This window comes from Dermacentor andersoni, chromosome 7, assembly GCF_023375885.2.
Source record: "Dermacentor andersoni chromosome 7, qqDerAnde1_hic_scaffold, whole genome shotgun sequence".
Classification (NCBI taxonomy): Eukaryota; Metazoa; Arthropoda; class Arachnida; order Ixodida; family Ixodidae; genus Dermacentor; species Dermacentor andersoni.
In genome coordinates, this window is record NC_092820.1 from 72900775 (window position 1) to 72972863 (window position 72089).

Consider the following 72089-nt stretch of genomic DNA (forward strand, 5'->3'; position numbering starts at 1 on the left):
GTCGGACGACGTTAGCAAGTTGAGAAACCTAGAATTCTATTTCTCGGACGTTCCGAAACTCGTTTTTAAACCATAAAGCCGAGCTCACCATGTGGTTGGTCTTCAAGACCAGCTTTACCCCAGTTTTCAATGGGCGTGCAGTACGAAAGCTTCGTGCAGAACAACGTATGCATACATGATCCCAAGAGATCGAAGAGAATTTCCGGAGATATATTGAGGATATTGGTAACTTTTGCAAACGGGCGAACCCATCTATGTCAGAGGAGCAGAAGGTCAAACATATAATAAAGGGTATTGAGGACGACGCTTTTCAAATGTTACTATCGAAGAGTCCTCACGCTGTCGCCAAAGTGATAGAATTGTGTCAGAGTTACGACGAGTTGCGCAGGCAATGGCTTCACACCCGACGTCCCCCTACGCCCGCCGACTCTCTACGCCCGCCCGCTTTGGAGTGGGCGACAACCATGCTACTCTGTTCCTAAAAATTCAGGAGTTCGTTCTCGCGGAGGTTGCTCGCAGCTATCTTTGATGTCTTGTGTCCCTGGACCACCACCCATTTTGCCACCTCTGATCCACGACTTCATCCTTGAGCAAGTTTCTAAAGCCGTTCCTACAGTCCATGAACAGACAGCAGTCACTGCACCCCTCTTGTACGGAGAAGCAGTTGCCCGATCTCGTCCACACATATTCTCACCGCTCTCTATGCATCGACCGCCGATGTTTTTGCCTCTTCCTATGCCGCTACTAGACCAACAGAATTTTCCTCCTAGGCCACTACCAGAACGACAGCATTTTCCAAACGCTCGGCGAAGACTCGGACCTTATCCCCACCTGTGGCGCACCTTCCATGACCCCCAATTATGTTTTGTTTGTGGTGGTGCTGGTGACGCGGCGCGCCATTGCTGTCTTTACTTGCTTCATCTTCCGCACATCCCACATGCGCCTTTCCAGCCAACGTATTTGACGGATCTGTCGACGAAATCGCCGTTCTGAAATCGCCGTTGTCCATACACGACCCGCCGTATCTGTAATTTTCGTCGAACTTTGTCGCATACTAAGGCTTTGATGCAGCTCTCCGATCTCTCCCTCAGAACCGCGAATGCACAAAACGTTACGCCTCTCGCTGCCTATACTTCCCGAGTCTTCATTCAAGGCTCTCTTTGCAACTAATAACGCCGTTATTGACTGTTGTCACGCCGAACTGCCTGGGTAACGGTCGAGCCACTTTTCAGAGGATGATGGATAATATTTTACGCGGCCTCAAATGAAACACATGTCTATGCTATCTGGATGACGTAGCTGTCTTTTCCCCTTTTTTTTCGCACACTTCTCAGGCGTTTCTAGCCCGTTCTGAAATGGCTCGGTGACGCAGATCCTTCTTGGCATGTTGTATCGCGAGTCGGCATTCTTCCAGATCCAGCTAAGCTCCGAGCAGTCGCAGACTTTTCGCAAACGAAGAAGTTAAAGGAGCTTCGAAGTTTCCATGGTTGATGCTCGTATTTCCGAATTTTCATTCTCTATTTCCCTTGATAAGTGCACACCTGACAGACATAAGCGGCGACAAAGGACTTTCACCTTGGTCGCCAGTCTGCGATGATTCCTTCACGCAATTAAGCCGCCTGCTAACCTCGCCACCTATCCTCCGCCACTACGACCCTGCAGCGGCGCAGCCCCCACGAAGGTCTACACCGATGCCAGCGATGTCAGACTCGGCGCCGTACTCGCACAGGGAAAAGGGGGATTTAATAATATGTCGTCGCCTACGCCAGCCGAGCCCTGACAAAGGCCGAGGCTAATTACTCAGTTACAGAGAAAGAGTATTTCGCCATTATTTCGACCCTTGGAAAATTCCACTGCTATTTCTATGGTCACCCTTGGCGATATCGTCACTGGCCAGCATGCCCTTTGTTTCCTGTCCACCACTTAAGGACCCATCTGACCAACTTGCTCGCTGGGCGCTTAAGTTACAGGAGTACGACCTTCGGCCGTTCCTGCCGGAAACACACGGACGCTGACGCCCTTTCTTTTATCCGCCTCCGCTGACAGCACTTGCATATCCGCCCTTGAGCCCACACTTACATTGCATGCTCCGCGCAACATTCCGTCCGAGCATCGGAAGGATCCCTGGATTAGTGCTCTCATCAGCCATCCACCTCTTCACCATCTCCCGCTCTTCGCGGCCAGGCTACCAAATTATGTATTCGTCGGCTACCAAATTCGTCGTAACTACCTTCCTGACGGTAGCAAGTGGCTTCTAGTGATGCGCCGCCATCTCCGTGTCTTTATCTGTGACGCTTTTAACGCAGACCCATGGTGATCGCATGCCGGCCTCTTCCTTACCTCGCATAACTACGCCTGCGATTGTATTGGCGTGGCAGGTGTAATTACGTCTGAAAGTTCTTTCGATCCTATGCCCAGTGCCAACGCTGAAAATTACCTCTATGACAAGTCTACCCTTCACAACCCCTTCCCTGCCCCAATAGACCCTTTGATCGTGTTGGTATTGGCATATACGGACCTCTGCCATGTACACCAGCAGTGATCCGCTGGATTATTGTTGCAGTGGTTTCCCATTGCGAAACCCAGTATCCACTGTCATGGCGGATTATGGGCCCAGTGTGGCACGCTGGGTACTGGTCCGAAAAGCAGCTCTAGCGCGTGGCCACCTTCCATAACTTTTTTTTAATACAGAAAGCAACAGAGAGGGTCTTCGTGCAATAAAAAAATGAGAAAAAAGGGCCTCCACCAAGTTTCGATCGCCTAACCTACAGAGCAGAAGCCTGTTACCTTACCACAACACCACGCCAGTACGTAGGAACGTGTGAAAAATTTGCCATATCAAGACGCAGACGCAGTTATATTTTTGCACACGCGTCTCGCACAGACATGGTAGGTGCGCTATCACATCGCAAGTAAATCTTAGGCCTGTATTAGGAAGAAAGATTGTCCGCATTCAATATTATGTTTGCAATTTGGATTTTCTTTTGCGATTGGTATTTTAGGTTCGGAAAAAGTCCTAATGAACCACCAACCCTGGATGCTGTATGGGCTGCTACTGCCAATTTTGAGAGACATTTCTGTGTTCCTTAACGCTAGGGATACTCAACATTCATTTCTATTGACTCGTCTCTCTACTGTCAATATCTTCGTAAGGGAAGCGTAGGCTAGAGCTGGAACCCTTCGGTGACCGCCCATATAGAAGTTTAAAACGCGTCACATCGGCTCTCATTGCTTCTTGTGCTGACACTGTAGACACAAAAAAATGGTTTATTTAGGAATAGCGAAAGATGAAATGTAGAGTGATTTAACCTTGTTAGACTTGTTGATTCCTCAGCCCAGACGGGCCGATAGCGTGTAGAGAGGCTCAAGCAGGTACGCTAGACCTATGCTCCGGTTGAAGGGAACGATCATTGCGCGGGTAGCGGGCGACTGCTAAAATGTGTGTATTTAAGCCTCACAGCCTTTTCTCTATTATTTTTTATTTCACTAAGGCATGTGGAAGAGCACAGATCGCCTAACCTTTGTTATCGGTGCGATAATATCAATCAGCAACAGGCTTCTTGGGAGTCCATTCGAACGCTTCTGAACGATTTCTGTGTTTCGTGTCGACTCCACAACCCTGCCACACAGCGACAGCTCGCAGTGATCGGTTGCGTCCAAACAACTAAAAAAATAAGGCGTTATCTGCAGTTGTATGATTTCGTTGAAGAATATAGCTATCTGCCAAGGCACAAAGGAAATGCAAAAAAAAAAGAAAAGTGATCTTCGTACGTGTCAAACATACATGTAAAACATGGCATGAACAATGAAAAGTGCATGGCCATGCACCTTTATTGCAAGCTGCGACATGAAATAGACTTTCATGGCTCCAAGATATGCCTTTGAGACAAGATGCTGGTATCGAGCGAAGAAATCGTATGAAGCATTTCATATTCAACAGGGGTTTTACTCCTTGCGTATTGTAACCAGTGGCACACAAACGCAACCAGCGCAGTTTCCAGTGCAAGCCAGTGAACTGTAGCGAGAACTAGCGCGTGTACAGCACAAACCAGTGCATCCCAGCGACACAGCGGTAAAACCAGCGTCTCATTCACTGTGACCCAGCTCTTACCCAGCGTTCTCACCGGCATCCCAGTGACTCCCAGCGAGCGCCAACGTCCTCAGTGTCATGAGTCTAAAGAAACGTGCTAGTTTTACACTGCAATGCACTGGAAGACGCTTGTTCTGCAATATGGGTCACCTGACCTACTATGCTGAAACAGCTGCTCTGCCGACTACCACCGCCGCCGGCATTGCCTCTTTTCTATTACGACACCTCGTTCTGCGCATTTTTTCCGATGCTTTGAACGCACTACTCGACGAATGCTGAATCGTCCTCCGCACATGTACAGCATACCATCCGCAAACTAACGGCGTGAGAGAGTGCTTAAAACGTACTCTTGGTGATATGCTATGAATACACATCGCCTCTGATCATTTAAATGGGCACCAAGTTCTTCCTTTCGTCACGTATGCGTACGATACTGCGGCCCACGCAGCCACTGTATTTTGCCCGTACTTTTTCCTATCCGGACGAGAACCGTCTAACACGTCAGATACCATTATTTCATATAAGCCTGACGCGTCCAAAGATACTCCGCTGTCAGAAACTGCTCGACACAGCGAGGAATGCCGCCAGCTTGCCCGCTCTTTTTCCACCGGGGAACAGTGGATACAGAAACCCTGTCAACCTGCCGACTGTTCTGCACCAACTTCTTCCCCTGGCTCTCTGGTCTGGCTTCGGCTACCCGATACCACACCCGGGCTCTTCGTAAAACTTGTCGCTAAATACTTCGGACGCTACTGCGTTCAGGAGGAAACGTCCTTCGTCAATTACCTCGTGGAGCCCTTGACGCCATCGATTGACCTACGCTATCGCGGCCGCGAACTTGTCGACGACCCTTGCATTAAGCCGTACCCGATAGTACTCCCTTCGCGTTAAGCCGCCAGGATGGCGCCTTTCTCTTCGGAGGGCGATTGTAACGAAGAGTAGCCAGTGCCTTCGCAGCATTGCCACCGGCATGAGTTCGTTCTTGTTGTCCTTCACCGAACGCTTGTGACTGCTCGACGTTCGCCGGCGTCCGCTGCTAATAAATCTCTTAGCATTAGCTTCATGTACATCTGCGGAAAAATTGTAGCATTCAACACGTCTGCAATTCCAACTGTCATTTATTTATGCAACAGCTTCCTTGTTCTGCCACTCGCTCAACTCGCTTATCCCTTGTTAATCCACGTTATCATGCTCACTGTTTGGTTTTCTTTCACCTTTTCTGCCTTGCACTGTAGTACATGTGTTTACTATGTTATACAATCTTTTTTATTCTTATAATGAAGAGCTGTATGTCGTTATTATGTTTCTGCAATTTTTTTGTTGTGCACGTGGTTGGTGTTGTTATTCTATTTGATATTGTTGCACGTTTGCCACTTCTGTGGGTGTGCTTTGTTCTAACCCTCCCCCTTACTCAATGACCCATGTAGGGGCCTTGTAAGGTATTTAACAAATGAAAAAAACGGTGACCTTCCTGTCCTTTTTAAGCATTCTACTCAGCCGCCATCTTGTTCGTAGAGCACTATTTGCTGTATTGTTTTTATGGTGATGAGCATGTTTTCACCTACTTCAGGCACTTCGAATCTATCTATCTATCTATCTATCTATCTATCTATCTATCTATCTATCTATCTATCTATCTATCTATCTATCTATCTATCTATCTATCTATCTATCTATCTATCTATCTATCTATCTATCTATCTATCTATCTATCTATCTATCTATCTATCTATCTTTCTATCTATCTATCTATCTATCTATCTATCTATCTATCTATCTATCTATCTATCTATCTATCTATCTATCTATCTATCTATCTATCTATCTATCTATCTATGCATGCACATGCTGCATGCAAAGCCTGTGTAGAGCGACTATACACGGTCTGCTGCCGATCGTTTGAACCACAGATATGTTGAAGTAGCAGTTGGGAACGAGGTCAAGTGATCATCTCTTTAATTAACTATCGCGTATCAAACTCTTATTCCGCCCGAAATGTTTGTCAGATTTCATATTTAACATTTCGTTACCTATACCTGATCGAGATTGCAGTTGTAATGCTTCAGACAAAAAACGATCTGATGTCTTGTATTCATCAAAGGGTTAATTAGAGAAAACCTCGTGAGGATAGAGGATCGTAAGTTGATTGTTTCCATATTAGAACTGTACCCCTCGTTTGACGATTCATGTAATACAAACTGTTTTTTACCTTTGCAAACGCACAGGCTACTTCAGCGACGGAACTTCTTAACGATAACAACGAGCTGTGGAAGTATGTTACTCCCGAAGGACATTTCGGCACCCACGGCTCCGTTGCGAGCTCCCGCGTTGCCTCTTCAGCGGAGGAACGGCTGAGCGTCGCATCTGGTCCTTCGACGGGAACGTAAGTACTGCAAAAATCCGTGAATATTTTTGTTCATCATGAAACTCCCGCCACAATTTCCCTCAAGGAACGAAGCTGCCGCTAGAGGCGCGACCGCTAAACGCTGGGCCACTACTTCATAGTACGCCTGTCGGGTCGCAGATCGACTGAATCGTACGCGCGTTTCCGAAAGCTATAAGTTCTACAGTCCGACTCAAAAGCAACCAAAAAAACTCAAATCGCTCAACCACGAAGCCATGACGCTTCTCACCGGCTCGCCACGTTTTACACCCTTACATCGCTTGACCAAATGCCCAGATATATCCTTCCGAGATAATAGCCGAGGTTGTCAAGCAGTCACATCACTTACCGGAGAAGAGCCACGTTATCCGCTCGCTGCATCATCTCGCGTCTTCACCTGCAAGTCCCCTCAACGCCTCTATCCTCGTTCTCTGCTCCTTTGGATTGGCCCCGGACGGGGTTCTTGGCATCGTTTTCCAGAAACGTGAAGGCTGATCGCTCAGACAGGCAGTTACCTTACGAAACGCGGCATCAAGCAGAAGTTCGCGATTTTCCTCCCCATCACCCATTTGCAGTGTCTGCGCCGAACCCCCCCCCCCCTCCCACCCTCAATGACGAAGTTTCAGCCATAGCGTAGTATTGCCAGACGCACTGAGGGCTCAATAAAAGCATGCGCTCGGCTGGGTTTGCGCAATGGTGCTGTTCCGTCAATGTACCAGGCGGTGGGAAACGCTTCGTCAGCGACTCCCATCGACAGCCAACCTTCGAGCGAAAGCCACCTGGCCCTCAACTTGGAGGCTGTAGGATTTGGATGACTGGCGCCTTTCCTCTGGTCCCCTCAAGATACGACGCCTCCACTACATACATTTCTACAGTACTCAAATATGGTCAATATTATCTAAACTGACCTTCTTTGTCCCTCGCCTGCCCTGAGGTATGGACTTCCTAGGGGGCGGAAAGTTTTATGGTTATTTTAGTAAACATCTTAGGAACAGTAATCGACGTTATAGAATATGACAATGGGGATGGTACAAGCAAGCCGGCAACACATTGCGGTAGCTTAGTGGCTATAACGTTACTCTGCTCCGCTGGAAGTCTTGTGCAGATTTCGAGCGCGGCAGCCAGAGTTCGATGGTTGCGACTTCCAAAGCGCATCTTTATATTTAGCATCATGATAAAAGATTCCTGTTGATCTGAATGATTCGGATGCCCTTACTAAGGCGTGCCTCATAATCATATAGAAGTTTACCACGTAACAACTATCAATCTATTGTTATTGCGCAGCACTGTTTGGCTCGGTCTTCGAACTTTTCGATTGATGGGTAGGTAGATAAGTAGGTTCGGGTCTCGCCTCTCTTTAATAAAAGGAAAACAGTGCATCTCCGAGGGCGGTATGGAACCTTTCCTGTGAAGCACAGTAGCCCGGTGCTCCTTACATTAGGCGAGGACCGCTTTTAGAGTGCAGCTCGTAGGTGCTCTTACCTGCAGTGAGCGTCGGCGTCCCTCGAAACCGAGCGAATGAGCGCAGCGAAGAATGAAAGAGCGAACGCGGACAGGAGCTGGAGATGGAAGTCGGTGATAGTGGAGATAGCCCGAGGAGGAAAGCGGAGGACGAGGGTTTGGTGAAAGCGTGAGAAAAGCATACTGCTTCCGCCCAGCGTTTTGGAATGGCCACCCCCATTTCATTCGAATTCCATTCCGTGGAATTATAACTTGGCGCAATCACATTCCCTTTCACTTACTCGATATGAAATAAGTTCCCCGAGCCTTTCGCGAAGTGGAAATAGATGGGCAGTTCACATTCATTCTCTAATTCCTCAACGTAGGAAAGTCATGTTGCTAGTTTTATCGAGTTACCGATGACCCCACCGTAAAGCTGATGTCATAGAACGCGTTATCTACTTCACAAATGCGGAAAACACGTTGCCAAAGTCGAGAGATTCTAGCTTGGTGACATATCGCCTGCAGTAAAACCACCCTATTAAATCCCATAGGGGCAATTCTCCCCCTACCTATAGTGTTTGCATGGTCGGCGTGTTTTAACAGCTTGTGATGTTTTAATATTGTTTAAGCTGAAATGTGGTAATGCTAAATTAATGACATAGGAGATATCTGCTTGGGTGTCCTCGTGATTTTTAAATGCTGCAATAAAGGTCGCAAGAACTGCAAGGTGCAAAAAGAAGCTAAAAGAAGAAATAAACGTACTACGAGCAGACTACCACCTCCCTGACTGATCTTGTATACCAGGCGACTGTGTTTACAGGCCGAGCGATTTCTACTACAAATACTGACGTACGCAGGATTTCATTTTCCCTTACGGGGGGGGGCGGCAATGAAATTCAATATGCAACAAGAAAAGGAGGGGGAGATCACGAAAGTAGAACAATAGCAAGGAACACAAAATACAATAGGTCAAAAATAGCGTGAACGAGGAATCGAACAAATCCATATCTTTTAAATATAAGTTCGGGACACCATGGCGTTCTTTACACGATGAGCCAGTTCTGTTCTTGTTTCTCTTTAGAGGTATTTCATAACGGTTGAATAAGGTGGTCAGAACAGATCTCGAAGTCGCGAAAGCTTGGTGCCTGGTGTGCGGCAGAAAAATCATCCGCAGACGCTATTAGACGGGAAGCAGAGTTCGTGACCTCGGCTATGGCAGCAAATGCACCACGTATCTCTAAGATGAAAAAGCGAAGCACGCTAGAAAATTCGGCTAAACATGAGCCGGGGGTAATTGCATAACAAAGCTTAAATCACCGAAACTGTAATAAGCACAGTTGTCTGCCCTTACTTTACTAACTGCAGTTATTATATTTATACATTTTTCGTCCATGCATTCATCGCAAATTATTTAAAAAAAGCTTGGCCCAAACAATCGTTTATAAAAATTGTAATAAATGAATGACATATCAGTGCACATAAGATGAAACGAATACGTTATTTATTAGCCGAATTACCTGCCGAATGGTATCTTTTAGGGCAAGCTGCAGGCTGTGGGTGGCGCAGCCAAATCGAAATTGCTCCAACTGATGGAACTCGCCTGAAAGCTCCTTGGTTAAGCGTTCCGGGCAGTCGTCTAAATTGTCATCATCATCGTCCTCTTCGGTCTCCCACCCGGTAAACGCAAATGCAAATGAAGCGTTATTTGTCACCACGCGAAGGACCTGGAAAGTGAAATAATGCCAGCTAACGTAGGCGAAATTGTACGAAAATACACATTTCACTTTGTCAGCGATGTTACGCTGCAGCAACGCTGCGTCATACTCGGAGCGGATGTGAGCAACTGTCTGGCTCCCTGTGGCGAGTGAAACTCAGGAAGTACGTGTGAGCTGTGAAGTCGCTGTCCGCGAATCTTGCTTCGACAGCCCGAAAGCCGTCCGTAGACCACGACGTCCACACGTCTAGTGCAATACAGGGGCACTCTGCTCCCGCCAAAGACGATGATATTTTGGCCTGCAGCGCTGATGCTTTCCCGGGTGGGAACTTCGCTCTGAGGTAATGATGCGATGACAGCTTGTAACCCGGCAAGGCGACCTGAATCTGAAAGAGTACAAAACAGTTACTTTGACGAATGTTGTCGCATAATATTGTGAAAATTACCGTTACGAATTGTTTCATTCCATCCCTTTCGAAAACACGAAAGCGCTCCATGTCAGTGCAAATCATGTTGATTATGGCGTCCCCAAGAGCAGCATTTTGTTCAACAGGCACAGAGCTGCACCCAGCGGTGAAGGGCGAAGTTATCTCCGACTGGCTTGCCAGGCTTTTGTATTGTTACGTGTACACACGTTCGTGCTTTCCTTTTAGGCGTTGAATCAAATTAGATGAAACTGCGACTACGGCATGCATAGATTCGGAACAAAGCTTTCAGTGTGCAGCTTGTTTGTTTTATTCGCGGGTAAATTCAAAAAATGGTTTCCAATGTGCCATTTTGGTGGACTTCCCGCGTGCGTGAGCCGCTGGGCACAGGAGCCAATGTGGCAGTGCGTTATGGAAGCGCTTTTTATTTGCGATAGAAGGCTGGAATGGGGTGTGCGGCTGGTAGCACAGAAATCCGAGGGGATGCTTCGAAGCATTGTCTAGCATTCACAGTATGCGCGAGCTACTGAATGGACCGTTGGGCTTCTCTAGCCGCCAACAGGCGGCAGCGCGGCGGTGGCGCCGATAGGGCCTCCCCGCATCCTAGAATAGAGCTTCCTAGAACGGAACGAACCTGCGTTTCCTTCGGTGCTAATCCTCGCGTCGAGGCTCGGGAACGCGCCGTCGCGGCCGCACTTACGTGGGCTCTCCTGCTTCGGATGGCTTACCGAACCAATGGTTTCAAAAGTTTATGCTCTCTGTTTCTCTCTGTATGAAGGGTAAGGAAGGGCACAGAGTTCTCCGTGTACTACTGTGTGCTCCGCTGACCTGCAGATCTTTGTCGACAGAGTTTCGGGCAAAGGCGTCCGTATGTCTATACAGGCGAAAGAGTATTGCAAAAATGTTTGGGGGTGGGGGGCGGTACAACATGACACGGCGCGCAAGTTGGTATGAGAAAGCTTGCAGTGAGCACAAACAACGCGCCGGCGTCAATACGCATCACAACTTAGAGACGCACTTTTTCGAATACGCGTCCGAGTCGCGGAAGACGACAGAAGCAAAAGGAAAGTGTGAAAAGTGGGGAGACCGCAGGCGGCTGGGCGAAGGTGCCGCCTAGTTAAAAAAAGATCGCAAGGTGGATACCAACGGCATAGAGCCATGGTTACGCCAAGAATCGAAATAAACTTCCGAGCAACTCAGTCTAAAAGGACAGAGTTGTAATAGGCACGTTCCATTTGAATACTGCGTGCTTGTAATCAGTCAAACCATATTAAAATACTGCTTTGTTGTTAAACTCGACGCTATGACTTACTAATTTTTGAAAGTTGTTCGGTTGAGTGTTCGGCATATTTTGACAAAAAAATAGCCCATAGACCAAAAAGCGCTCTATTTTCGGAAAAATACGTAATTCCATTTCCCTTACATTGCGGGCAAAATGCGCTTAATTCCAATTCCATACCATTCCTCCAAGTGCTCACGTCATTCCATTCCCATTCAATTCTGGGATCGCGAAAATGTCGAATGATTTCGGAGTCAATCCAATTCCGGACTGGTAACTTCGCAACACTGGTGCAACGCAAGACGGGCTCTTCGGAGACGACAGCTACGAAATGGCACCACGCCTGTGCGCGTCGCCTGTGTGGAAACGAAGCGCTGCATGAGCGGCTAGTGAGAGAGAGACAGACATTAAGAAAAAAGGCAGAGAGGTTAACCAGATATTAGTCTCTGGTTTGCTACCCTACACTGTAGTTGGGAGACAGGGGTTAGAAAGAGGACAGAGAGGAAAGAGAAAAAATCACACAGACACACACGAAGGGCATTCCAGTTAGAGGCGTTCACAAAGGCCGCTAGATCGCGAGCACAGTAGCGCTTGCACGGCATGCTTCAGTGGGGCTAGGTCCTGTCGACGGCGCAGAATTCCTTCTTCCGATAGTGGTCGGTCACCCAGCTGGTTGAGTTCGTGGCGAAGGGATTCCCTGTGTGCAGTGCACTGCGGGAAGTCGCACACAACATGGCCAATCGATTCTTCATGGGTGCAGTAGTCACAGGTTGCGGTGTTGGGCGTCCCTAGGCGGAACACATTGGCTTCGGTAAAAGTAACGCCCAACGACAGTCGATAAAAAGCGTGCGGTCTCCACGGCGAAGCTTTGATGTGACTCGAAAGCCTAATGCGGGATCAAGGGATTATAGTAGGGAATTACTGAAATGTAACTCATTCGTTTGCAACGTGGTGCACTGACGAGCAAGCATGCGGAGCTTCCGTGCTGCATCAGTTCTAGAAAGTGGTATTGGTACGTGGTCGTCCTCAATATGAGCTGAAAGGGCAGCCTGATCAGCCCGTTGATAGAAAATAATCGGGCGCTCACTCGGAAGCCATTGAAAAGTTATTTCATGGCCTGCATCACTTATACGGTGCATCGTCTCTGTAATCTTAAATACTAGCTGCTCGTGCTGTCCCCGTTGTAAAGGTGACAGTAGAGACTACAGTGACGCCTTTCAATAGCGGAAGATCGTCCACTTGTGTGACGCTTCATCAGCGATGTAATGAAGGGCGGTACGGACCACTGCTAGCTCTGCCGTCGATGTTCTCGCGTGAGTCGTCCTAAATTTTATAGTTGTAAGTTTCACTGGTATCACGATTGCCGCAGCGGAGCTGTTTGGCAAGACGGATTCATCAGTGCAGATATGCGTAGAGTCACCGTAGCCTTCGTACAAAAGTAGTAACGTGAGCTGTTTAAGGGCTGGTGATAGATAATTTTTTGTGATGGCAGTTATTATCAGCTTGATTTTTGGCTGAGCGTGGTACCATGGAGGAATCGAAAATCCGCAGCAGAAGTGAAACAAGCTGGCAACGATTCACCATGTGTGGTTATCATTTGGATGAAAGAGGCGCATAGACAGTCTGCTGGTAGATAGGCTAGCTGGTGGCGAGGAGTCCTGACAAGATGCCTTATATGGGTCCTCAGCGCTTCTATGTCAATGTGGGTCTTGACATGGTGGCCTCTAGCCATTTCTCTAGTCGCCACTGTTGATGCACTCTGAGGCAGGCCTAGACAGATCCGGTGCGCTTGAGCCTAAACACTTTGTATTGTGCGTGGATTCGTTTTGTCTGTGTTCGTTACTGCTAGCAAGCTGCACTGCAGAAAGCCGATAAAAAGCAACCTGTATAGTTTTAGCATAGCACTTGTCGATATTCACGAAGTCTTGCCAGTGAAAAACTTCAGCAGGTGGCAGACTTCTGCCAACCGATTTTCTCCTATGATACGTGAGAGCTCCATGACAAGTTCCTGTTTGTAATGATGGCCAGAAATTTCTAATATTGAATATACGGTATTCTTTGGCCATTTATCATTACGCTGTAGCTTGTCATGGGTTTCCGCGTAAATGGCACTAGTGTACATTTCTCGGAGGAAATTTCCAGGCCTCCATTACGGAGTTAGATAGCAGTTTGGGTGGCAACTCTTTGAATTCTCGCTCGCAACTTTAGGCGTGTTACTGCAGACGTTCTTATGCAGATGTCTTCCGCATACATTGATAGGCTTACTGTGTTTGGTACGTGCTGAAGGAGAGCAACTAGGGTTAGAATAAATAAACCATGGCTAAGTACACCGCCCTGGGAAACGCCGCAGTAGCTTTATTGTAGAGAAGTATCGTCTTTTTCGGCGCTTACAAAAAAAGGATCGTATGGAGAGATAGCTGCGTATCCATTGAAACATCTTACGACCCCCCTCTTACCTCTTCGAGAGCAGAGAGGATGACTTCAAGCGTAAAGTTGTCACACGCCTTTGATGTCGAGGAACAAAGAAGCACAGAGACGCTTAGGCATTTCTCATGTTGAACGTAGGGGGCGAGGTCGAAGACGTTATCGATCGACGATCGATCGCGTCTAAAGGCCACCATGGCATCCGAGTAGGTGTTCTGGTACTCCAAGTACCACTCCAGGCATCCTAGGACCATCGTCTCAATTACTTTGCCCAGACAACTTGGCTAAGGGATCGTGCGATATGATGAAAGTTCCAACGGTGACTAGACAGGCTTCAACGGTGTAACAAGGCGACTTGTCTTCCAGCTTATGGGTAGCGTGCAATTCATTGTACAACTCAAGGAGAACAACTCTCGCTCGCTTACCCAGGTTACACAGAGCTCGGTAGGAAGTTCCACCAGGTCCGGGCGCTGACGTACGGTCACACAAAGCGAATGCTGCGCTTGTGGATTGAGAATGTTAGATTCATGCGGTGATCAGGTGGTGACGGACAACTACTCGAAGGCGGTGGAATATTAGGAGCTGTGAATTGACTGGATAACCTGGCGCAGAAGTCCTCTGCCACGTCAATCTCCAGCCTTTCTTGGAGAGAGAGATCGAGCCTTGAATCAGAACCGCTGTACGGTGGTATCAGGAGACCTTGCGCCAATCTCCATAGTTGCGATAAAGGTTTGCGTGGATCTAGCGGCTAACAAAAGGTAATCCAAAGTTGCGATTCGAGCTTGTCTAATGGACGCTGCTTATTTTGCTTGCGTCTGGCGGTCCGTAAATGGTCCATTGCCTTTGTGCGTCGGTACCTTCGTTCAGAACGTCGCCGCATTGCTCGAAGTCGTTCCAGTTCCATATGAAATTCTCTCAGTTTCGAAAAGCATGTGAGAGTATGTGTAGTGTCTTGCACCGCGCTCTTGATTGCCTCTTCTAAGTCGAAAGCTGTAGCGAATTCGCACTGTTCTTCCATGGCCGAGTGCAATTTTGTCCAGTCCACTCTTTGGATAGCATCCCGTATTTTGGAAGGAGACAATCCTGTGATCTTGACGTACGTGGGGATGTGGTCGCTTCCGTGCGCCTCTATGTCCGCAAACCACCCAGCACGTCTGACAAGGCTTCGTGAGACAAAAGACAAGTCAGGACAGCTGCTCTATGTGGAGCCACGTAGAAACGTAGGACATTCATTATTCAAGAGCCAACAGTCATTACTGGAGGTGGAAGAAACCAGAACACTGCCTCTCGCTTAGAGCTTCGAACTTGCCCAGAGTGTATCATGGGCGTTGAAGTCTCCAATAACGACCCGCGGATCACGTGTTGAGGGCAGGATGTCTCGTAGTCTTTTGTGACCAAATCGACTTGATCGAAAAAGTGGGCTCCCAAACACTAAAGGTAAAAATCTTTTTCTTTACTGTTAGACATATATATTGATTATCGTCATTAGGTGACACAGGCTGATCAATGGAAGTGAGGTCACGGTGAATAATTACAAAGTACAAAGACCTTATTGTTTTCACCAACACTTGACGACATAAACGATTCATATCCAGAAAGCCTGATCGTGTTCCATAAGTTCGGCTCGCAAATGACGATATTGGGAAGCATATTGGCATACACGAAGCGACGGAAATCCGAAATGCCCGCTCTGATCAGTGGGCATTTCACTGAAAAACGGGTGCTTTTCGGACCTCATCCCTGAAGACAATGGCTGGGGAGCCATGATCTACTAAACGGTTGCGATCGCCAGATTTATAGCGTCTAGTACATGAAGTGCGCTTCTGGCAGACGGTGTGTGCATCTTGTTTAGCAACACACGAACGGTATTCATTAAGCGCCTAGGAAGAGCTACCACTTGCTCGTCTGTTTTCTGTGACTCCTAGGATGCGGAACTTTGCTATATTGGGGACGCCTTCTGCTGTGGCACATCTGCCAGTCGCGTACGTGTAAGTGTCGGCCATTCCTTTGCAGACAGAGACCCCACAGTTTTCTCCCTTCCAACATAGGTGTTTGGGGTGCTGGAAAATTCCGCTGATGGTGCTTCTTGACGAGTCGACTTTTCTTGACAATTGATATTTACCGTCATGAGGACATTCGGCGGCGACGTCGTCTTCGCCCGACTTACTCAGCGGCCTCTTTGTGGGTAGAGCTGTACCTCATTGTTTGTTTGAGAATGGAGATCTCTTTCTTGATCTTAGGAGAGTCTGTGGAAGAAGGGCAGTGAACACCTTTACATTCAGGACACTTCAACGGGGTTGCGCGGCAGTTTTCTGAGTGGGGTTCGGCGCATCGAAGGCACACCGCATAATTTCTGCCAACACCCTTCACATGGCCAATCTTCTTACCGTTGAAGCATTGCATTGGTGGATGGATGGATGATTTGAGCGTCCCCTTTGGAACGGCGCGGTGGGTTGCACCACCAAGGTCTTGCTATTATAGTGCCTAATGTCTTACCTAGGTTGAAAACGAAAAAAAGAAGAAAAAAACCCACGATGAATACCCGTAACCGAATTATCTGACACCCTATTGTGAACATTGTTTTGGTTAGACTTCGTTTTTTGTCGTTTCTCTACTTTTCTTCCATCAATCATCCGATTGCCATTTAATAGCTTCTATTGCGGTCATGTTTAGCTTCCCCTTGCTCTCGCTGAATCCAAGGACTTCAAGGAGGCCAGTGGTGCCTAAATCTATCGCTGGGTAGATATCTTCGCATTCTAATAAAACGTGCTCCATTGTCTCCCTAGCTTTACTGCAGCAAACACACGTTTCCTTTTCCCTTTTATATCTTGCTTTATAGGTGCGTGTTCTGAGGAATCCTGATCTCGCTTCGAAATGTAGTGAGCTTCCACTTAAGTTATCATAAATTGTTTCTTTCCTGATTTCGTTTTTTTCTCTTAAGTAGTTACTCATGGCAGGATTCTTTGCCATTGGCGCCACCCGTGAGATTAGTTCAGCCTCTCTGACTTTCCACTTGGCGTTCTTTGTGGCTGTGTTGCACACCCTAAAAGCGCACAATTGCTAGTAAGCTTCCTAGTTCTTTTCCTCCGCTGTGAATCTAAGTTTTTCCTGTACAAATACCTAAGCACTTTCCCATCCCATTTACTTTCTTCCATATTTCTCAGTCGTTCTTGGTAATCAATTTTACTGTGAGCTTCTCTCACTTAAAACCTTGTCCAGCCCATACCACACCGCCCAGCTTTATACGTAGTCTTCCCGTGAGCTCCGAATGCGAGGTGTCTCACTGACCTTTGGTTGCCATCGAGCCATGCTTGTACCCCTGATTTCAAGCAAACAACTGCATTTCCAAAAGCTAGTCCTGGAACCATTACACATTTTCACATACCTCGGAGGACTTCGTACCCATTGTATCCCCATAGCGCTCTGTGCTTTCTTATGGCTGAATTTCTCTTCCCCTTCACTGTCATTGTTTATGTGCTGTGTTTTCATATATCTATTGCCTTTGTTTATCCATATACCAGGGTATTTATATTCTGTTACCCGACGTAATTCCTGGCTTTGTATCTCCACTGTCTGTTCACTGTTTTCATTAATACCATAACACCTGAGTTTCTAACGTTACATTTCAAAGATAAATTCTCGCCTTCCTGTCCATAGATATTAGTCAGACATTGCAAATCACTTACCTTATCGGCTAGCAACGCAATCTTGTCCGAACTAAATAAACCAGGAAGCTGATGGTCTACTACTGTACCGACCTGTTTGTGCAAGAGACTAAATCCGATATTACTTTCTCTAGCGCCATCTCCATCCTCACCATGTACACCGCAAACAGCAGTGGGGATAAAGGGCATCCCTTGTTGATATCAACTTTCTCCTCGCTCGTCATCCTTTCCCATTAAAAGCAAACAGTATTTTCTAGGCAAATATCTCTAAAAAGCTGTAGACAATCGTTGGCTAAGCCTTCCCCTTCCATAATGTTCCACAAAATGTTGAGGTTTACGGTGTCATACGCTCCTATAAACTCTAAAGAGGCCACACTTAACGGTCTGCTTTCTACTCGATATTTCAATACACTGATTAAGAACAAATCAGTTATTATTCAAGCACCTACCTAATCTGAACGCATTCTGAAGTTCTCCCAAAATGTCATTATTCTCTACCCATGCTTCCAGCTTTAATTTGATTCCCTGCATTGCTATCCTGTATAGTACAGATGTAATGGTCAACGGTCTATAAGAGTGAATTCTATCTTTGTCCAACATACCTTCATAAATTACATTCATTCAACTTTGTCGCCGACCGTCGGGTATTGGTTTTTTCCACTGCTTTTACCAGAGCTTCCTTACTTTTTGATCCTACTTCATTAATCAGCCTAACGGGAACCTCGTCTGGCCCTGTGACTGTGAGCTTAGGAATTTCCTCTTCGGCTTTCTTCCAGTGGAAACTTGTCAGCACCAGCACATTTTCCATCTGGTTCTCTTGCATGCTGTTTTTCTCTTCAAATACAACCTCGTCATTGCCTTGAAAAGATTCGGCTGTTATTTTTCGGATGTAATTTAGTGCCACTTCCCTCTTCGTCTAGGAAATGTTGTTTTATTGTTGTTGACTTCCTGCCTAATAATTTTATGTGGTTCCGAAGTGTTCTAGGCCGTGACGTCCTTTTTCTCATGCTTTTTAGACAACCAACGTTCACTTTTACCTTTCGTCTTTGATAGGCGTCAGATTTAACACGCAATGCATAATTCAAGCTAATAAATCTGGCCATTGCACTTTTATCTAGTTTGTGTGTACAGATACCTCTTGCCCCTTCTTTGCTCATTTAGAAAAAATTGTTACGCATCTCCTAAGGGGCCTGTGAAAAGGCAAACAGTTGCGCGATTGAGCCGTGACAGCCTCACCACTCACAAAGCGTGAGCAGCCAACATCCACGGTATTAGAGACGCTGTAGTAGTGAGCTCTATATGGACTTTGACCACCAAGGGTATTTTCACTGCCGTTCGCATTCTTTGGTTACTTCAGACGTTTTGAGTCTGTCTGTCTGTCTGTCTGTCTTATCATGAGAAGCCAACAAAGATACGAAGGAAAGCATAGAGGAAAGTACTTGTACTTTACATATTGAATTAAAGAAATGATGAATTAATGGTAATAAAAGGGGATGAAAAAACAACTTGCCGCAGGTGGGCAGCGATCCCACGTCTTCGCATAACGCCTGCGATGCTCTCATTATGATGCGAGACGTGCGATCGTTCCCCACCTGCAGCAAGTTGTTTTTTTGTTTCACTTTCATTGCCATTAATTTATCATTTCTTTAATTCAATATCTAAAGTACAAGTAACTTCCCATAAGTTTTCCTTGGTGCTTTTGTTTGCTGGCTTCTCATGGATAAATAAAATCGGGATAACAATAATAATAATAATAATTGGGATTAATAAAAATCGGGCGCCTTTGCTATACCCCTTTCTTCTCGTGTCTGCCTAGCCACTTAGGTCAACACAGCAGCCCAAGTCTTATTCCAGCTAGGTTGACGGTTATGTGATCAGGTTCATGATGCTGGCGTGGTCTCTCTATCGTCGGCCTTGGAACTTTGTGATCTGACTCCCGTAATGCTGCCGTGTCACGCCTCTTAAGCTGACCAAGTGCTCTAAGCAGTCGGTTAGCTTGAGTCTATAAGTACGGGTTTAAGGTTGAAATACCATCGTAGTTTCATTTTGGTCATTCCAGCTTTGGGAGACGACGACGAAGTGTCCTGTGTGGAACGCTGCCTTTTTGTCTCTGAGAATTTGAAGCTACTTTGTGGGAGACGCCACTCCCTTAACTACGGCGATGGACGTGGAGTCGCCTGGAGAGGTTCCTGGTCCTTGTACGTCAACAGCGACCGCACCGAGAAAGCGGTCTAGTCGCCCGAGTGACACCTACAGCGAGGACACTGTGATCTACTCAGGAACCAGTGATGAAACCTCGGATGACAGCGACTTCGTGCCCGTAGTGAAGCACAAAGCAAAGAGAAGACTCGTCAGGACGTCTCCTTCCTCAAGTAAGGCAACTGTGATCCCGCCGCGAAAGCCATCAGACCTCACCATCTTATATATGCCTGTGGCTGCTAGCGACAATCTAAACCGGATCAACCGTCAAGCCACATCTGTATCACTCGAGGCACTTGTTCCGGGTCAGATCAAAGATATAAGGATCAACGCCCGTAAGAACATCCTCGCTATAGATGTCACAAACCGCAGCGCGCTAGACATTCTGAGCAACGTTAAGGTGCTGGATAGCATCAACGTACGCTGCTATAAACAAGACCATCACGACTCTACGGCCGGCGTTGTGTATGACGTAGATAATTCCATAAGCGATGGTGACCTGCATATACTCATCAAGCCGGCGACAGAGGGAATTGCCATATTGCAAGCCCGTCGCCTGGGAAACTCGAAGTGTGTCAAGTTAACTTTCAAAGGAGACAGCCTACCGTCCCACGTCAAGGTCGGTCACTTCCGACACGTTGTACGGCCTTTTGTGCCAAAGCCGCTTCAGTGCAGGAAATGTCAAAGGATAGGGCACGTTAGTGCGGTTTGCACAAACGCTGCCGTGTGCTCACGGTGCTCTGGGTCGCACAACTCCGACGCCTGTCGTGCAGAAAACCAAAAGTGCGCCAATTGTCAGGGCTCTCACGATGCAACTTCGAAGAATTGCCCACATGTGAAAAATGAGGCGAAAGTCTTGAGGCAAATGGTCAGGGATGGTTCCTCGCACAGGGAGGCTGCCGCTAAGGTGCGACGTCGACGCTCACGTCGTGGGAGATCTAGGAAACCCACTGCTATTGCTAAGGATGCACCGCGTCCACTGACAGTCCAGAAACTTACGCATACAACTAGCAATAGCAGCAATGAGATTCCTCAGCAGAAAGTCTCCAATATCATTGCCTCAAGCGAGGAGTGGCCGCCATTGCCACGGCTAGATCCACCAGCGGAGCGACAAGATGTTGCACGCTCGCCGAATCATGCTTCACCTTCTGGCAGCAACCAAGACAACGACAAACAAGTTGTCACCATGATAAGGGCCCTTATGAACACGCTACGAGCACTACTGACCGCCATACACACTCCGGCGGCTCGAGGCGCACTTCAAATACTGGATGCCCTGTATCCGGTACTGTCCGGTCTTGAGAAGCACCATGGCTGCTCCTCTACATTCGTTCCTTAGAGAAGTCAAGGAAGCGTCTATCTTCCAATGGAATGTCAGAGGCATTCAATCGCGCATTTCGGACTTTCGTCCGTTTGTTTTTAAGAACAAATTTCCAATAATCGTCCTTTGTGAACCAAACGTTGAGAGCGCCATCCGCCTATCAGGATATGAAGCTTTCATGTCTGCCACCTGTACCGACCGCAGCAAAGTCATCGTTTATATCAGATGTGATTTCACATATGTTTTACACCCAGTGGCACCTGATGACGACAATCAGTACGTGTGTTTGACTATAAAATGCAAGAACGTCGCACTCATGCTCATAGGTGCCTACATTTCACCTTCGAGTCGATTTGACAGCGCAAGGCTAAGTACAATTTTAACAGCGACACCTGGACCATGGGTTATTACCGGCGACTTCAATGCGCATCATCCGCTATGGGGAAGCTTAAAGATGGACTGTCGAGGAAGACGTGTACTATCCTTCGCGTCGGATCATGAGCTCTGCTGCCTAAATGATGGCAGTCCCACCTTTCTGCGGGGATTGACATACAGCAGCTGCCTGGACTTGACTTTTGTTTCAAGATGCCTCAGTGCCAGTGTGAAATGGTTCACGGACAACGAAACGCATGGTAGTGACCACGTCCCAACATATGTTAAAATCGACGGCATACGCAAGTCACACTCTACTACAGTTCTTCATCACATCGACTGGCCTAAATACACGTTGCTCATGGAGAAGAATAGCCAAGAGATCCAGGATTGTCTGCCTGGCAACATCGAGAAGCTAATTAACGCCGCTGCTCAAGAAGCCACAAGATCTTTTAGGCCTATTCCTAAATTTTCTGAATTCGAAGCAGAATTGGAGCGGCTTCGAGCAATCCGCCGTCGCGCGGAAAGAAGGTACAGGCGCACCAAGTCCATCTACGACCTAAGGGAGGCGAGACGCACACAGAAGAAGATCCAGCGTCGGATCAACTCCCTGCAATCTCTAAGATGGAAAACCTTCTGTGATACCCTTGATCCGCATAAACCCCTCTCACATATTTGGAGAACAGTGCGTGGTCTTCGAACATCACCGCAACAACGCCACCCCTTCAAATGCCTGGCTCTCTATCAAGGTCGCAGAGAGATCGACGTAGCGGAGGACTTCTGTTTCAAGGTTGCTGGTCTACCGCCATCGTTCGCTACACGTGATCCCCGTGATGTTCCAATCTCGCGAGATTCTCGTATGGACAATTTGTTTTCCATCGAGGAGTTGCAGGCGGCGTTGGCAGCGTGCAGACGTTCCTCATCGCCTGGGCCTGACGGGGTGACATACACAGCTCTTGGAAACCTCGGTCACACAGCCCGGCATGCACTTCTAGACGTGTACAATAATTCATGGCGTGAAGGAGAAGTTCCAGCTGCATGGAAGTCTAGCCGCCTTGTGCCTTTGCTCAAGCCAGGTAAATCACCCCTAGACGTGGCGTCTTATCGTCCCATTGCTCTGGCCAGTTGTCTGGGAAAGGTGATGGAGAGGATGGTGCTGACGCGTCTAGAGTGGTATCTAGAACATTACAAGTTATATCCTGACGCTATGGCAGGCTTTCGACGCGGACGCTCTTCTATAGACAACGTCATAGATCTTGTCTCGTCTGTTCAGCACGAAAAAAGCCTCAGGAGACTCTCAGCGGCGATGTTCCTGGATGTTAAAGGCGCATATGACAACGTAACCCATCAAGCCATCCTGGACGCCTTGGGTGATGTCGGCCTCGGCGGCCTTGTATTTCGGTGGATATCCAGCTTCTTGAAGGACAGGTCATTCTTTGTGCAAACAGAGGACGGTGCGTCATCACAACGCAACACCTACCGAGGCGTACCACAAGGCGGAGTCTTGAGCCCCACTCTATTTAACCTGGTGCTCATTGACCTGGTTCATACCCTTCCAGAATCCGTCCATGTGTCGATCTATGCAGACGATATATGCATTTGGTCATCAGGAGCGACGCGTCCTCAGGTGCGCGCCAGACTTCAAAAAGCGGCCACACTAACATCAGGTTATCTTCGAGCACGAGGTCTGGACCTATCCTGCGAGAAGTGCTCTATAGTCGCTTTCACGTGTAAAGCAATGAAACCGTACGTTATCAGAATTAATGGACAGCCAATTGCCTACGAGAAGACGCACCGCTTTCTAGGAGTGATAATCGATCGAGACCTTTCCTGAAGTACTCATATCTCCTACCTAAAAAGGAAATTAGTCATGATAACCCACGTGCTCAGATTTCTTGCGGGAAAGTCATGGGGTGCGTCTGTGAGTGCGATGCTCCAACTCTATAACGCACTGTTCCTTGGTCTCCTGCGCTATAGCTTACCTGTACTGGGTGGGAGCGGCAAGACCAACCTCCGTGCCCTCCAATCTGTACAAGCTCAAGCTCTGCGAATTTGCCTTGGTCTTCCCAGATGTGCGTCCACGGCAGCAACAATAGCCATCGCGCATGACCACCCCATCAACACGTATCTTCAAGTCGACACCTTAAGGATGCATATCAGGCACTTCGCCCGACTTCCATCGCATCATCTCGCCTCCCTTCCTGCCGCTCGACCTCGTTCAGCGTTTAGCAAGATTATTGCCGCCAACCATGGAACTTTACCGTCGAACTTCACGCCTGCAGCACGACCAACTCAACCGCTGTGGTGCCTCCATCCACTCCAGGCTCTTCTTGTTATTCCCGGTATCAAAAGGAAAACGGAGATGTCAACTTTCGCCCTCAAACAAACCGTGCTTTCAGTGCTACATGAACAGCACAGAGGACGCATCCACGTTTACACAGACGGTTCTGTATCCTCTAATAGTTCAGCTGGAGCAGTGGTGATTCCCGCAGAGTGCGTCACACTCAAGTTCAAAACATCTCACATTACATCATCGACGGCTGCAGAACTCGCAGCTATCCGTGCTGCTCTGGAGTTTATTGTTCACAAATCATCACATTCATGGTCCATCTTATGTGACTCAAAGGCAGCTCTTCAGTGTCTGATGTCCCCTTTCAACCATGGACCAAATGAGCAACTAGTCGCAGACATCCGACTACTCCACCATCACGCAATCAACAAGGGACACAACATCATCTACCAGTGGATACCGGGTCACTGTGGAATTTCAGGAAATGACAGTGCGGATGACGCTGCCCGGTCGGCTCATGATGGTGCCCAGATTACACCCATACCGCTGTCAAGAACAGATGCAGCCACAAGTCTTCGCTCCCTCGCCCGCGAGCTTACACAGAATCTGTGGAACACCAGTGAATTCACGAACGCACGTCTCCACAAATTGGATCCACGTCTGCAACTCCGCCTACCACCAGGGTTGCCACGAGCGGAAGCAACACTTCTGTGCCGCCTGTGGCTCGGCGTGGCATTCACAAACTCCTATTCATTCCGCATTGGAATGGCCGACAGCCCTACTTGTGACACCTGCGGCTGCGAGGAGACGATTGAACACCTCCTTTGTGACTGTCCCCGTTACGCAGTGCGAAGAAAAGTGCTCGTGACCGCTCTCGCAAAACTGGACAATCGCCCCTTTACTGAGGAAAAAGCTCTAGGACACTGGTCCAGACGGGCTTCGGCACTCAAGGCCTTAAGGGCTTTGTTGAAGTTTTTAAGGACATGTGAATTGTGCGACCGCCTCTGAACGTTGTAGCGCGTAGTTTCGCGTTACTGTGTCTATTTTCCTTTTTTTCTTAATTTTTTTTTATATTTTTTTTATTTAATTTTTTTTATTTTTTTTCCTCCTCTTCTTCTTTCTCCTTTTATTCCCTTTACCCCTTTCCCCAGCACAGGGTAGCCAGCCGGTACCTACACTGGCTAACCTCCCTGTCTTTCCTCTCCTTTGTCTCCTCCTCTCCTTCTCCAGCTTTGTCATTCGACCCTGGTCATGCCGCTATCGTCATGCCATCGTCGTCATACAACCGTTGTGTATTCGTTGTCGAGCCGTCATCGTGATGCGGTTGTGGTTGTTCTAACGTCACTCTACAATCGTCATCCGACCCTCGTCATGCCATTGCCTTCATGCAGCAGCAGTCATTGTGTCGCTGTTTGCGTTCGTTGTCATACCGTGGTCATTCTAGGTTCCTCATTCGACTCGTTATGCTGTCGTCCTCATGCCATCGTCGTCATACAGTCGCAATCGCAGTCACATCATTGTTGTCGTGCTCATGATTGGATTGCCGTAGTGGTAATTTTATTGTCGCTATTCCAGCTTCATCATCATTTCCCTCTCATCATGCCGCCATCGTCACGCCTTCTAGGGCGACACAAGGACCTAGGTTGTGTTTTACCAGCCGTTCGGCATAGTGGACATAAAGTTTCACTGCAAATCCTGAGGGCGCGGAATCTAATCCAGGCCGTGGCAGCAAAGTGATGCAATTTCGGTGTACCTTGCATTGGATGCACTCTTACGAACCAAGCGCGGTCAAAATTTTTAGGTTTCCCCACTAAGCTGCCTTATAATCACATTGCGGTTTTGGTACGTAAAACCCAGAACTTAATTTTTTTTAAATTCTTCAATATCTTGCGCCACTACGGATGTTCTTATGGCGGTGACGCTATTGTAGTTGTCGCATCGTCGCATTCCATATTTGTCATTTCATTCTCATCAAGGCTTCGTCGTAATGCCGTCGTTGTCACGCCGTCGTGGTCATACTGTGGGCATGCATTCGTTGTCATGATGTCATCATGATGGGTTGTGGTTGTTTCGTCGTCGTGGCTCCAGCTTTGTCATGCGACATTTGTCATGCCGTCGTCGCGACGTTGTCGTGGTAGTTCAGTTGTCCGAAGGTACTTAGGGAAAAGCGAGTCCCGCTGCAGTACATGCCTCATACATAAATCGCTTCGACAGTGGCAAGCCGCTGTGTCGCTATGATGATTCAACGGTAAACGTACTGCTGCCGACAGTCATCAGGAGAGGGGTCCTGCCGAATTTCTTTCTCGACGTCGACAATGCGCCGTCGTCATACAGTCGTCGTCATGTCGTCATGCTCAAGGACGTTCTTGACTTGCTAGTGCCATAGCTATCTGCCCTGACAGTGGAAACAGTGGATATGACATATAGCTGATGCAAGGAATGTGTCTAAATGGCCACCATGTATCTTTAGATAAACCTGACTTCAACAACGCGGCGTGTCGCAAAATTGCTTGAACGCTAATCCCATTAAAGTTAGCAGTCAGTAGCCTAAACTAATTGCTTACTACTCGAGAAACTTTCTGTGTGATGCCATTTTTTTCTATTTTGTCATCTTTTTTTGCATCCTTCTTGCTCACTAATCAATTTGCCTACCTTTACCACGTGGGCAACGCAGTAATATTTTTCTTTGAGGAATGTCACTTGCCTAATAACAGCGCGGTGTTTTCCATCTTTCGCAGTGGCAATAGTCAGATCCTTGCTTTAGATTACAAGCTCTTCAAACCTGGCACACCATTAAGCAACGGGACATTGTGGATTTCAGATGAAGTGACGTACGTACCCGTTTCTTGTTGATTCTTGCACACATACGAGCTGATATCATTTGAACAAAAACTTACGCTGGCGAGGGAACATTTGTTTTAAGATAATGCTAAAGTATTTTTTTCTTGTATAATATTTCCCTTTTCTGGGGACTTCATTTCACCTACTAACAAATTAAAGATATCGCTCAGCGCAAAATGCGCCTACATGATTTGAAACTCACTCGAATGTTATCGTTGTTTCTGCCTTTCCTGTATGTCCTCGCTACGCCTTGCATAATCACATTTTATGCGTGACGCAAGTAATGTTGCATTTTCTGGAAGGTATGCGAGCACCAGCAAGTAAGTCGGAACTTTCGGCGAGTCATGTATAAAAGCGTACGCGCTTGACCTGCAGATTAAATTTTCGACGATTGCTGACTTTGTTGGCCACCATCGTTGTGCTTCGAGTGTGGCTTGATGTTGTGTGCACAGGCTCCCCCAATAAAAAAAAAAATATGCGGATCCCACTTCCTTTGGAATTCAAAGTTATGCGAAGCGTTTTCCAGGTAGCTGGCTTTGTCATCGACCCTGCGGCGGCGCACCTCGACGGGCTTATCGAACATGAGCATATACCCAGCATCTGAATTTGCTTGGTACAGCCAGGCCCGCTGGAGTGGGAGGACAGACAGACAGACAGACAAATACATACATACATACATACATACATACATACATACATACATACATACATGCATGCATGCATGCATGCAGGCAGGCAGGCAGGCATATAGATAGATAGATAGATAGATAGATAGATAGATAGATAGATAGATAGATAGATAGATAGATAGATAGATAGATAGATAGATAGATAGATCCACTAAAGGTGCCTTAGGTTCGCAGTGAACGCTACCCATTAAAAGTTCTTTCCTGTGTTATTTACGGCCACTACAACGTGACAATATAATCTATCCTTTATTTTTGCGCTTTTGCCCCATTTGCACAAGTACTATGAGTCGGTTATAGTAAATCAAGGATCCTGTACCGCAAATCTATTTCATTGCTCTTTTATTCCAATCTCCACGCTTCAACTTCGCGCAACCACCGACGTGAGCGTGGGCAGGTACCCACAACGTTTTCATTCCGACAACATTCAATAACGCGTCGGCCGTCAGCGTCGACGTGAGGTTCTGTGCAAATTCCAAGGGCGATAAAATCGTTGCCGCGCGATGCATGCTGTATGTGCGCGTGAAAGCGTGCGAGGGTGAGCCCCGATTTTGGCTCACTTTCGCACACGAACGGGAGGAAAGCAGGAAGGAAGCTCGCCGTCTTCTGTCGCGTTCAAAACTCCTGGGAGAGGATAGGGTAGGGGGCGCGTTCAACTCCGGGCGGCCGCACGCGCCAGCCCGTGCCGCTGTATCTTGAAAGCCGTCTGCCACGGTGACAAGGTCCACTTTCGGTATGGAGAGGGGGGGGGGGGGGGCGGGGGAGGGCAGGTTTTACTTTGGGCGGCGCAGGCGGCCGCGCAGGCGTGGCCACTGTATCCTGAAAGCCCTTTGCGACGGGAACGCAGTCTGACGCGCGCAGTGTTTTCGCGGCTTATGGCTCATTCACACCGGCGACTTGAGGAGGTCACACTACCATTTGTGACTCGCGATCAAAAAGCGACCGAGTGCGACTGATGTTCACACCAGCAGGGCCGGCTGAGCGTTACCCGCAAGTCGCAATCCCAGAGATTATCGTTCTCAGCGAGAACACTCGGAATCTTTATTTATTTATTTATTTAGAGATACTGCTGTCTCAATACATGAGACATAGCAGGAGTGGATACACCAGAGATTAGATCAAAACATACAATGAATTTGAAACGTAATTACAATATGTGGTTAGACAATTCTTTCAAAAACTCTTCATTAGGTTTTCCTCGCAAGGACCAGCTAGGTTCCAAATTTCAACTGTGCTTGGAAAAAACGAATACTTGAAACAATTTACAAGAAACTGGAAAGGAACAATATTAAGTGGGTGTGAACGGCGCGTGGCACGCCCAGGGGGATGACTGAAGGAAATCGGGGCATCAATGCAACTTTGGCCGTGTACAATCTTGGGTAGCAAAGTGATACGTTCAAGTGTGCGTCGATGAGCCAAGGGTTCTATTGATAATGCTCATGCGTGAGACGAGGGAGAAAAGTTGCGGTCATATCGGCGAAAAATGAACCGTATTGCTTTCTTTTGTATGGCTTCAAGCTTACTAATGTCAAGTGCAGTGTATGGTGCCCATACCACTGAGGCGTACTCTAGTAATGGTCTGACGAGGGATTTATAAGCTGTTAATTTGCAGTCCTTAGTTGAGCATTTGAGGGTTCGCTTTAAATATCCCAGTTTCCTAAGTGCCCCAGCGCAAATTGTTTCAATATGAAGATGCCATTTTAAGTTTCGAGTGAAGGTAACTCCAAGATATTTGAAGGTATTCACAGAATTTAGGTAGTGCCCATTACAGCTGTATCTGAAATTGAACGGCTGCTTTTTATTAGTGAAAGTCATTTGTACAGTTTTCTGGTAATTAATACTCATTTGCCACGCATTGCTCCAACAACAAAAGGACGAAAATACATTGTTGAGAACCTCTTGATCTCATCTGTTACTTACTCTGGTATAGAGCACGCAGTCGTCAGCGTACAATCGCAGTTTCAGTGGTGTGTCCCTAATGACCTGTGTGACATCATCAATATAAATAATGAACAGCAGGGGCCCAAGGACTGAGCCCTGTGGTACCCCGGAAGTGACTGTGGCCGACGATGACTGCGCGTGATTAAAAGTAACATACTGAGATCTTAAATGTAGCCAATCAGCTATCCAGCCAAGTATTTTATCATCGTCAATAATTTTGCTGAGCCTAAGAAGAAGTCTGTGGCACACCATATCTAACGCTTTGCTATAATCTATGAATATGGCATCAACCTCACCTCGATTATTTAGAGCCGAAGCGATGTCATGGGGGGGGGGGGGGAATTCAATGAGTTGAGTAGCTGTAGAAAAACCAGAGCGGAAACCGTGCTGATTCTGTGACAATATATTATTCGTAGTTAAATACTGAAGGACATGTTTGTGAATTATGTGCTCTAAGAGTTTGCAACAAGTACTTGTTAACGAGATAGGCCTGTAGTTGGAAATTAGTTGCTTATTACCCGATTTGAAGACAGGAATTACGTTGGCGATTTTCCAAATGGCCGGTACAGTACATGTCTCTAATGACTTACAAAAAATTATGGTTAGGTAATGAGCATTCCATTCTGCATAGCGCTTCAAAAACGTGTTTGGTATACCATCCGGTCCGGCACCCTTAGTAATGTCCATGTTCAAGAGAAGGTTATAAATACCGGTATAGTTATTTCAATTTTTGGAAACGGAGCCATTTCCTGGTTAATACCAATGTCGGGGGTGGTAGCATTGTCATCTCCAAACACAGATTTGAAATAGCCATTAAACGCCTCCGAGATTGCCGAAGGGTCCGAACAGGAAACATCATTTATTACGAAGGATGACGGGCAGGAGGTAGCAGGGTTGATGGTTTTCCAAAACTTAAGTGGATTATTTTTCATAAAAGAGGATAATGCGGTATTGAAATAGAACTTTCTAGCCTCACTCATTTTGGCTTTTAGTTCAGATTTAAGTAATTTATTTAGGGACTCCCCGTTATTATTTTGTGCATTCCGTCGTTTTCGCAGTCGCTTAATGCGACGTTTGATTTGTATAATTGGTCTGGTATGCCACGGGTGTGTAGCATGGCGTTTTATACTCTTTTGAGGAACAAATTGCGCTAAACACTCATTAGCTATACTACAAGATTGGTTAGTCAACATATCAATACTGTAGTGTTCACTACAAGACACAAAATCATCAAAACATGATGCAAGTTTAGCAATAATAGAAGTGTCGTCAGCACGCTCAAAATTCAATCCCGTCAACAACACGGCACTGATATCCATTCTTTACCAGGTCATCATTGACAAAAACAAGATCTAAGACAGAATCTTCGCGCGTTGTATCGACAACCAGCTACGATAGATCGAAAGCTACTGACATGTCAATTAACGAATCACAAATTATCTTGTCACGGCCAGTTGATGATAACGAATGCCAATCTATAGCGGTTGCGTTAAAGTCACCGGTTAGTACCAGTTTAGAACAGTTAAGCTTTTGTCCGACAATATAATCACTGATAGCCGAAAAAATGTCAGGGGCGGAATTTGGGGGACGGTAGATAGCACCGATAACAATAGCGAGACCATCAAGTTTTAATTTACACCATATTGATTCAGCATTTGGAAGTTGAGGTAGTAAAGAGAATTCAATACCACTCTTAATAAAAAGTGCTACTCCGCCACCACGGCCAGAAGGCCTGTCTTTTCTTAGAACCGTGTAACTAGGCGGTAAGAACTCATGATCAAGAATGGATTCATTTAGCCAAGTCTCAGTCACACATATAATTGATGGAATATGACATTCAATTAGCCAGTTAAACTTTTCAATTTTATTAATGAGGCTACGTGCATTTAAATTCAAAAGCGTGAAGCATTGCTCTCGAAACTGTCAATCATTGTCTATAGCGGTCAAGCGACGGCTTTCTCTAACGATAGCTTTTTTGCTATCATCCCAAGAGTACCGAACGTTGTCCACTAACAGATGATTATAGTGCGACCGCGCTTTTTGCGCATTTTTCCTTATCTCAGCTGAACTCTGCCACAGCTCCCTGCGCACCTGCCTCACGCGAACAGAGAAGTCCTCATTTATAAATATGTTTGTGCCCTTCAACTTTCTTGCGGTTCTTAATATAGCAACCTTAGTTCTAAAATCCAGCAACTTAATAATTACAGGTCTTGGATTATTGCTCTTTCGCATTCCCACCCTATGACGGCGTTCGATATCGCTGCAGTTAATTTCTAGTTTCGATGTAATCAGTTCAGTTACCGTTTCCAGCAACTCCTCTGAAGATTCGCGGGAGCTTTCAGCAAGACCGAATATAAGCAAGTTATTTCTGCGGGACCTGTTTTCTAAATCGTCGTTTTTGCGATCCAATTTATTAACGATCTCTCGAAGGTCAGTTACAGCCTTTTCGAGCTCAGTTACCCGCAATGCAACATCAGCAATTGGTGCAATAGACTGCTCTATACCAGTTAATCGCTCTTAGAAGGAGGCAACCCTAAAGGAAAGACCCGCTAGCTCTTGGCTAATTTTTGTTTGTCCTGAGAGTAATTCGAGCAACATTTTTTCAATATCCGGGCCAGGGTTAGTTTCCACATCACCATTCAATAGCAACAGCATCTTTAAGGAATTTAAGAGCGAAAGAAACACATTCATGAGGACTACAGGGGGGTCCGGCAGCAGCAATAGAAAACGATTGTCCCTTCTATAGCTCTTGAAATTGTACTTCAAGCTTCCCTGCAAAGCAGAACATAAGATTTTGAAGCGAGTGCATTGCATGCTGCCGCCGGACCCACTGAAGAGTAGCACACGATGCGACGCTTTTATAGGCTCCAGTGTGTTCGTAGTTGTCCTGGTACCGTGCCACGCGCAGTTCGACCACGCATTGACAGTCCAGCAGATATGGTGGAAATCAGGTTTCTTCGCAGTATCCCTGCAAGCAACTTCACCGCACGAGGAATTGACAAAGCATCCGCTGACCGGCCAAGAAGGTAGGCTATCAAGATGGCTTGAATAGGATGGGCCGTCCTGAACGCAGAAGATTCTGGTTCATGCAGCAATCTGCAAAGCAGTACATAAGATTTTGAAGCGAGTGCATTCCACGCTGCCGCCGGACCCACGGCGGCAGCATGGTCCGGCGGGCCATGTCACGTCGCGGAATTGGCCGCGACGTGGGAGGAGGCCGGATGTAGATACATGAAAGATCACTTCCGGTGCCCCGCTGATTGGTTTATCAGTTTTGGGACCACGGACGCGCTACTGAAAAATCGAGCAGCGAGCGACTGGCCCAAAATGGTCGCTTTTCGACAAAAGCGACCATTTCAGACCATTTGCGACTGGTCGCTTTGCGACCAATTTGGTCCACTGTCAGTCACCGGTATGAATGAGCCCTTAGTACGCGTTGATGCGAGACGCAGCGCTAAAGCCAGTTTTGAGCGTTTTGAGTGTGAATTTTCTCGGTCATTGAGTGAGATGTGTTCATGTGTGCTTGTGCATGTGTGACATCATGCTTGCTAGTCCAGTTAATGTGCATATGTTTACACGTTTATACGGCCGATAAATCTAATATCCTTACTTTGTATATATGGCCGCTAATTTGCTATCGCAATCGATTTGAATTGAATCTGATATTGTAAACTGAACAAACCGTTCGCAGACATGCTGAGTGTGTTCTTAAATGTGGAATATTAAGTTGAGATGACATGCTACCGTGCATCACATTCGATTACAACACAGTACAGCAGGAAACAACTGGATAGACGCTATTTATCCGTTTTCATGACCGCGAAGTGGCAACGATGCTCCATGCAGTGCTAACACATGACTGCTGTGATAGAGATACGAAGCTTGGTGTTTTCGCTCAATGCGCTAAAGAAGCAAGATAAATCGCGCGCGTCTGGATCAGCCGACAACAGGACTACGACGCACGACGTTATCATTTACGGTAACGATAACTCACCTATCAGTAAGGCGAGACGGTGTGGGTTTAGGGTCCCATCCGCCGGCAGGGATTTTCGTAAAGCTACTCAGGAGGTACTTTGGTCCATACAAGGTTGTACGACGCCTGAGGAACGTCCACTTTAAGGTCCTCCCAGATAGACTTTCTTCCTCCGGGGTGCACCACCGTTTACCAGGAGTCGTGCACCTTGTGCACACGAAGTCGTATTGTTCGGAATGAAAGGCCCACATCTTGTGTACCACATCTTCTGCCATTGGATAAGCATATGGATGGTGCTTTCTCTGAAGGGAGGCATGTGCCAATTTGAATATGTGGCATGTAGCGAACGACGAAGATCTCGCGTTGTTAGAAGAGCAGACCAGACCGATGCCTAATCGTTTAGGTTCAAATAAACTGACCTGCCCTGTTTTATCAGTTGGTGCTGTTTATTGTTCGCGACAAGATATTTAACGACAATCCCACATGTAAATGGGCAGTGTTCTGCGATTCTAAAGCAGACCTTCAAAGCCTGCAGGGGGCACTGCCGTCGCTGGAGATAAGAACACATGATTTAACAGATGAGATATTTATGATAGCGGTGTTGGAAAATAACAAGATGTTATGTTTGACTGGCTACCTTGTCATTGGAGAATTTTCGGCAGCCACCTTGCTGATGAAGCTACTATATTAGCCCGCGAAAACACGCAGACAAAAATCATACACTATCAAGAACAGACGCAATGAAGGAAGTTCAACAAATTTCATAGGACATCGCGCTTGCTCTTTGGAACACACCGGAATATTGCAATCGTAATTTGTGCATGCTTGAATCATCACTTCAACTGCGATTGCTATCAAACCACACTCGTTGTTACACTACACTACTGTGCCAGAAAAAATTTGGTATAGCTTTCACAAACCTGTAGGTTTGCGAAAGCTACACCCAATTTACAATGCAAGTAGTAGGCATGGGGCGACGAGTAACGTCGTTTTTTCGCCTTCCCCTTGCTTCCTTGAATCGATGGATTCCTCGCCCCAATGCAGAGTAGCAAATCGGGCGTATGTTGGGTTAACCTGCCTGCGCTTCCTGGTGTTTCTCACTATCTCTCGCCGTTGCCTTATATTATTAAGTTGTCAGCCTGTGGTACCCACGGACCGGGAAGCACTTCACCCGGCCCTGAAGCTGAGCCCTGAAAATGGCCATGATGAATCTTAAACCTGGCGCGCAGTCTCAAGCGGTGACTGACCAAGTGTTAGCGTATGAAATTGGCGAACCAGTCTCACGTGGCTGTCATTCCCGGCCTCTCTAGACCCTCTTGCAATGCCGCAGCAGTTTTGTCGGTGTGGCATTATTTGAATAACTCTTAAAAAAATTTTACGCCGCATTTTGTTTTGGAAACAGTATCTTCTTGTGACAACAGAGAATACTCGCCGACACGGCACCTTCTTATGCAATCGCCTTAGTGATTTATTATAGCTAGTACGTTGTATATTGTGTTGCCCGCGCCATAGCTCGCTACTTAGCTCGCTAACGGGCGAGCTAAGTAACCACAGTTCAGATTATGCTTACACGGGCCCTGCAAGGTAAAGCTATTCCAATCTCTTTTTACTTCAATCTCTTTATGACAAATTTACGTAACCGCCCACGCAAGCATCGGGTGGTCACCTGGAGCTTTGTCTTAACAGGTCAAGCAAACGTGGTCCTAGTTCATAGGGTGTCACCCCTGCTTGCTTTAAAAACGAATAACCATGCGTACACTGAGCTGTTTTTCTTATTTATTTGGCTGACAAGGGGCGAGGGGCCCGCTCAAGTAGAGATGGCTCCCGTGGGGCCAAGCCAGCGCAGTGAAAATAGGTAACCGGATAAGGAGGGTGGTGCCGGCGTCTGCGATTAGTCCGCTTCCCCATACTTAGCTTGCGGTGGCTTGCCGAAAATTGAGGCGTCGTGCAATGGAAGGTTAGGAATGCCGCTAAAACACATCCTCAGCAAAGAATAGTTGGTGGAGTTATGTCGTATACGTGCCGAAAGCGCTCGATAAGGTTATACTGCCACGGAAAAAGTTTTCTTCTACGCGAATAAATACATGCCCTTCGGTTGGTGCGAATAGCCAGTGCGTGAGCGATCGGCGGGCAGCCATATTCTATTCCCTTCGGAACGGGATAGCCTCCGGCTAATCAGACAAAGATTCACTTTTGCTCAGCGTAACAGTGCTTCTTTAACGCGTACACGCCACGTTGACGCGTTGAGCTTACGCGGTTTTATGACGTTGGGGGAGCCATAGAAATGTTGACCAATAACACAGGGCTAATGGCGAAAAGGCGCCGAATGAGAAATTACTTTTTGATTTCGTCACGTCGCGTGACAGGCTGGCAAAGGGGTGGTAGCCTACAAAGTTTTTTTTAATAATCCTGGGGAGGTTCTTTCAGAACGTGAATAGAAAAATTTGGAATAGTTTTACGTTATACAGCCCCAGATGTCTCGATGAAATTTTACCACCTTTGACTTTCTTCTATTCGCTGCGGTGGCTTGGCGGCTATGGTGCAGCGCTGCTAAGCACGAGGTCGTGGGATGAAATCCCGGCCGTGGCAGATATCATTTGGACGGGGCTAAATGTAAAAACGCCCGTGTCCCGCGCATTGCGGCACGTCAAAGATCCCCTGGTGGTCAAAATTAATGCGGAGTTTCCCGCTACAGCGTGTCTCATAATCAAATAGTGGTTTTTACCCGTAAAACCCGTGAATTCATTTCAGTTCGACCATCCATTGCGCACGTTTGTAAAACATAAATGAGTTCCTCAACTGGGCTAATTGATGTCAATGGTTCTCAATGGCTCTTCCGGCGAATGCCGCTCGGCAACATTTGTTGAGCTTTAAGTTTGCAAGTTACATTTGCCTGAATGTTTCAGAATGAATTCGAGAGCCGTGGATATAACCGACGGTCTAAGGGAGTCCAAGTACTGGGCCAGTTACAATGTGGCGTAAGTATAAGCTTCTCGTTATTTTCGCATATGCTCGTTGTGTCAAAGGATACGTGTAGAGTACAAAAATGTTAGTAAAAGATGGCCCTAGGTTGTCTAGGTATGTGAGAACGTTCTTCCGAAGGTTAAGGAATAGCGCTAGCAAGACCTCTGAGCGAGTGCAATTGCCTAGTCACCAACACCTATGTATGTACATCCGTGGGCAAAAGTATGCGGACCACGGATTGCGCAATAAAGCGGATTTTTTCCCCTGTCTGTGAATACAACTTCGAATTGAGGACTTCAGTCAAAACTTGGCATTGTGTATTTCCCGGGGTTTCAGTTTATGCGTGGCCATTACAAAGAAACTTAGTTTGTTCGGCGATCCTGTGGTCAATATAGTTTTGCTCACAGGTGTGCATGCGTAGCATTTTCTTCCTGACCGACAACCTTACGTCGGATAAAATGCACAGACTCCTAGATAAAAGCCTCTCTAGTAATTCCCAATGACCTTAATTGGGACAGCAGTGCCTCTCAAACATGGACAAATGTACTGCTACATTGCTTAATATCGCATAACGTATGCAGGTTTGCTATTGTCACCATTTTTAAATTTCTTTCAACCGTCTTTCTCTTGATAAACCGTGAGAAAGGCGGACAGCTAAATAGTGTATAAGCAAGCGGTATTTAGATTAATTAAGCAAAAAACATTTGTGTTATCGATGCGCTTTTCAAGAATATCAAATAAAGGGAGGATGTTGCTAGCGTTCTCTGGTTGTTTACAGTCATGGAATCCGAAGCTTCCCCGGTATTGTATACAATCGGACTGCCGTAACCAACACTCATGTTGTCGTTCGCGTCCATCAGGTATTTCGACGAAATCTTCAGCATCAGTGGACAACCAGCCAAAGTTGCAAAATACGGGGACTACTACAGCTATGAGCACTGCCCTCGTGCCAAGATGCTTAAACGAGACCACGAAAAACTTACGGACATGGATTCCATTATGACCTACATGTGGTACGTACGGAACAGTTTGTGATAACTGCCGAGCTGAATACGGGATGTTATTAGCATTATTCTTCGTCTTACATTTCACCGTAATGCAGCACATTATGGGCAGTCGATTGCCGTTTGCCTTGAAATAAGCCAGGCACATCCCAACGCTTAATAAAATTCTAAAGATGACACAGGATAACCTGCAGCCGGAACCAAGTTTTGAAGATGGGATGTTTGTTTCCTACATAGGCAATTCATTGGACTTTCTTTGTCGTCCTCCCATATCTGGAACGCTCTCAACAACAAACTATCACGTCTATCTTAACGGGGTCCAGAACCTCACCTCGAACTGTGTGAAAAAGCACATTTCGTGGATAGCATGCACCACTGTGAACATCAAAGCCAAATCTAGCACTCGTGCGTATCGCGTGGCGCTCAGAAGCGGAGTGCGAAGTCACCTTTTTCTCAAACCGTCTCATTTCAGTAGAAGCCTTCTTGTAATCCTTGACCCTCCACAGTGGCTCGGCGGCTATGGTATTGCGCGGCGAAGCACGAAGCCGCGGGTTTAAATTACGGCCGGCGGCCGCAATTTCTATGGCGGCGAAATGCAGTAACAGCCGTGGTCCAGAGCATTTGGGGCAGTTTAAAAAAACCTTGTTGGTCAAATTTAATCCGGAGTCCACCACTTCGGCATCCCTCGTAATCAAATCATTCTTTTGGCATGTGAAACCCCAGAATTCAATTCTTGTAATCATTTTCGAGGTAGCCAATCATACAGGTCAACGTAAAGCTCAGCAGACCGCTCTGCAGAGAAGCAGTACAAGCCGCAGCTCACCATCGCCGGCGGACGGACAGTTCAGTTAGTTCTCATGAAAACGATGGTAACAGACTTCGCCGCGAAGACCTTCCAGTACGTGCTGCCGGTAATGGAGCTCCGGTGGAGCTGCTCCTCCAGCTTACGCTGTGACTGTGCCGTATGTGTCGTGCAGGCCTGTGCCTGTTTTTGCTGCCGGTCGCAGAAGGCACTCCCTGTAGGGCCTATACAAAGCTGAAAAAAAGTGCCTATTGGGGATTGCCCAGGATCCATGTCCGAAATGGGCATAGCCCTAGCAGCACGTGTTAAAATCGGCGGCCAACGTCTTATGGATAGTTAAGACGAAGGAACACATAGTGAGCGCCCGGGCTTGCCGGTCTGACTGTAGGTGTATGCGAGGCTGCTGCATGGCACTACCGCGGGCCTTCTATGTTAGTTCCCGCGAGATTCCATTTCTGCCAGTTGCGTCGCTTTCTACAGCTCGCCTCGTCATTGAAGCAAGTGGTTACATGCAATCAGTTGCTAGAAAACATGTCGCAATTCCGCCCGGGAGGCGAAGTATCGATTGCGAAAGGAAATTAGTGGACAGCTCTAATAAGTAAGGATAATAGTTCCATCGGCCGTATAAACTTGTAAATACTCGCTTAATAACTAAATTAACAGGCATGGTGTCAGCGCGCACATGCAAACATGCACACATCGTTCTCGACGGCCGCGGACACTCGCGTCAAAACGCTGGCGCCAGGAAGCGTGGCAGCAGCAGCGAGCGAAGTGGCCTTCGAGATGTCTGTCGCGTCAACGCGAACTCAGCGGCGGGAACACACATCACTCAAAGCAACGTGCCGTCGGCCCACCAGGACTCCTGGCCCCAAGGCATATCGCTTTCAACATAACGCCCGTGTGACCGCGCGTGGCCTCGCCATACGCAGTTGCTGCCGAAGTACAACGACGCCCCTACCTCCTCTCCACCCGTATGCTTTGGCGCAACAGAAGGCGGCGCGCTTCCTCCTCTCCATCCCTGGCACACGCGAGATAGAGCTGCGACTGTCGGCTCACCATCGCTCGCGTTCACTCGGAAATACAGCAAACGGGGTGCGGCTATGGTGCTGTCGCCCTCAGACTTTGTATAGGGAGCATAATGTCGATGGCAAAACTGCGCCTGGAGTGTGCACATAATGGCTATAGCAACAGTACGTAAATGATTACAAATAGGTAAATACGCGGAATTCGTTGTGTACAAGTGGGGTTACGAATGAAAATCTTTATTTCTCCTTCAACGTACAAGGAATGTAATGCTTCAAAAATTAGGTCTTCACATCCGGAAGCGCAGATGCAAATATTGAGAAAAATGGAAACAAAAGCTTAGAAGACGAACGCACCAAGTACCCCGGCTATGAAGGATATATTTAAATGCATCAGCTAATTCCACCGGAAGAAGGAGTGCGGCAAAAGACCACACCTACGCTGACACGGATGAGAAACATTGAGAAAGACCCTAGAAAGCTAGGTCCAGATGCTGCACCACCACCACTGTGGTGCGATAAAATTTTCAAGGGCGACCCACCCACGACTATAATTGCACTGATTTCAGAAGGAACAGCGTTACAAAACCGCAGTACAGCCATTGCGACGACGCACATTGTGTACTGGTGCCAAGCTCAGCGCCTCGCGTGCTGCTTTAGATTAGAGAAAAGACAAGTTGTGGGTAAAACATGTTTTGCAGGACATCCTCTAAGCCGCTGTTTTTGATCAGCAATTGTGGCCTGTACCTGCGTAAGTTTGGCAGATGGCGTGGTATGTATGTACGATGCAACAGGTAAAGTCGGTGCGCGGCTACCTGGTTTGTCAAATAGGCTAGCACTAGAAAAAATTATGGCATTTAAGTGCCAAAACTACTTTGTGATTATGAGGCACGCCGTAATGGGGGACTCCGGAAATTGGGACCACCTCGGTTTTTTTAACGTGCACCTAAATATAAGTGCACAAGTGTTTCCGTATTTCGCCCTCACCGAAATGCGACTGCCGTGGCCAGGTTCGCACAGCAGTAAGAACGCCTGGACAGCTTTGTTTGGCGAGAGTCATCGTTCATAGGCTGAGTGATCTGGAAACGGGGTATATCACCAACACGTTTCGCTAAAGCAGCAAGAAGAGTTGAAATTCTCACACGTTCGTTGATGTCAATGCTCGCGAATAATCTCTTGTTAAACGAAAACATTCAGTCGTGGCGTCAGCGACCTTGCTACTTCGCTTAGTCGTTTCGTTTGCTTTGCCACATTTACTAATATGCGTGGTTCACTGGCACGCATACGCCCTGATTAAAAATAGGATTTTGTGCAATGGCTTTTCTTTTTGTCGCTGTTAGTTTTGTTTAAAGTCGCCAAGTTTAACTTCATGTGGCAACCCACAGTAGCTTTCAGAGCTAGGTCTGGCATTGTACATCATTTCTATCAACAACACGCTACCTCTGAACGGTTATCAGGCATATAATTGTTGCCCTCTTAATACAGCGATGCTCACCACAAGAACCGAAAAGTTACTCGAATGAACATAATCAAGCTTTGTGAATTCCTTCCCTTAAACGCATAGACATGAGTTCTGTGTTTTGTTATACCCTGGCGCTGACCTAAGCCATCCCCTCTCCGTGATTTGAATCATTCAGCTCATATTCCATCGTAGCATACAATGGTGGCACACATCCGCTTTCTTGTTTCACTGATGCCATGGAAGAGTTTTAAACATGCAGCCTACTGAACAACAGAAACTTACAGGCATCTGTCGCTTACACAGTCTCTTCTGAGATAGGATCACGGCTTTGTTGCAGGTACAACGACTACAAGAACGACCCTCTCTCCCGCTGCAACTGCACCCCGCCGCAAAATCCGGCTTACGCGATCGCCGCCCGCTACGACCTGCTCTGCCCAGATGGAAAATACGAAGTCCCAGGAATGTACCGTCATGGCATGGGCGGCATTGATGTCAAGGTATCTCGTAATGCATTCCGTATGGGTAATGAGACTGCACACGCGTCAGTGTCCTAAGCGATGCTAGGTAAAAATAATGATAATAAAAACACTGATGTTTTTATGGATTGTATTGTAAAGAGAAATACCTTCACAATTTATTTTCTCGTTCTGGTGCTGGTGTTCTCTGCACTGGTATCTTGGAGCCGTAATTTGTAGTGACCCATTTCAGTTCAGAGCATCGCACGCGTAATGCGAAGGCGTGGTTTCGTGTCACCCTGTAGTCAGTAGTTTTTTTTTTTCATCCAAATTCATTTCCATTATTTATCGTTTCTTTAGGTCAGTTAGCAAGTAAAAGTAATTTTCACCCATGTTGTTCTTGGTGTCTTTGTTGGCTTCTTGTGATTTCATTTTCATGTTATTTTCCAACGATTTTACTACAAAAATGCCGCCCCGTCACCGTTCTCAACAAGATCAGATCACCGAGCGGCGGACAATGAAAAAAAAGGAGGTTGCTAAAAACAACATAACTTCGCTTGCAGGGCACGTCGCACCAGTCAATGAAATGCATTTTTCGTGAAAATGGTGAGCACTTGTGCTTGCCATTGTGCTTGCCATTGCGCTTGCCATTGTACTATAGGCTATAAAATACACAGGCTATACACTGCGGCGCTTTCCCTCATTGTCTGGTAGAAGTCGTTGAAGTCTATCTGAATCAGTTTTAAGAAAATGTGGTGAACTGCCAGCTGGATCGCGAAACAAGAGAGCTCATAATTGTACGTTGGGAGGTCGGTTTAGTGGAGGCAAGTAGTACGCGTTTTGAGACGTTGAGAACGGGGAGCTTCTGTGGATTTGAAAAGCTTTGAGAAGCCCAGCGGCCTCCAGTCTGTGCCATCGTGCTGCTGCACTAATGCACCCATTGCCGTGGTCGCAGCGTTTACTTATTGCTTCGTTGATCTAGCTCTTCTACCTGGTCACCAGTTGTGGCGTTGGGTTTGCAACATTGCGTCATCACCTCACTTTGCCGCCCGTGCTGTGACATGCCTACGTTACGGCTGTCACGAAACTCCACACGGACCGCAGCGGCGCATTACTTCAGGATGTGCGCAGTCCACACAAATCTGGATATGATAAATACGCAGTCACCCACACGAGCCCGACACTAAACGAGGAAGAATAGAATTACTCAGACACAGAGGAGTGCTTGGCTATAATTTGGGCCCTTCGAAATATTACCGTACTTTTACTGTCATTGCTTCGACATCTTTTCCAAACACGAGGCCCTACTTTTCTATCAATTTTGAAGGATACACCTGTGCGCCTTACCTACTGGTCTTTCTGGTTAGAGGACTTCGACATGCTCGTTGCCTGACGGTTTGGCGGTAAACACATCGACACGGATGCTTTCTTTCGTTCCTTCACATAAACTGACACATTCAAGCCTTTAATCTTCTCATCTTGAGCTGCGAGATACATTGCTCTATCATCGGAACTACTTTTCCGATGGCCGTAAACGTTTGTTCGTGGTCTCTCGCCGCATTGATGAGACAATAGGATCATCTTTCCATTCGCACCCGAAATGCGCCCACGCTTGCGCCTTCAAAACTTACGCGAGACTCTACATTAGCTTTTATTGGGGTCAAATGTACAATTTTATGCGGAAGTACAATCACTCGTTCCGCACGCCAGCGCCGCAGGTCCCTTTTATCGTGATTGTACAGCGCGAATGCTATATGAGGACGTAGACAGGACAAGCATGCCTAAAGGGGCCGTGCACCACCTTTTATCGAAATCGATAATGAATTTTAAGTTAAAATATACTATTTCACGAGTACTTTGATGCAAAAAGTACTTCAATGCGACCAGCAGAAACGGTGCTATTGAGAAAAAAAGCATCTCCGTCGCTGTGCTTGCGCTCCTTCTGCAATGCCTTGCACTGCGGAGGCTGCGGTGGAGCGGGGCGTGTCTACAACGCTCCACCTCCTGCATGTCGACGTGGCGCGCAGTTCAACTTTGATACTTCACGGAGGGACCACAATTTTGCGATTTTAGAACCTACGACGCGCCAAACGCGGTTGTTCTCATCGAGCGACAATGTGCTCAGCCAGCGGACTCGTCATGGCATCCCACGGCAGCCGCGGTATCTGCGTTACGTAGCACTCCGCAGCTACATGCAACTGTAGTGCGTATGCGCAGTGTTTGCTTTGCGCACGAAATTATTTGAGTGAGCAGTCGCGTTCATATGCCCCAGTCTGGCCGTGCTACATAGCGTAGGCCAGCTTTGTCCTGTACCGCCTTGACTGACGGATAGTAGCTACATCCTTGCGCATCTTGAAGCGCTATGGAAAGCTCACTACGAAGCGAAATCCGTCAAGGCATCTAACCAGGAACGGCCAGGAGTCGGTGCGGTATGACCTTATGTATCGCGTGTTTGGAGGCTAGTCCAGTGTTCAAAACTAATTTAAATCAGCAAGACGCGACGGAAACGACGACGATAAGCAAGGCGGGCAAAGTTTAATTCCTACTCGGGCAGGCGCGGCTGAGCCTCAGCAGATGATACTTGGCTTCTTACAGAATTACGTAATTATTATGGCAATTTGAAACCACATTAAGCCTGCTTATTAAACTTATCAATAAATATACATAGTAACAGCAAAAAGAAGCGGAATGATCCAAACACCATTCCTGATTGATGTCAGCCATTTACCAATAGCAGCCGCGTATGAGAATCTGGTATGTTACGAAATGAAGCAGCTCAAAAAGAGTAAGGAATAGGCTGCTGTTGAAAAGAGAGCGCTTGAGGAAAAGGTGAGTTAGCGCTCTGTTTGCGAGCTCCCTGCGCCGCGCACGACTGCAAAATCTGGCTCAGACGTTCACAGCAGCGTATCTCCTATCCACGGACTATGTTTTTTTCACGAAACCCGAGGTTTGGATCAAGAACTTTTCAACCATCGTCGTCTACACTCCCCATAATGGATCACCAACTAGCCCAATCAGCCACCCTGCAAGTCTTCTGCCATCCGTCCGTGTGGCCCTTTGTCGCCAATTGCATATACTTCTCGACCATTCGACGACGTCGGTATAGATTTTGCTGCCCTCTTTCATGCCCACCTGCAGGAAATCGCTGACTTGTTGTAGCCATCGATCACTTGATGTGATCACTTGATGTGATGAAGAAACAGCTGCCCTCCCAACCACCACAGCCCGCGACGTTGCGTCATTTCTCTTGCAACACTCCATACTTCGCCGTGGTGCGGCATGAGAGCCTATGAATGTCACACGACGCGTCTTTCAGTTCCAAGTAGTTGAAGCGCTCTTGACTACATGTCATATTGCTCATCGCACAACTACTGTCTATCACGAAGCAGGCGCGATGCCTACCCACTGACCTGCGCATATGGTTCACCCTCTTCATTCTCGCTTTGGATACCATCAGCCACTCCCCGCATGTCCTCTAAATTCCTCACAAGAACAACTATCCTACCATGTCGTACAACAGAAGTTCCCTATCAATGACCTCGTCGAACCGCTCACGTATCCGCTGACTTAGGCTCCGTTGAGGCGAGACCGTGCATGCGCAGTGACTCAAACACTACTGCGACACGCTTGTCCCCTTCTTCCTTCAAGTCGTCAGGATGGCTCCCTCTTCTGCATAGGATACTTCTACCGAAGAAAGGTGTATGCTATGGGAGCACTATAAACGCCTCATAAGAGGATAGAGCACGCGCTTTTTCTTCCCGACCCTCGATTAACCGAGGTGTATTCGTAACGCTTTTTTGTGACAAATAACTCGGCTTGCACTTATGTATTATGTCGTAACAGGAGCATTGTGATTAAAAGCGTTTAAGCATAGTCACCGTGCTGGCTTTGCAGTTTCTATCATCATCGAAACAATCATTGAGCGGCAGGGGTAGACCTTTGCGCAGTGAACATTATTAGTCCGGAGAAGATTGAGTGGCACTTACATGCGTGTTGCGTTACTTCGATGACACTTTTGCCACATCGCCTGAACTATGAATCACCTTGACGGGACCGGTCTACCTGCCCTACTCGAGCTTTTGAAATGTCGAAAGTCTGCAGGTATGTAGTAGGCTATCTACAAAACATTGCATAACATTGTTCCCTTAGAAATCGAATGAAGTCGCCCTCGGTGCTACGCTGTGTTTTCATCGCTCCCGTCGTCATTTGCGTACAATCCGTGTGTACACGCACGTGTACGAGGCGAGTGTCCTTTCAATGCCGTTCCGCGGTTATGGAACGCTCTTAATCACTGGCCGTCTGTTTTTCCGGCTCTAGGATTTGACAGACGGCCGTTGCTGTTTCTGCTCTGTAAAAACACAGATGTTTCGTACCATTCTCAAGGAACTAAGTGGTGGCCTAGCCCATGCAGTGCTTTGCGACATTGCAGCAAAACACGGTAATTTGCTACAATGTGGCATTTGCGCAAAACGTGCGCGATAAGTTACAGATCAGCAGCCTTTATGATGCAGTACAATTCTCCGTCCCGATGCATGCCGTACGTGCTGCGAAAGCGCAAAAGAAAAGTGAAACATTTTGCGTCACTCAGTGTTAGTTTCCAGGTTGACCTGACATTTAGTTTGCATTTATGTCTCTTCGGACTTCGCGTACGTTCCGCATGCCGTGCAGCCGAATGGTAGCAACCAACGCCTCAAACTCAGAAAGTGACCTCTGCCGACCTCATTGACAAACTATTGTGTCGACGTGGGCCTCAGGATGAAGCAGGCCCCTCAGTGTTTTCCGTCCTGATTTTACTATTTTTATTCGTTAACATATTTTCCGTTGTCTAGAGTCTAGACAAGTTAGCGAGACACCCGTCTAGGTAACATTTCTGACTGTCTCTTGTCTCTCCCTTTCTCTATCTCGTGCTTATTTCATTTAAAATAGGAAACTTCCCCACTGTTTGTCCACAATGAACTTGCAGGGTTCGTTGCAATAACAGAAGATCGACCAAATTTGCCCGTCGAAATGCTCTTGTCGTCATTACAGTGCCTACGGCCAACCGTCAATCCACAGGTTTACCTAAAATCAAACAAGTTTCTGGTCATTATCCAAGTTAACCGTTAACTGACGTCTTAGAACACACAGGCGTTCTGTGTTTACGGTTTACGACAGTTATGGAATGTCTTGTGCGGCTCGAATAAGGGCGGACAAAATTAGTGCGCAAGCAGACGAAGTTCTATCAGAGCAAACGAGCAGAAGAGCAGACGAAGTTACACTCTTGTACAGCATTGCTCACCTGGGGCGCTATAACGCAGAGCTATTCCAAACTTTTGTATTCCAATTCTGGAATCATCCCTCCGCCATTGGTCAACTTTCTTGAACCACTCCCCCTGTCACGCCGCGTCACGAAAGCCGCGGTAGCTCCCCATCTGATATGACACGAACACACTGATTATGCATGAATGCAAATAACAAAAGAAGGGTAGTCATTTCTGATTCGACGCCTTTGCGCCATTAGACCTCGGCTATTGGTCTAAAGTTTTCGGGCTGCACCTATTTCACCTGCCTGTCACGGGACGTCACAAAACCGCTTAAACTCACCGCGTCAAAGTGACGTGTATGCGTTAAAGATCCATTAATCTGCGGAAAAAAACTGAATTTTCTTCTGAATACCCGCAAGCTCCCCGTTCCCAAAGGAATACAAGATGGCTGCCGCCAATCGCTCAGGCACTGGCTACAAGCACCTGCCGGAGAGCACGGGTTTATTTGCGCGTAATAAAGGTTTTTGCGTCTCCGTGTAACGTTTTCGAGCACTTTCGGCGCGTTTACGACCTTGTTCTGTCAACTATTCTTTGCTGAGGATCCGTTTTTGCGTCATTCTTAAGCTTCCGTTGCATGCTGGCGCTATTGTCGACGAGCCACAGCAAGCTATGTAACGGAGAGCGGACCAATCGCAGATGCCGCACCACCCTCTTCATCCAGTTAACGATAGGGCTCGGCCCTATCTAATCCGTCTTAACGTGAGCAATACTCCTCGCCTCTTATCAGCCAATTAGATAAGACAAGCCGCTCAGTGTAGGCAATGTTATTCGTTTTTAGAGCAAACGAAAATGACCTCCTATAAACGAGGAAAGCATTTGATTCGTCTGTTCAGACAACCCTGCGAGTCACCACGCGATGCTTGCGTCAGCGGTTACGCAAACTTGAAGTCATGAGATTTGAATAAAAACATATTGAAATATTTTTACGTTATAGGGCCCCTGCGCAACTTGATTATACACACTTACTTATTCGAGGACTCAGCTAGACATTCGTCCATCATATGAATTAGCGTTATCGCGTAATACAAGGTGCGGGCAACTTTTTCCAAATATACCTATATCATCGTTTTCAATATAATTTGTTCTGAAAACGCTTTCTGAAAAAAAATCACCTACGATTACGATACTCCATAATCCGAAATGTGAGTGCAGCTCCATGTGTGTTTTATTTCACGTGCCAATATTTTGTAATATGATTTATAGGTCCGCGGTTTATACTAGGAAGAGAACGCTGTGAGTAGCGGAGCTGGCGCGTACAATCTGTCTCGTACGGCACAGTGCAAGCGGAACGAAAAGTGACGCGACCTCCTCGCTAATCGGGAGGTCGCTGCCTGGGCGCGATTCACAGCAGCCGCCGCAGACAGACCTCCGCTCATGTAGCGCTTTGTTTCCATACAGACGACGCGCGCTGGTCTGGCGCCATATCGTAGCCATCATCGCCAAACAACCCGTCCTGCACGGTAGTACGCTTTTCTTCTCACCCTTTCATTCAAACAACGACGACAGCGGCCTTTCGTCGCAGGGAAATCGTGCCGCCTGTGCTAGCGAAGACAACACCCAAGGGAGCGTCACATCGAGTCTTACTCGTAGCCGCTTGTAATCACCGCTTGCAGGAGCAGCGATCCGCGTCAGTCACGCTGGTACCCCACATTGACCTCAGTAGCTGACGCCGTGAACGAGCATAGCCCACCGCACCTCGCGCTACCGTGTCCGCCCCCCCTCGGGAAGCGCAGATGGGAAAGCCCACGCGGCTGCGGATTCCTTGGCCGCCGGCAACTTAGCGGCATGCGCAGGTCTTCTAGCCTCCACTCCTCTTCCGCACTGCGCATCATGCTTTCATTGTTAAAGCCCCTTAAACTTCGTAAAGTAGCGACACTCTCCTCCTTCGCCTACACTTCTCATTTCTCCTCTCTTTCACGATCCCTCCTCGACCGTGGCGCCGACTACACTGCTCGAGCGTAGCAACGGCGCCAACATGGGCTCTTCGCCACTCCGTGGACCCTTCTCGAGCAAGAATGGCGCTGATGCACAGTGCGAGGGCCCACGTGATGCTATTAGGCCAATAGCAACGCGGCGTTGGCCTCGGCCAGAGCGCGCGAGGAGGACGCAGCATTCTTTAAAGCTTGGCACTGCTTTACAAAGTTTAAGGGGTTTTATTTCATTGTGGCTTCCTCCTCCACTTTCCTCCTGGCGCTCTCTGTAGTCGTCTCCCGCTGCGATCCGCGTTCGCTTTCATCTTTCGCTGCAGGGGAATCGACATTTGGGCTAGGTGATAGTGGTTGAGGATCTTGAAGGGGCAGCGCAAAACTACAAATAAAGGCAGGAAACACACAGGACAGCGCTGTCCTGTGTGTTTCCTGCCTTTTGTCTTTGTTGTCTTGCGCTACCCCTTCAAGATCTTTCGCTGTGCTCGTTCGATCGGCTACGAGGTACGACGCCGAGGCACGCCGACGCTCAATGCAGGAACGGGCGCCCGAGAGCAGCGCTCTAAAAATTTAGCAGTTTGCGTTTGCATCTGAACTTGATGGCTAATAAGTAATTGCAGCCAGGAAAGACAGACCAATGTTTTACGCACCACGACTGCCTCTGACAAAAAATGTACCGTGTTGTTTTTTGTTTGTTTCATTGCAGAATATTTGTATTCTTACTCTTATAAAGTCATGTTTCCCTAATGGTTCCGCTCGCCTCAAAGTGCGCTCAAGTAACGGTAATGAAACTAAACATAACGTGTCCGCACTGTAAACTATACAATGAAGTTTATGTACATCAAAATAGTCTAAAGGAAGCTTGAACATTGAAAGTATGATAGACTGCGGCGCATGCAACTAATAGTCGAGTAAGCCGCTTCTCAGTGAGGTTATGACATTTTTCTGAGCAATACATTTACATATGCAGATCCAATGATCAAAACTATGAATGAAATGTAAAGTTCACTTTTTATTACACGGCAGCTTAGTTAGTGCAATGTTTTGTGAATGAACTCCGAGATTGTGCTTCATTTTGAAAGCTGTGTAAGGTCTTGTTTATATTGTTGTCATGCGGCAACACTAATGGCGTGTGTAATGAATTAAATTTTTTTCAGCCTACTAGTTCAGCATAAGCTAACGACATTTGAAAATGATGACAATGATGACACTCAGAAAACAAGAGACAAAATAAGCATTAAACAGGATTTTTTCTCATTATTGTTATTGTTATTTGCAATATTCCTAACTTAGCTTTAATATAGCTGATACGCCGTTCTCGGTGACCAATTTCCGTAAACTGCCGGAAGTAATGAAGACAAGCGGATGATCCGGAAGGCCACATGGCATTGCGTGCAGCTGTGGCATACGGAAGCGTATTTAGACACAGGCGCGAGCTTGTGCTGACAAGGAACGCGCGGATAACACCGGCTTCGGAGAGAGAGAGTGACGTGACGTCGCGGCAATGCCCTCTCCTCTCATGCAACACGTGGTGCACAAGCGCAGCAGGATGTATTCAGTCTCGCCCACTCTGCTCTGTCGATGCACGCGCGCCACTTGGCGCAGCAACCAATCAGAATTTAGGCACCGTTTCGCTGCTACCGATGCGGTTTTTTTACTCAATTAGCAATTTGATGATTTCATATAAACCACAGGTGGTCAAAATTAATCGCAGTGCAGATCGATGCGGTTTTTTTTCTCTCCGTTAGCAATTTGATACTTTCACATAAAACGCAGGTGGTCAAAATTAATACGAAGTCCGCTTTACAGCATGCCTTCTAATCATATTGTGTTTTTGCACGTATTGACCCAGAATACGCTCATGAGTCGGCGGAAGCTGAATTTTTATTCTGAAAGGCAGTTCGCGTTTCCTCCAAACAAAGATAAGCCCCGTTCATAACTACGTAGAGAAATTGCGTAAGCTTTTTGGACAAACTGTGCAAATTTCATGGTTCTTCCAACTTCAAATCATGTTGGCAAGGTTATTCAACCAATGAACACCACTATGTTCTCCTCCGATTCATTCCTGGCTGCTACGTATCCATAATTTGCACGGAGACGTGTTTCGTCGTTAGCTTCGCTTCAGTTTGACACACCCGTGTATTTCGCGTCCGCGTATAGCTAAAACAGCGTCCGACAAATTCACGCGCAACAGTATACCTTGCTGTCGCAGTCAGTGCTTCGCCCTTCAGTCGAAAATGGCAATTAATATTCGAACTGTAACCCTAGCTTCGGAAGGTCGGTTTTGTGCGTTATAGAGCGCTCCCACAAGGCCCACCTTCCTCGAATGGTTGAATATAAGTGCTCCTGTGACATTCGGATATCTTTTTTTTTCAATTCTTCATTGCGCTTACAATATTCTTAACGCCGCTGGCTGCATGGTTCTGAGTTACATGACCGCCCCCCTTCCCCCATTGTACTCTCGATGTTTGTCTGCGCGCATTTTATTTTCCACGTGTGCTTTCCACGATGTCCCCCTGCAGTATAACAAGTCCTTAAACGGCTTTGGTTGCAAGTTTGTGCTTTTGTTCACGCAGGTTACAAACCAAGAGCTGATGGCGTCATTAGAGTACGTCGCCGTAAGTGGACCTACGTGGATTAACGTACCGGCGTTCCAGTGGAGCACGAGCGGACTGCCGGATAGCCACGTGGGCCATCCCGATAGGTGGCAGTTCAAACCGGTTCAGCACAAGTGGACACCTGCGAGAGGCACTCCGAGTGAAACACCTTCAATAAACTGAGCCCGAAAGGAGGCTTGCTCGACTAGTCTGGTCCTGCCACGACGTGTAAACTAGAGCGCTTAAAATCAATTTTCATTCTAAACGCTCTAAGGTTGAAAATTGCACGTGTTGGAACAGCATCGCGTTGCTATAGCATTACCGAAGCCGCCGAAATTGTGCGCATGGGAAGTATGTGCGTCAGCATGCCGTGTATTTCCCTTAGTGCCAAAGAAAATGATTTGCACACGCTCTAATACGGCATGTCGTACCCCCGTTTTTCCTTTTTGTTGTGTTTCCGAACGCAGCCAAACGATCATGTGACAAAGCCGGCTTGGTATTGGGGGATAGTCCTTACTGCAAAAATTTTTTGGCTGTGTTCTCGTTTTTCCCCTTTGAATACGTTCACGTATATATTCCTCTGATCACGGAATAAATCGACAGTTGCATGTACCGCTCAGTTGTGTTTGTTTCCCTTCTGTGTGTTACGTGAAGATGTTTCGCAGTCCAACATCTATTTCATTGTAAAACTGTTGGACGAGAACCAAGAAGCACACCCGGCACAGAATTGCTCCCTGAACACATAATCACTTCTCTGTCATCTAAAATATGTATTGACAACTTGTGCAACACACCTTGGACATTACCCCATAACGTATACAAGACGCCTTGTAGTCGTATGTACAACATTTATAAAAGATATTGTACCCATCCTGTGACATTTGTGCAGGATGAGCTAAGAAGTCTTCCAACGGGCACGAAGCCCGGCTGGGCACCGAAAAATTGGCATGTAGGACATTTTGTCTTGTAGCCCCTTCTAAAAGAAGTGCTATGAGATGTTTTGCAAGAAAGTTGTATTTTTAATGATTAAATGAAGTTCCGCGGGATATCATCGCCCTTAGAGCGATTATAAGAACTGGTGAGGCTTATACATTGCTTAATGGCGGACATCCCTGCTATAGAGGTCTCCTAAATAAGAAGCAATACGGGGTAGGATTCCTAATGCATAAGGACATAGCAGGCAACATTGAGGAATTCTACAGCATTATTGAGAGAGTCTGTCGTCGTAATCAAATTTAATAGGAGGTACAGAATAGAAGTAGTATAAGCCTACGCTCCAAAATCTGTTCTCGATGATGAGGGAGTAGATCAGTTTTATGAAGATGTAGGATTAGCGTTGAGAAAGATGTAAACTCAGTATACTGTAGTAATGGGCGACTTCAAAGCAAAAGTGGGAAAAAGGCAGGCTAGTGAACAAGCAATTGGCAACTACAGTGTCGAATCTAGAAAGGCTAGAGGAGAGAGGCTAGTAGAATTCGCAGAAAGGACTAAGCTTCGAATAATGAACACCTTTTTCAGGAACCGCAGCAACGAAAAGTGGACCTAGAAATGCCCGGATGGTGAAACAAGATATGAAATTGACTTCATACTTGCTGCTGATCCCAGCCTTGTGCGCAGGATGTAGAAGTCATAGGTAGGATAAAGTGCAGTGATCATAGGTTAGTGAGGGTGAGGATTCACCTCATTTTGAAGAGAGAAAGAGTAAAATTGGTCAAGAACAAATAGGTCAGCCTAAAGGCAGCAAGGATAAAAGCAGACAAATTCAGGCTAGTACTCGCAAACAAATATGCAGACTTAGAAAAGAGAGATGAAGACAACATAAAGGTAATTAATGAAGCCGCAACTAGGCTGGCTTCAGAGGCAGCAATTGAAGTGGGAGGCAACACACCAAGGCAATCAATAGGCAAGCCCTCCAAAGTAAAAAAAAAAAAAAACCTAACAAAGAAACGACAAAAAATGAAAGTGCCCAAATCAAGAGGTAAGATAGAATTCGCGGAACTGTCAAAACTCATCAACAAGGCGAAAATAAGTGATATTCAAAACTATAGCGTTAGAAAGACTGAAGAAGCCGTAAAATGGACGCAGCCTCAAATCAATGACAAAGAAATTTGGCATAGGACAAACCAAGATGTATGCACTGAAAGGTAAGCAGGGTAACATCATCAGCAATCTCGAAGATATAGTAACAGAAGCCGAATAATTCTGTACTGACCTGTACAATTCCCAGAGGAGTCAGGATACCTTCATTAGAAACAGTAAAGAACAGGATACAGAAACTCCTCCTCTAACTAACGATGCCGTCAGACGGGAAGGCATGAAACGAGGAAGAGTGGCAGGAGAAGTTCGAATAACAGTCGATTTAATCCAAGATGGAGCACACATGTTGCTTGGAAAACTGACCGCTCTCTGTATGAAGTGTCTGTCGACTGCAAGGGTCCCAGAAAACTGGAAGAATGCAAACATTATACTAATCCACAAAAAATAGAGACGTTAAAAAATTGAAAAATTACAGACCCATCAGCTTACTCCCAGTATGATATAAAATATTGCTACACGCATGTGATATTTGCTTCTTTGAACGAGGCGCGTGGCGGCCATCACTCGAGAAAAGAGCAGGAAGAACAATCTGGGGTCGCGCTGTGAATCTGACCGGTCAGTGCTGCAACCGCTGTTGTCAATATAACCTGTAAATAGTTGCTCGTCTTACTGACTCGTCCTTCGCGTAACATTTTGGTGGAGGTGGATCATTCCCCGTCCTCGCCACGGAGCTCCGAAGCGGCCGCACCGTCGTCTTCTCAGCCATGGCTTCCGATGGAACCACCCCGTCGCCACCTACACCTCCGGCGCCTACCACAACGTACGTTACTGTTCCTAGTATGCGCGATCCTGGGACATTCTACGACAAAAATTCCTAAAAACCTTCGCTGGGCTCTTCTCCATGAACTTCACGACCTTCCCACTGCCCGTCATCTGGGGATGTCACGTACCTACGATCAGATCCGCGAACGCTTCTTTTGGCCAGGGCTTGCTCGCTCTGTTCGAAGATACGTAACAGCGTGTGAGAAATGCGAGTGATTCAAGACATCATCGACGGTCTCTGCTGGGTACCTTCAACCACTCGACGTTCCCGCGGAATCATTCTTTCGGGTTGGTTTGGACTTACTTGGCCCCTTTCCTCTTTCTACCTCTGGGAACAGGTGGATCGCTGTGGCCACGGATTACGCCACGCGCTACGCCATCACCCGAGAGCTTCCTACAAGCTACAGATGTCGCCGAGTTTCTTCTACGCGACGTTATTTTATTACATGGAGCTCCGCGACAACTTCTCGCTGACCGTGGCCGGACATTCCTATCAAACGTTATCGCGGACACCTTGCAGTACTGTGCCCCGATGCACAAGTTATCCACATCATACCATTTGCAAAGAAATGGCCTCACGAAGCGTCTCAATCGCACTATCACAGACATGCTCGCAAAATATGTCTCTTCAGACGACACTGACTGGGACCTCGCTCTACCGTTTGTCACATTTGCTTTATAATTCCTCGTGCCACGACACAGCCGGTTATTCCCCATTATTCCTTCTGCTCGGCCGAGAACCAGCGCTGCCCCTCGACACCGCCCTCCCTGTTGACGCCGCACCGACCAGTGAATATGCACTTGACGCAATCGCCCGCTGTGCCCACGCAAGGGAAACTGCCCGTGACCACCTTCTGAAATCCCAAGACAGTCAAAGGCGTTTGTACGACCAGCGGCACCGAGACGTACACTTTCCGCCTGGTTCTTTGGTGCTTCTATGGTCTCCGTCGCGTCAGGTCGGCCTGTCAGAAAACCTGCTGTCTCGTTACACAGGCCCATACCGAGTGCTTCGTGTTGTTACTCCCGTCACCTACGAAATTGCCCCTGACGCCCCGTCTGCTTCCCAGTCCAGTGATATCGTGCACATTACACGCCTGAAGCAGTATCCCCCTCCCAGTGACGACATTTAGACGCTCCGAGACGTCTTTTCTACGGCCGGGGGATTATGCTACACGCGCGAGGTATTTGATTGTTTGAGCGAAGCGCGTGGGTGCCATCACCCGAGAAAAGAGGAGGACGAACGAACTGGGCTCGCTCTGTGAATCTAACCGATCAGCGCTGCAACCTCTGTTGTAAATATAATCTGTAAATAGTTGCTCGTCTGACTCGTCCTTCGCGTAACAATATTTACCAAAATAATCTCCGAAAGAATAAGGGCAACAGTAGGCTTTCGTCAACCAAGAGAACAGGCTGGCTTCCCGGAAGGTATGCTGTACAATGAATCACAACCATGTCATTAAGCAGGTTATCGAGAAATCCACAAAGTACATAAGCCTCTCTATATGGCTTTCATAGATTACAAAAAGGCATTTGAATCAGTAGAGATACCAGCAGTCATACAGACATTACGTAATGAAGGGGTACAGAACACTTACGTAAATACATTGGAATATATATGCAGAGCTTCTACAGCTACCTTAATTCCACACAAGAAAAGTAGGAAGATACCTATAAAGAAAGCAGTTAGACAGGGAGACACAATTTTTCCAATGCTATTCATTGCGTAATTGGAAGAAGTATTCAAGCTATTAAACCGGGTAGGCTTAGGAGTAAGGATCGAAAGCGAATATCTCAGCAAACTTCGGTTTGCCGATGACATCGTTCTATTCAGCAATCATGTAGACGAATTACAACAAATGATTGAGGGCCTTAACCGAGAGAGTGTCAGAATGGGGTTGAAGATTAATAGGGAGAAGACAAAGATAATGATTAATAGTCGGGTAAAGTAACAAGAGCTGCGGATCGCCAGTCACCCTCCAGAGTATGTGAAGGAGTACGTTTACCTAGGTCAGTTAATCACAGGGAACCCTGACCATGAGAAGGAAAGTCATAGAAGAATAAAAATGGGTTGGATCGCATACGCCAGACATTGACAACTCCTGACTGGAAGCTTACCATTTTCATTGAAAAGGAAAGTGTAGAATCAGTGCATTTTATCAGCGCTGACATACGGGGCCGAGACTGTCAAAGAAGCTTGAGAACAGGTTAAGGACCGCGCAAAGAGCGATGGAACGAAGATTGCTAGGTATAACGCTAAGAGAGAAACAGAGCGGTTTGGATCAGGGAGCAAACGGGTATAGACGACATTCTAATTGATACCAAGAGAAAAATAGAGCTGGGCAGGTCATGTAATGCACCGGTTAGATAACCGTTGAACCATTAGGGACAGAATGGGTACCAAGAGAAGGGAAACGAAGGTCGAAGACGGCATAAGACTAGGTGGAGCGATGTAATTAGGAAATACGCGGGTGCTAGTTGGAATCGGTTAGCGCAGGACCGGGGTAATTGGAGATTGCAGGGAGAGGCCTTCGTCCTGCAGTGGATATAAAACAGGCTGCTGCTGCTGCTGATGATGATGATGAAGTTCCGCGAGACATCTAGCAGCCGTACTAAAAGTTTATTTAATTGTTCAAGAGGCTTGTGAAACAGAAGCTTGCCACTTATATTAAGTTATTGAGCTAACGTACCCCTATGTTTTATTAAAGAACGACTCTAAGCACCCCAGCTTGGCATATTCAAGAAAGTTTGACGCTCCTTACGTAAAGTGGCGGCATAATGTCTCATTACAGTTCTAGCATTATGGAACCGTAAGCACCTGTACAGATAACGTAACTATAGCCACCGTAATTGTTCTTAGCACAATATTGTGTCCTGTGACACAATATTGTTGACAATATTGTTTAAGTTTCAGTTTTCTTTTAGTATAACTTTTAGTTTTCTTTGATATTATAGTTATGAGTACTAATCTTCCACGCATGCGCTATTTTTGTCAAAATTGACTTGCGAATGAAGGGCTTGTACTATGACTTTAGGTATTTTATCGCACTTCAAACTACATTCAGCGTAATAAAGATATTTTTTGCCACTTGCTTTGGAAACGCCTACGGTAGCTGGCTTCCCTCTACAAATAATTATTTTATGGCAACAGCTGCTCATTGCGGTCAGTTCCTGGGACGTTAAACAGTGGCGCAAATGTTTTCCAACGACAAGTAAGGGCTGAAGAAGAAATAGCAATCTAAAGAAAGGCTGTTCACCTGTTTAAAGCCTCGTAGAGGCTTTTAGAAGCATGATTTAGTTCCACAATATTCTTTTGTGATTTTGCACTACGCCTACTTTACCAAGATATAATAGGGAGACGTCAATAAGTACAAGGGACGCAGGTGCAAGGAAATTGTTTTCCGAACAAAATAATGGTTTTCAATCTCTTCTACAAAATTAGAAACCTTAGGTGTTATTTTGCTACCATTTATCAGTCTATGAACGCTTACAGAATGTAGTATTACCTGCCCATTCTTAGTTATTTAGGAAGGTAAAAATTAATTTCTTTTTTATAACACTAACACGCATTGTGTGTCCAAAATGATATGTAGAAAGCGACCTAGATAAGATATTTTTTTACATACGTCCGCGCAGTTATCCTACTTAATCCAGCAGTTATCGTTGTCATAACCTAGGTACTCAACATGACATGTCGTGTGGTATTTTCGAAGGAAATCCTCGAAGGTGGTTTGCACGACTTCTTCCGTGAACCATAATATGCTAACTGAAAGGATGAATAAAGATTAAAACCATACGTAAATCCAACACTCTTCTTCGGATTTAAGTGAAGCAAAGGTTTAGCTAAGCGAGTGAATAAATGCAGCATATTTATTGACGATGGATATAGCTATGTTTATTTTTATCCTTAGGCACCATTTAACCACATTCAATATTTATCTGTCCACCACAATAACCACAGATACATTCTCATCTAATGTTTACGCTAATTCTTACGCTTGCATGACATGGCTAAGCGCTATGCCCAAATGCGAGCAGTAAATCAAGTAAACCAGCCGCGTCTCAGCGCCTGCGTAAATCCGGCCGATTCATGTTTCTGTGAACGTCTTTATTCCAAGTGCGCTCCTTCACCACAATCATGGATCACCAACTAGCTTGTGAGTATCTATTTAGTAAACAAGGCACACGCAGTTATGTCACGTGCACAAAGGCGATGTATGACGCGTGTAGAGGAAGGAATAGCGATGACAGCCATATTCACAGTGCAGTACGACACGTATCCAGCTGCATTAGGGGATACTCTACCTCTTGGGTCACAGTGGCTGATGGCAATTTTGCAGGATTGGCCAAGAACAGACAAAGCCTCACTGCATCATTCTGAATGGCTCAATGAAAGAAAATTAGGCAAAACAAATAATCATTTCAACATACAGCCCAATACGAATAAAAGGTCCGTCTGTTTTAACTTACCTATTAGCCGATCGTATGTCTACAGGGATGATGGTCGAATTTATGCTTCTTTGCGCAGAACACTGGTTCGCTTACTGGTACTATTTTGTCGGTTAGCATCAAGTAGATCAGTTGGTTCGTTTGCTGGTAGTCTCATTCAGCCCACATACACACATTTGTATTTACATTCGCAAATATATCCGCCGACGTACCGAGCAAGCTAACAGCGGACAGCAGCAGCAGCAGTCATGCCAAACCTGGGAAGAGCGAGGTTCAGCAGATAGGCGCGATCATACGCAGGCATACAAAACAGCGCTCCACCTACCACAATGTACATCCACGGAGAAGCTCTTGGCACTAGGACTTCATAACACTTTCGAAGAACTCAGAGAGGCACAACATGGTTGCTCAGCTGCGCAGACTACAACAGACTCCGTCTGGCAGGAAGCTTCTGCAGAAGTTGGGATGCCGTGAACAGATGCAAGAAACCCAAAGAATTGCGACTATCCCGGACAAAATACGAAACACAATCAAGGTGGCTCCCATTCCCAAGAACATGGACCCCAACCTACACGAAGAACGCAGGAAGGCGAGAGCCGAATACATCCAAAAGTCACTAGCTTCCCAGGCAACAACGGTATACGTGGACGCAGCCACATACACCAGAAGGGCGAGACGGACCAACCCCAACGCTGTAGCGGTGGTGATAAACTCGGATATGCGAAAAATCGTCAGCGCATCTCTACGGGACTGCACGGTAGTCGAGGCTGAAGAAGCAGCCGTCGCTCTAGCGGCAGCGGAGGGTTACCGGACTAGGCGGTCCTTAATAATACTAACCGACTCCCAAACAGCATGCCGAAACTACATGTTAGGTAGAATAGGTCACAGAGCGCTCCGCATACTCCGCTCTGAAGATCCCAACACACAAAACCCAGAAAAAGAACAACCAATTAGACACACGATAATGTGGACGCCGGGTCACACGGACGTGGAAGGCAACCGTGAGGTCAACAGGGTAGCTCGAGGATACACTGCATACCGAGCACCCTCCGCCAATGACCTCGAGGAAACCGAGCCAATCCCCAGAGAATACTCGGCTATCCTAAACCACTATAAGGGCAGCAGGAAGCGGTACCCCCCGCCGCATAGCTCTCTCACTAGAGAGGAATCCGTAGCTTGGCGGCTGCTACAGACGGGTGCACATCCGAACTTAAACACCCTCAGTAAAATACAACCCACACAGTACACTGACAAATGCCCATGGTGCCAGGAAACACCCACGCTTTACCACATAACGTGGGCCTGCCAGAAAACAAATGCGGCACCAATAATACCAAACCCGAGTGCGAAGCAATGGGAAAGAATGCTCGCCAGCGACCATCAGGACGTCCAACTAGGGCTGATCCGACGGGCCCAGCTGGCAGCGGCATCCAGTGGAGCCCTGGACTAGGGGTAGACGGCCATTGATAAGAAGATGGAAGACACCATCTGACTCCGCGAAATTCATAACATTTTCTAGAGCTCAATAAACGTTTTTCCTCCTCCTCCTCCTCCTCCTCCTCCTCCTCCTCCTCCTCCTCCTCCTCCTTCAGTTTGAAACGCCTTCACCTGATATACCTTATCGATTATTCTCTTCGCGGCAAGTTAGTGCAGGTACCACTGCGCACAATTCCAGCGACCTCGTGACAGCAGCAAAGCACCTTGGTCGTTGAGTCACGACGACAGGTAGCAGTACACAGTATAACACATGATGGCGTGAATTGCGAGTACGTATCCCTTATAGTGTGTTGCAACAGACGTGGCGCCTACGGCAGAGTAGATCTTCCAGATCCACCCACAAAGCTGTGAGCGGTCTCGTGGGCTAAACTCCCGGCGTTGGTTCCAGCAGATGAACGTAAATACCCCAGAAAGTAGATGCTAAAATGGGGCCGCGGAAGCTGAATTGGTCAGAGCATGGCAGGCATACTGCGAAGATGTAGGTTCGTATCTAAGCTGCGGCTAGTTGTTTTTCATTCACATTAATTGTCATTAATTTATTATTTCCTTATTCAGAAGAACTACAAAACATTTGTTATACGCTGTCCTTGGTATCACGTTTGTTATCAGTACTTGCTCCGAAGATAATGTTTGCAGCCTGCGGCCAGCTCGATGATCCACGGCGACATTGACGATATCCGCACGGCTTGGGCTTGCAGGGCGCTTCCGTTGCGCAACAAATCACCTGCAGGAGATGTAAGGTAGCAATTACGGTGAAGAATACAGTAGCAAGCACTGTACTACGGGAACTTTATTGGCAGAACTGTATTGGCAGAACTTTGCTGGCAGGACTTTATTGACAGAACTTTATTGATGGAACTTTATAGACATAACGTTATTGACAGGACTTGCGTCCGTAAAAGGAAGTGAGATCCAAAGCACAACGATAGTGGCGAGCAATTCGGCGATCGCCGAAAATCAAGTAAGGGAGTCCAGAGCGTCGGCTTTTATAAATTATTCGTTGAAGGTTTCAGCGTAGTCGCTGGTGCTCGCGTGCTTTCCAGAAAGCACTACACAATCCTCGTCGTGCGTAGAATCAGATTATGCAAGGTTCCATGACAACAGACAATATATATAGAACTAGCGATGACATTCGAGAAACGTCCAATATATACAGCCATGTCCTGCGCCAAGCGAGGACGTTTAATATTTGTTAGTTGGTGACAAGCAGTGGCCGGTGAAAGATAAACAAGGACACGTGTCTATGCCTCCTTCTTGAAGAACAATGTCCCGATGCTGCGAACAAACACGAGTGAAAAACGTACTCGCAGTAAAGAAAACACCAAATCAATAAAGAAACAAGGTTCGTCAGCGGGCGCAACAACGCTCAAGACGAACCACGTGGACGACTTCATGTCGTGCGCCAAGCCACTGTGATTGCCAGATGCCGTCTTTGAAGAACTCACATCACAGTGCGCCGGAAATGGCGCCACAAAAAATTCAAGTCCTCGTCGGCGCATGGGAATCCAAACCCACACAATGCAACCAGGCTGGTACTCCACGTAGCCTATAGTCGAATATTTCAATGCAGGCTGTCCGTGCTCTCCTAGTTCTTGATGCTCTGGCGAGCGGGCTGTCGGGCTTTTTCGACGCGCTGGAGATAGGCGATGATGTCAAGGTTGTCTTCCTCGAGAGTCGTCGTTGGGTTCCTTCCTTTAACCAGCTTGAATGGCGTGATCTGCGTTGTTTCTTAAGCCGCCGTGTTGTAAGCTAAGGTTACGTAGGGAACGAACGCATCCCGGTCCTTGCGTTCGACGTCGATCTACATAGGTGACTTGTCATTCAAGGGTCTTATACAGTAGGGCCGCTCAGTAAGGCAGCAAGGTGGTTGCGCTGCGCTGACTTGTCAGGCTGTATTGCACGATGGTTGAGTAAGCTCCGCCGTAAAAGCAGTTCCTCTGTCGCCAATCAGCACTTCTGGGTCAACATGTTGTGACAGAATGTCCTCGACGAAAAATTTCGCCACTTCGGCCGAGGTACCTATAGGTGGGACTTTCGTTTCTGCCTAACGAGTAACGTAGTCGCTAGCCACGACGATCCGCTTATTCGCACATGTTGACGTCGGAAATGGCCCAAGTGCAAGCCGATCGACTACGATGGTCGGTAAGGTGGCGTGACTGGCTGCAGCAATCCCGCTCGTCTTATTTGTGGTGTGTTCCGTTACTGGCAGTATCGGCACGTCCTGACGTATAGTGTGACGTCGGAGTTCAGGCGCTGCCAGTAGTACAGATCTTGTATCCGCGATAGCGTGCAGGAATGTCAGAAAAACCCAGCAGTAGGGTGGTCATGTAGGGCGGGCAGGACCTCTGGATGCAGTGCTGAGGGAACCACAAGAAAATAGGTGGTGCGAAGTAGGGAGAAGTTTCTTTTTTTTTACGAGAACGTTGTTTTTCAAGGAAAACGAAGACAATCCTCGCATAAATACCCTAGGGACAAGGTCGGTGTTGCCTTTCATGTACTTTAAGAGCCTCTTTAGCTCCGGGTCTGCTCGTTCCTGTTCAGCGAAGTATTCGACGCCTATTGTTTCCAGGGAGGTGTCGCGATCCTCGTCGTCTTGCGGCGGCCGGTCAATAGGAGCACGTGATAGGCAGTAGGAATCAGAGTGCTTCCGTCCGAACTTGCAGACGGCCGGTTATGTCGAATTCCTGTGGTCTTTACACTCCATTGTGTGAGGCGTCCTGAAGGGTCCTTTAAATTGGCCCGCCAACACAAGGCATGATTGTGGCTTACGACTTTGAAGGGCCTGCCGTATATCCCGTACAAAAATGACTGTTGATTAACCATTGATATTTTATTGGTGAATTGTTGAAACAACGGACTTCAACAAATTTTCAAAAGCAATTGAGTTCGCTCAACACTTGCACAACAATATTACCGTTGAGTGTTCTCAATAAACAATTTATTGGGTAATTTGTGTTGCTTTTTGTAGTTGTTTCTTTGTTGTGCAGCAGTTGAGTCCAGTATCAATAATTAGGACTCGCATATGAAGACATACCAAAAATTAAATGCGAAGCGTTCCAACCTCATTGCTGCCACTTTGCGGCAGGTAGGTTCTTCTTTCGCCTCGTTTTCATAAAAAGAAGCTAATGTGTGACCGATGGGGTGGCATTGAACGTCGGCCGTCAAGCCCGGTGCTCTAACCATTAGGCCATGAACGCGCGCATGCTCCTCTCGTTCGAAAGCCAGTAAGTTCTGTCGCTAAAGCTGGCGCTTTCAAGCGCCTATCTCCGGGACTGCCCCACTTTCGTAGCCGTTTTCTCTCTGTAAAAACTGCAGCGTTAGACTAGCTTCATGACCGCCCAAATTCATAACGATTTATTTCTTCGCCGGTGCACAAATGCCAACATCGTTTTAACATACACTAGATGACATAGCAATTGGTACGATCCAAAATGAGCACGTTTCGGGGAGCAGAAGAATGCGAAGTTCACTCGCAAACACGGCGACTACGCGCATGTGGAGTTGCCCAAAAGTAGACACGGTGGCAGCGCGGCCGGCGATAAGACAGGCGCCGACACACGACGACGCTAGTACCTTCGAGCATCCGACGCGCTGTGGGAACCGTAGGATCCAAGCGGCGCACATGCTGCAAACATACACGTGAGAGATCTTCGAATTTCCTGCGACGCACCCTCCGTCCGGAAAGTAAATATAGCTCTTTTTATCCAACGGCCGTGGTACTAGAGATCAAACAACGAACACGCTTTGAGTTCGCAGCGCGCATCCGCTATAACCATTGACTTCAAAGAGCTTCTGATACAGAAACAGCCGCAACAGTATCGCAGCTAATCGCTGTATCTGCGGCTGCTTCCGACTCTCGCCTTGCAAGAAGCATGCGATTTATTTGAGCCTCGCCGAACTGTCGTCCACAGGACAGGTCCCGTATGTTCGGTTAAATAGAAGAACACAAAAGGGAAATGAAAGAAATACAGGTAGCGGACTCTTATCATACCTTACTTGTCACCTCGTCATCTGCAAAGGTGCAACAAACTATTCTACTAGCGTTACTTTTGTAAAGATAATAAAATTAGTAGTAATTTTTGCTTCTAGGTGGTGCTACCAACGTCAAGGTAGCGTTCGGGTGTGTGTGTGTGCGCACGCGGTTGCAACCGTTGTAGCTTCGTTTTGAGCACACTTTTTCAACAGTACACATCGTTACCGCTAGTTTCGTAGTCGCATTTTTTGGTCGTAGTATTTATTGTTTACGCTACAAAGTAGGTTGTTCTTAAAAATTTATGAAGGTTAGTTGATGAAAAATTATTGCTAATTAATTAGCGGTTTTTAAGTGCCGTTATTTTGTGTTTGAAAGATTTTTATAACTGAATACGGTAGTGAAGCTGTCAACGGCTTTCGGACTCCGTTAGTTGGTTGGACTCCGTTAGTTGGAAAGTATTTTTTTCTTTTCGTGACGCACATTTTAGTGAAATGCTTTAACGAAGATAAGAGGGACGTTTATCCGTTGAAGTCGTTGGCTGACTCAGCTACTAGTCTTCGACTGATGTGCGAGCCTGGCTGTTTTGATGAGTTGCGTGGCAGAGGTCATGATGCCTGTTGGAGAGAAGGCACCCCGGAACAGTCGCAGCCGAAGTTCTGCAGATAGGTAAGTAATCTCGTTTACTTGGGCACGTAGCCTTTTTTCTATTTTGACACTGACAAGCGTGAGATGTTAAGCACACCGTTCACTTTCTTCAAGCAAACCGTATGCCTCGGAGCGAAAGCGTGCGATACGCATTTCGTAACTATGGCGGCCGCCGTGGCAATTTGGGGCTCGAGGTCGTGGATACGATCCCTGCGGCGGCCGCATGCCAAAGGAGCGGAATGCAAAAACGCTCGTGCATTGTGCATTTTATGCACGTAAAAATTTCCAGGAAGTCAAAATTAATACGGAGTCCCCAACTACAACCTGCCTCATGATCACATCGTTGGTTTCGCACGTAGGACATCATAATTATTTTTTTTAATCCGTAGTGGCTCATCGTATACCATACGGTTAGTGTGATCACCTTTTGTGCCGTAGCGGTTAAGCGCGCCTCGATTTAGGTTGCGCCTAATGATGCGGCGCACCGCAAAATATATTTCGCCTCTTTGGGATATGCGGAGAACGGCCAACCGAGTAGTCACAGCTTCCGCGCGGTGACAGTACACGGATACACAGCGCAAATGAACAGAGGTGTGGTGACGACTTCGGCAAAGAACACAGCCGCCGACGGGGTCGCCTTATCGCCTATCACCGCCAAAACTACCGCAGTAAGCATCTTTATCTAGCGCGGCGCGTTTCTGTTGAAGGCGTACTGTACAATTTCAATTGGCGATAACCGAAACATGCCACCGTTCTCTGCTGCGTCTTTGAGCTGGGGCGATCCGAATATGCTTTGCTTGCAGAAGAGAAAGGAGCGCCACTCGGCGCGTTGTCGCCTCGAGCACCGTTTTCGCGGTGAAGACTGACGCGTGCATGAAGCTAGCTCACTGCGCAGATGCTACCGCGCAAAACGTGCAAGGGCGTGTACGCGACGTTCTGCACACAAATCGCGTGGGATGATCGGAGACAAGCCGGAGCGGCTAGCGTCAAAGAAACGGTGCATGTTCTCACTCGTACAGGCACGCTCACGCTCGCATCGCTCTCGGCGTATTTTTAGGTCATTCCTGCTGCTGGACTTCTACCCAAAGATTCGATATCTGCTTGGTATCGGCTATGCACCGTCGCGTGGTCTTTGGTTCTGCGAGAGAGCCGGGAATATTTCTCCCCGCTGTGAAACATCGCTGTGCGTGTCTTAGCTAACATTTACCGTAGCAACATATTTCTTCCTTTTCTAGACAGCACTCGTAAAGAGTCGCAAATTTTTACTTGCCAGTATAGTGTGTACTTCTATTTTGTGCGTAGTTATGTGCAGTGTGTGGCAGATTCTGAATCCGCGCAATATCATTTTCTGCCCGCATTCCCTTCTCGCAGGTTACGCATGCAGCAAATGCCCAGATGCTAAAGTGTTCTACGTCAAGAGCAGCTTGGCGTCATGCAAGAGACACCCATTGATATGTGGCTGATTCACTAGCAAGCTCGCGTCTTTGTTGCCACTCTCCATCAAGTGGGATTTTTAACTATTTTTTCTGCTGCTCTGTGGTGTACTAGCTGCCGCGCATGGACGCTGTGAAGGCTTTTGATTTGCTCTGGCTTGTAGTAGTAAAGGATGGGCTACCTTTTGAGGGGAGGTATTTCCTTTTGCTTGCGAGAATGTTTACCAGCCTAACCAAGTGATATGTGCGTACTGGAAACAGCAGCGCGAACAGAGACGGACGACGAAATAGGAAGGAGCACACACGAGCGCAAATTCAACTAAGTTTATTTTTGAAGACAGAAGTATTAAAGACGCTGGTCAACTTGACAAAGGTAAAGAACCGTGCATGCGTGGCAGAAACAGCCACGAGCGACAAGAAAAAAATATGAAAAAGCCATGTCATGTAGAATAAACGTGCGTGAAAAGCGAGAACTATCGGACAAATCTTTCGAAAAAGTGAAATATTTGTTCGCTGAGTGATACTACCCAACGAGAAATACTCTTGAGAACTGCAAGTCTTTCCCACTAAGGGCAACAGATAACTTTTTTATGTATTTGTTTCGTTTGTGATCAATAAATATTGCTGCTGGAACTCCTCTGGTGTTGAGGTATAGAGCAGAAAGAACGGTTGTTTCATCACAAAGACCAGAACACAAGAGGACTTATGGAAGAATTATTTATTGATCACGAAGAAAAATTCATAAGCAAGATTTCTGTGACTCTAAGTGGGAAAGAGTTGCTGCATTATTTCTCGTTAATATCACTTACAGGACAAACCTTTCAGTTTTCATGTGTTTTTTTGTTTTTGACGTATATGTTTCTTCTACAGGACATGTCTTTCGGTGCTTTTTTGTTGTGCCGGGCTGTTTCTGCTGCACATCCATGGCTTTTTCTTTGTGAAGTTTGCCAATTTGTTTAAAATGTTTGTCTTCACGAATAAACTTCTAGTTGAGTCAGCGTTCGTGTGCGTTCCTACCTTAATTCATCCTTCTCGTTTCTGTTTGTGTGGTTGTCAAATATAAATGTACACCGAATTGGCGAAGTGTCCATAGAATTTATACATGAAATATTTGCGCTGTTTATTTCAGGAAGAACGCTATAGGGTCTTCTCTGTTTTTAACACTGATGTACATTTTTCTAGTTCAACTTCAAGGAGTCCCCTGAGGAAGCCAATAAGAGTGATGGTAACTTCATTTGTGTAAGATTTATGAATTTATTTCCATTCATGACATGTCACATGCTTGTAGGTATGCAAGTATTCGTACTTTTTAAACATACTAAGTTCTAGTTTTCGGTTCTCATGACGCTGCTTTGTACTGTGCTGCATTCTCCAGGCGCAGGAACCTTCTTTTATACCGCCAGTGTATGGGTTCTTTTTGTATATATTGGAGAAACAATTGTCTTGAGCTTAAATGTGCATGTATATCACTTGTAATTTTTTTTTCAACACGGGTGCTGTATCTCCCTCCGTCTTTCTTACTGCTTTGTCCCAATTTTTATGCAACTTTTATGTATTTTATGCAATAAAATTCTGGTAGCATTTTAATAATATTTTACCTGCGTAATTGAGGTCATTGGTTTTTCGTATACGCATTTCTGTTTTTCACTGTCTCACCACTCTGGCTTTCCAGCCATTGAAACCTTTTCCCATCCTTTATGACTATTTCTGGGGTACTTGATACTGCAAGTGCAGGTGACCATCCATTTGGCTCTTTGGAATTGTGTTAGCCGTGTGTTACTACCAATTTTCTGTGCTAAATAATTATTTTTTCTCTTATCGTTCAAGGTATTAGCCTTGCCTTATCTCTTTATTGACTGAGGTACCACTTAGTTGCTGGGTATCGTGAAAAAGGCCCCAAAAAGTGCTCTAATTAGCTTTGTGTGAGTCCAGAAAAATTAACTGATAATGAGCTCACTAAATTGAGGAAATACCACGAACAAACTCTTCTGTACCTCAATTTAACATATACAAATGGTGTACTGTTCTTGCAAACCTGGCTCGTCAGAAACATGATTCAGGTGTTCACCAAGCCCGACAACTTTCTAAATGATGTCTCATCAATTAATAGCTAAGTTGAGTGATGTTATAAAATAATTGGGCAACCTGAAAATATATACATCTCGAAGACAAAAAGCTCAGACAAGTTTACTTTGTTACTTCATTAAATTTTAATCGCGGTGAAAGACGTGTGCTAAAGCTTGTATATATTTACGTGAAGTCATTTGTTTCAAGTCTGTTATTTTGCCTTCTCACAGTCAGCCGTAACTTTTCCTGTGATGGGTTAGTGTGCGAAACATGTTAATATAACGTATTCAGATGTCTTGTGTGTATCCACACGCAATCAGCTTCAAGTGTTCATGTGTTCAAAGTTGGTTGTTACAAGGGTATGCTTAAGCCCTGCCTTTTGAGTCGCTTTGCCTTCTAGTCATAAACTTAAGTCTAAAGCAAAGACCACAATGATCGTTTTGATTCAATTCATATGTATAGGTTTTTTCAGATGTATTTACACTGCTAGAGTGCTGTAGGTACGAGCCTATGTCTCCAGGTTCGATGTAGCGGTGTCTTATGTACTGTAATAATGTTTCACGTGCACGCATCTTTAGTGTAAATAAAGGTACTTCAAGTTGGACCAGTCTCTCCTTTGATTTTGTTTGTGTTTGGGAAAGTTATGAGCAGGCACCGGTGCATGCAAGTGTGAACAGCAAAGAAATTTAAATATATGAATAAAAATCCACTACCCCAACAAAACGTCAATCATATTTCAATGGTGACTTCTGAAGTCTCAATGCCATCTCAACTGTGCCACAATGTGCTTTTCAATGCTGTGGCAATAATAACTCAACAACAGGTCAACAGAACTACCACAACGTTAGTTCAACGCAGAATCAATGGTAACTCAACAACCATTCAACAAAACGAACACAACGGGCCGTCTACGCACAATGTACTTTCAATGGTAACTTAACAATTATTCAACATTGAGGTACCCAAAGGTGTTTCAATTAAATTTCAGTAACCAATATTCAAGACCACTCAACAGTTGGCCCAACAATTCTCCAACAAAATTTCCACAATTCCTCAATGAAAAACTCAACATTGACCAATAATAATTCAATGCCTTCTCAATAATTTTTTTTGTACGGGATAGGTAAAGGCAAAATTTCGTGGTAGTCCAAATGACGGCAAGGTATACTTTTTTGACGAAGAAGCATTGGCCTTCACTTTCGACAGCAACCGTCAAGCGTAAGCAATGACGCTTTCAAATCCGTATTTCCTTTGCACTTGGACGGCGCCGAAGCCTAGGCTACTTGCGTCGTTGCGGATTTTAGTGTCGGCGACTGCTGGTGATGACTGCAGGGTCGTTTAAGCTCTTCGAATGCTTCGCCTTGCGGCGTTCGCCACTTGAATTCGACGTCTGATTTTGGGAGTTTATATTATATTAAAATATTAGTATTAATAGTATCTGTAAAATAAGGTATTATAGTAAAATATACGCTATACGTCGAACAAGGGATACATTCTCGCGTGTTGGATAAAAACGGAATTCATTAGCATAACTTCACTGTTTCAGTACTCACTTTATTTATCTTTTCTTGTTCTTACGCTTCATATCGGCCACTTGAACTCGTCGACACCCGTCACGACTTCAAATGCCTTCGGCTTACAATGCAAGAACACTCGCGTGCTCTACTTCGGCTACATGTAGAACAATTCCACGTGTTCGAATTCAATAAGGAGTGCCTTTGATGTGCCTCTCTCTGCCAGATTACAGCTTTCGGAGTTGAAATGTTCAGGTTCTAGGATGCGTTGAACAGTAAAGCGGTCTTTCTCTCTTATGAAGTAATGGTTTAGCAAGCGCCTCGAATTAAGAACGCCATAGCGATAGTCGTGCACTGAACTTCGTCTGTGCTCCACAGAACTCGTGCTGCTTACGGCTTATCGTTTTAGTCACTAGTATTCTACAGGGAATATGAAAGGGCCGAATTGAACCAATTTCACGAACTTTCAGCCAATTTTGGACGAAAATGTTAACTTATGAACAACCCTTAATAAATGAGAAACAACTTACTGAAAACAGAGTGCACTGGGTCATGATCAGCACTTTTGCTTCGGCAAAGAAGTCACTACTCCACCTCATTTTTTTTACTCCGAAATGCCTAGACGCGAGTTCAGCTTACTTATATCTATTTGGTTTCATAGGCACACAATGTTTTCGCACTTTATCGCGCAATGCATCGTGCAAACACATCTGCGGCGCCAACGAGACGCCAGCACGGCCTAAAGCCCCACAACATATTTATTTATTTATTTATTTATTTATTTATTTATTTATTTATTCAGTCACCTCACAGGTTCCCCAAGGAGTATATATTGTGTGAGGGGAGGATTCAGGGAATTAGCAAAAAGAAAGGCGTACGAAGAAATTATGCATTGTTAGCAAGTAAACATGAAAGAACAAATAGCTAAAAATATAAATGACGCATTAAACGAAGCAAAACGACTGTGTGACGTAGCAGAAGGGGAGTACCAAGAAATTACCAAGCTGGTGAAGACGAAAGAACAAGTCTCTAACAATGTTAGCGCTGTACAAAACAAACAAAAACACTATACAACTTCGCTAAAAGTGGAATAATGAAAAGTGGTGAATAATGGAAATAATATGAATAAGCGTGCTTTGAAGGATACAGGGTCAAGAATGTTAAGTTTGTCTTTTGGAAGGTATAACGCTAAATGGCACGTGGTAACGCCACGTGCCAACTTATAGAAGTAGAAGGTTCGGCGTTCGAATGTCGCGTTTTTTCTTTCACATATTTATTACTAAATTAAATTTCGAAAGCTGGACGCTTCCTACCCAAAATTTATAGAGATGCCCGCTGGTTTCCTTTGTAGCCTCCTCGAAGAGGACATGTTTCAGACCGTGGAAGTTAGGGACGACCTGGCCGAGTTGAAGGATCAGCGCCGGGTCTACCACTACGGCATCCTGAACATCATCGATGATCCCACACCTGTCCAAAATCTCGCAACCGTGATCGCGCCTACTATACTCAAGGTAAGGTGCTGGCACGTCCTTTCAGTGATTGTCACTTCGAGTAAATAAAGCTGGCAGGCAATTTCCAAAGGGAACTTGCCTGCCAGGTTTGGCTTCGCTGGATGGCTGCGTCTTTCGCCGGATAGGCTCAGTGGGGAAGACGGTTTAGCAGGAGCTGTCACTCAACAATACTTGTTCGCAACCTTGAAATATTCGCAACCCAATCTTCAGCGAAGCTCTTCCTTTCGAGCAGGTGCATCTCAAATTTCGGTTGCTTCAAATTAAACGACGTACTTTGAAACGTTGCCCGCATATGACTCGCCCCTTTGAAGCCTTGCCCTCATACAATATGGTTTTCGAGCACTTTCTTAAGTAACATATTACGAAGCCTTTATTCTATCCATGCTCGCCTGACTTCTAGCACCTGCTCGGTTTAGTGTCACCACTATTTTCGCTAAACTAGGTCATCGCACTCCCAGCGCAGTGGGCGAAGTCGGGTGTCGTTCGTAAAACACAGTTATGAAGCCTATGATCACTGGCGTACGTAATGTACTGCTAACGCGTTAGTATGTAAGCACACTTCCAACTTCGCTACGCATTGACCATGAGTTTCTCCGAATGTTAAGCAAATGTAAGATGTCATCTTTACTTCACCGAGGACACCTGAGAAACGTACTGCGAACCTGTATAACCCATGAAAATACCCCAAAACAAACAAAAGAGGCTTCAGTAATTGTTTTCAAAGCCCCTAAATAGGCTGCAAACATTTTACAAAATTTTCTCAGATGCTATGAAACATCCCTGTCCACCCCCCCTTCCCTTGCCTCATTTTGTTCGTATATGAACTAGTCATTTAAGGCTATTTTAGGACTCTGAGAAACATTCCGGGTAACGGCAGTATTATATTCTGGAAGGCTTGAATAAGACCTAATTTGACACAAAGGCTATAAATTCATCCATACGCATTTACCTTAACACACTGAGTTGCCGTAGTGGTCTTGAACTTGGTGTAAAGTGTGATACCTGCAAATGCGATACCTGCATTTTGCAAGACGATGAGCAAAACGAGAACAAGGTGAAAGCGGGAGCCAACGTTTCGACAAGTCCACTTGTCTTGAATTTTCATCTCCCGCCTTCCCCCTGTTTTCTCTGCTTTCTCCAACGGTCACGGCCGACAAAACAGCCCCACCAATATCTCCTCAGTGCATTACCGATTCAGGTTTTGCACTCTTCTTAGGTGTCACCTTAAGTTTGGGGGCATAACTCAAGAAGTTACACGTTTAAGTAAAGAAGTCGGTAAAGCTAGACAATATTGAAATAAAAATGCTCGAAAGACTCATTCTTTCCGAAATTTTCAATTATTATTTTTTGAATATCTTCAAAGTTGTCGAATAGTACAAAATTCGCAGTAACTGAGAATAGTCGTAGCCTCGGATATCGTTTATTGGCAAGTCTGTTTCGAAAAGGTCACTAGCAGCCCGAACAGCCAAGTTTAGACACATCCGTGTAATTCCAATCGATCTAATGCTGGCTTCAGTCTACATGTAACGCATGCAGACATCAGCGCCACCAGCCGCCTGTCTAG

The 72089-nt window shown here is 46.5% G+C and overlaps 1 protein-coding gene and 1 long non-coding RNA gene across 2 annotated transcripts; both read left to right on the forward strand.

Moving 5' to 3' along the window:
- The first annotated feature begins 36847 nt into the window (after positions 1–36847).
- On the forward strand, positions 36848–51192 carry LOC129385851 (putative phospholipase B-like 2). The gene is made up of 3 exons (XM_055073010.1): positions 36848–37023; positions 40638–40797; positions 50560–51192. Exons 1-3 carry the CDS (start codon positions 36848–36850, stop codon positions 50761–50763), a joined length of 540 nt encoding a protein of 179 aa, XP_054928985.1. The 3' UTR covers positions 50764–51192.
- Positions 51193–63851: 12659 nt separating this feature from the next.
- Positions 63852–68104, forward strand: LOC129385480 (uncharacterized). The gene is made up of 2 exons (XR_008612993.2): positions 63852–64021; positions 65372–68104. It is a non-coding gene; the product is annotated as an uncharacterized lncRNA (long non-coding RNA).
- The last annotated feature ends 3985 nt before the right edge of the window (positions 68105–72089 follow it).

Bases quoted from the DNA above. Each gene is read 5' to 3' on its own strand.
- LOC129385851 (XM_055073010.1), top strand. From the start codon at position 36,848: ATGTTGTCGTTCGCGTCCATCAGGTATTTCGACGAAATCTTCAGCATC. The intron at 37,024-40,637 runs GTACGTACGGAA...GCTTTGTTGCAG, and splicing joins TCCATTATGACCTACATGTG to GTACAACGACTACAAGAACG. The intron at 40,798-50,559 runs GTATCTCGTAAT...TTGTTCACGCAG, and splicing joins TGGGCGGCATTGATGTCAAG to GTTACAAACCAAGAGCTGAT.